The 56,984-nt window shown below is 41.6% G+C and overlaps 3 protein-coding genes across 4 annotated transcripts in view; 2 read left to right on the top strand and 1 right to left on the bottom strand.

Annotated features, from left to right (window-relative positions):
• LOC138351347 (protein lin-9 homolog) overlaps window positions 1–2,555 on the top strand; it is a 40,272-nt gene extending 37,717 nt beyond the window's left edge. Inside the window, exon 14 of the mRNA XM_069303102.1 lies at window positions 2,233–2,555. Within this exon, the coding sequence (XP_069159203.1) occupies window positions 2,233–2,240 (8 nt within the window). The 3' untranslated portion in view covers window positions 2,241–2,555. The remainder of the gene's footprint in view (window positions 1–2,232) is intronic.
• A 310-nt stretch (window positions 2,556–2,865) lies between these two features.
• Window positions 2,866–10,001, bottom strand: LOC138351348 (peptidyl-prolyl cis-trans isomerase E-like). 2 transcript variants are annotated; one of them, XM_069303108.1, is made up of 7 exons: window positions 9,453–10,001; window positions 8,898–9,067; window positions 8,304–8,519; window positions 7,785–7,913; window positions 6,001–6,178; window positions 3,629–3,777; window positions 2,866–3,045 (listed from the first exon to the last, which is right to left on the bottom strand). In XM_069303108.1, exons 1-7 carry the CDS (start codon window positions 9,484–9,486, stop codon window positions 2,977–2,979), a joined length of 945 nt encoding a protein of 314 aa, XP_069159209.1. In that variant the 5' UTR covers window positions 9,487–10,001; the 3' UTR covers window positions 2,866–2,976. The 2 variants fall into 2 exon arrangements, with proteins under 2 accessions (XP_069159209.1, XP_069159210.1); XM_069303109.1 differs by having other exon boundaries at window positions 7,785–7,910; window positions 9,453–9,988.
• A 7,666-nt stretch (window positions 10,002–17,667) lies between these two features.
• Window positions 17,668–56,151, top strand: LOC123763179 (sodium-independent sulfate anion transporter). The gene is made up of 12 exons (XM_045750185.2): window positions 17,668–17,810; window positions 30,624–30,709; window positions 40,089–40,268; window positions 41,551–41,746; window positions 45,258–45,478; window positions 45,755–45,929; window positions 46,797–47,037; window positions 47,212–47,343; window positions 49,562–49,808; window positions 52,644–52,814; window positions 53,391–53,541; window positions 53,921–56,151. Exons 1-12 carry the CDS (start codon window positions 17,789–17,791, stop codon window positions 54,076–54,078), a joined length of 1,980 nt encoding a protein of 659 aa, XP_045606141.1. The 5' UTR covers window positions 17,668–17,788; the 3' UTR covers window positions 54,079–56,151.
• Window positions 56,152–56,984: the final 833 nt, after the last annotated feature.

The following is a 56,984-nucleotide window of genomic DNA, read 5'->3' as shown; positions in this document are numbered from 1 at the left end:
AAATTTAGGATTATTTGACCAGCCTATATGTGTCCTGTATCCTCAGACCATTACCCCTGCAAAGTTGGGTGAGGCTGGCCCTAAGTATCTGGCCTTTATGGTTGGACAGACAGATACTCTTGTCTAGTATAGATTTGGTGGTAAAGTTGTTTAAATACATTTACAGTAGCTGGAGCGTTAGTTCATATATTTTGTTACATCTCTTCAATCTAGACATCTGCTTGATTGTCATCTTTGATTTTCTATGGCTTTGTCAATGGTTGCAAATTCTGACATTTTTGTTTTTTCTGACTTTTAAGGTTGGTATGGCCATCTTACCATATCTTCATATTATGTGCAGGCTGTGAGCTGGTAATTTTCCGAGCATGCAGTTGCTCCTCAACCGAAATGTATATATTTACGGTACTTTTCATACACATGAATGCAGTTGGATGCCATTTATCAGAATGTTCAGAAATGAATGATCTTAAGCTTGGTGAAAAACAAATGTATATAAGCAATATTATTTATGCTAGGCGCTGCTGAGTATACAAATGCTTATAGTTATTTAAAAATTGTACTCCTATTTATGATCATAGGTAATTTTTTCTTACAAATGTATGCTTACGATTGATCTATGTCCTCTTTAGATAACAAAAAGTAACTTGAATAATGCTTATTCAATATTTGTTCAAAATGAAGGGTAATTTGTGTGTGGAACCATTGACTAATTGTATATATGTGACAATGGCCCATGTGTTAGTGCAGGTCTTGTGAACTCGGCTCACTCCTCAGGTGTAGGATTTGAAGGTGTCGGTAGGATGCCTAAATAAGTCAAATTATTGGGATGTATATTCAACTGCATAATTACATCTCTGGACTTGTTTCGGTCCGTCCTGGACCATTCTCGTCGTCGTCCCTTCACTTTCTAGTGTGTGGTTTGGTCAACAATTACATCTCTGATTTAACATCAACTAAATCATAGTGTGATGCCTCAGATCATGAGCAGTTTTAGTAAATGGCATCCAACTGTGTAGACAGATTAAATGGTTTAACTTGGGTTTTACAAAGTGATGTGGATTTAAGCAAGCCAGTCTTTGTAGTAGACGATTCAAGGAGTTAATTCAAATCAAATAAGTAATGAAGCATCTTATTTTACAGCATTATCATCTATCATTCAGCCTAACATATAATTACCAAAAAAATGGATTCAGTGCCTTTGTTAATTGGTTTATTTAATATTGGTGTAAGTAGTTTATGTAAAGCGGTTTACATACAAAAAATACAATATTGTTAAGCGTGGATAATGTGGAAAATACAAATGCTGGACATAAGTCATTGTTTTATGATTGCTGGCAGAATTTTAGAATAATCTGGCATATTTTATAAACTTGTGAATCTAAAATAGGTTTATTCATGAGTCTATTAAACTTGTGCATAGTAATACATGAATCTGCACTAGTATTATTCATGATTGTATTGAGGAACTTGTGCATATCAGATACTCTCGTGTGGAACATTATTGAGTGAATTACCGAGCCACTTAACAAATAAGGTTGACAAGGATTACCAATATCAATACTTTATAGTAGTGTGGTTTTCTGTACGTGTTTTGGCATCCTGTGTCAAGTAGATAATACTTTATTGATATGATATTGATGTATATTTTTTTATTTTAAACCTAGTTAAAAGATTATTATATGGATAGATAAAAGATTAATGCTGTATGTGGATTGAAATATTTCTTAGCAAAAAATGTAATTTTTCATTTGTATATTTTGAAGCATACTGTAGAGAAAGTTACTAGAAAATTGTCAAATTAATCAAAATTAAAATTGCATTTCTATACAGTATATATATTTTGGTTTTAAAATTATTTGAAGGTTTTGTGTTCCTGATATTGTTCTTTTTACCTATCCATTTATTTTCACTTGAAAATTCTAGTCATAATTAACATTGCTAGGTTCGTGCTGGTAAAGGTAGTTAATTTTGGTGTCTGATACATTTTTTGGGTTGAACATTACATTTATACATAATTGTGGAAAAATGTTCTCATTGTTAAAACATTGTATTGTGTGATGTACAGTATATGGAGTATGTTATCACAGGAAGGATTTTTGGTCTGGACGTGGTTGATGCCATCAATATTGGGATTATGATTGTCTTAAAAATATTAAACTCAAATGTCAGTAGGTTTGGTTGCAATAATTTTATCTAAATTACACAAGCTGACTTCCCTTACAATTGTTTCAGAATTGTGACCTCCACATTGGGATGTATCGTGGGCTTCAAGAATTCTTATCAGAGTAGAAATTGAGTGTGGCCTTCTATATTATCAAAATTAGTAAAAAAAAATGACATTATTTCACATTGGGATAAGTAGAGAGAGAGAGAGAGCAATCTTGCAGTACAACTGGGCACTGGTTATGTTTGAGTTGCTCTGCGTGATTCATCCTTTGGTCAGATTTGTTTTGTCCACAAAGGTTTGGTGTAAATAGTTGAATTAGCTTCATGGTCATAATCATGTTACATATTTGTACATATGTAAAGAGAGTATTACTATTTTAAAAGTTAAAGATGGTTTGATTAACCTGTGTGAAAAGTGTTTATTATTTAATCGTACTTTGTTACATATGCTAGTTTTTATTATTATTCAGGTATATTACTTCTGAAAGCTCTGGATCCTGCCTTCTGAAGTATATTTTTAAATGTTACTCCATGCCACGTATGTTATATGTCGTATGGAGCTAACCAAACTAAAACATGTAGCAAAACAAGCGTTTACAAATTTTTATCCTTGTTTGGAGTTTTTTGATAATTACAAATTTTTATGCAATTTTGACTTTGATATTCAGCTATTACTAGAGGATAAGGAAAGCAAATTAGTTTCATACTATCATTTTATTCAGTACCCTTCATATGAGGATAATAATGCTACAAAATTTTTATGTATTTTTGTACATAAATTGAATAAACGATCTTTACTGCGAATTAATCCTAAACAAGTTCACCGCAGTTGGAAATGATGACCTTTTCTGTTGGCTTTCCAGACTTGGTTCCACATTTCTGGAAATTAAAGATGTTAATATTTTATTGAGCAGAAATTCAATGGGGAGGGAGGGGGTGGGTGGATGGGACCATTCTATTTTTTTCAGTTAATGTGACAAAATAATAGACATGCAATATTTCAAAGAATTATAACAAATTGAAAATCAAACTGTATATACAGGGCAATTGTTAAAAATTACATATTGCATAACTAACTTCTAATGATCATATCATTTATAGAGTACTGTACATGTAGCCATCTGTATCACAGGAAGAAGGGCATGACTGAGATTTAAGAGGGGACTCCCAACCCTTATCAACCTGGAAGCTTTGGGGAGAGTCTATTCCATTTGTTTCACATTCAAGAGCGTGTGGTGTTATGACATCCCTACAAGAAGGTAGCAATGCAATTGATAAACCCCCTCACAGAAGTCTCTTCCAAAGGTTTAACTTGCATTTTCCAATAACTAACTAGGTGTAGCCTTAGTCTTATTGATTATAGTGTTTTCACTTCAATACGTGTATTTCTAAATAATGCGTGCAATACAAGGCCTTACAGTACTGCTATTCAATGTTACAACAACATGTCATGCAGTCTCACCTCCATTTTTCTTATTACGTCCAAGCCAGTGACAACCTGTCCAAAGACAACATGCTTGTTGTCCAGCCATTCCGTCCGCTCCGTGGTCAGGAAAAACTGAGACCCATTACTGTTGGGACCTGAGTTTGCCATAGAAAGTATTCCTGGACCTGAAGACGAACAGTAACTGTCAGACCAAATATTGACTACAACACCCACCTTTATCTTGCCAATCTTTATATAAACAATTCAATAACATACAAACAAAAATAGGAGATTTATAATGCCAAAATGAGCAGAATGCACATTTCCTAATATATTCTTGATATTTCAGTTGAATTAAAAACATAAGTCACTCCTATTTATACCCAACAAAACTCTTAAGACACTCGAGTGATCCCACATTTATTAATTATATTGTCCAATACCTTGTTTCATAAATCAAACATCTCTTATTTTCAAACACATACTTATCCTGGTCTTTTCTTAACCCAAGCTTATCCAATTTGTATCCATTATTATACATTCTATTTTATGCCATTATAATTAATATACCCCTTTATCAATTTATATCAGTCAATCATATCACCCTTTACTCCATCTATTTAGATAATGTAAATTAAGCTTTCTTCACTAAATGTGCAATTATTAGCATGTACTGATCGTTCAGTGCACTGCCATCATCATCAAAGACCTATGCCTTGTGTCAATGGCTCCAATAGCTCAATTTAGAGTCTCACAAACATCAGCCCCTGATTCCCCTCACCAAAACAGAAGGTGGAGAAATGTTGTCGTTTCTCCACCTGATGTGTGGTTTGGTCATCATACCTTCAGCCACATTATTGTGCCTCATTGTCTACATATGATGATGACTACACCGATACCTGCACCTACATAAAGATATTCACTGCATGATATTCATATTTATTTTTGTAGTCTTTCTACTTTTGCATACAGAGTCCTTACTTTTGAGCATATTTCTTATGAAAATTAAATAAAAAATATGCCTGGTCCTGGCTCCTATCAGAATATAGTGTTGACGAGCGCCACAATGAACACTGACCAGTATGAAATATGTGTAAATGTAGGATTGTTGGTACTGTATTATGTCCATCCTTTTGAAAACAGGTCTACAATTTCATAAGCAAAATAAGAGCTAAAATTTATTTGAGCAAAGCCGAACTTTTCTTTAAGCCACTCAAATACGCATTAAGACTAATTAAACAATGTTCTGCAAAAGGTGTAGATTCCATGGTAAAATCTACCTTTAATGCCTCATTTTCCCTCAGGTTTTGACCATTAAAAATGTGTATAGTCATCTTCAAACATTTAAGCCTTTGATATCCCCCATGTGTTTAGACTGAAGGTAAGAGACCAACTTACAGGTGTTTATATTATGTAATGAATCAATTGCCAGTAATCAATATATGTATTATATGCAAGAAGTGGGGGGGGGGGGGGGTTAGAGGACACATTACTTGGCTGTCTCCACTTTTGTGATTTAAGGCAGGTTTGTTATAATGTAAATCATTTGGTTACAATTAGAACTTTACAAAATACATTTCAGTACAGTAACTACTTGAATTATGAAATAAGCCATTTATAACAAAAATAAAAAGAATGGCCAGAAGGTAAAAAATAGGAAGCTTTATTTTAACAAAATAAGAGCAATATAAATACTGTTGCTCTATTAAAAAAAATCAAGATACAATATACAGCATACTGTAAAGTTATACTGTATGTGGTTTATCTAAACACTTTCTCTTCTGTATTAAGCACATCATAATATACTTTTATATGCGATATTTGTCCATTGATATTTTGACTACATCAAATCTTCTGGCATAGTTTGGGGAACTTCTACCTGTAAGATAGGTTGCATTCTGCACAGTTTAGGTAGCTTCTCCTGTTGGGTGGCAGTTTCCGCAAATTTAATTTTTCATAATTATTCCAATGACCGGGGAGCCGGTCGGCCGAGCGGACAGCACGCTGGACTTGTGATCCTGTGGTCCCGGGGTCGATCCCGGGCGCCGGCGAGAAACATTGGGCAGAGTTTCTTTCACCCTATGCCCCTGTTACCTAGCAGTAAAATAGGTACCTGGGTGTTAGTCAGCTGTCACAGGCTGCTTCCTGGGGGTGGATGCCTGGTCGAGGACCGGGCCGCGGGGACACTAAAGCCCCGAAATCATCTCAAGATAACTTCAAGAAGATGTCTCATTAGTTTATTCTCTAGTTTTTTGCTGTAATATTATTCAAAAGTATAATTTGTGGAACATCGCTATGCTCAATTCTAGGTAATAGTGGATTTGAGAAAGGATTAGTAGATGGACTAATGTCTACACATGGACAACTTTACCCTATGCCACACTTGCAATATTTACACCAGATCTTACCTGTGTGCCTCAACTTGAAGTTTTCATCTTCAAATTTTGCACCATATATAGCACGTCCTCCTGTTCCATTGTGGTTGGTAAAGTCTCCTCCCTGGCACATGAAGCCAGGAATAATGCGGTGGAAAGTGGATCCTTGGTAGCCATAACCCTTTTCGTGAGTACACAGACATCGGAAATTCTGTAAAAAAATCGTGCATCTATTTTAATGAAATTGGCCTTTTCTGGTGGTATCCTCAGTAGCATGCCAAGCTAAATGCTAGCTCAGTCAAGCCATAGAAAGTTGCATCAGACCTCCAAGCTCAATCTTTGCCCATTGGGTCCCAGGACCAGAATCTGAGCAGTCCATAAGGCTAGGGAAGCTTGGTGACCATAGGTCAAACTGTGCTATGAGGCCCTAAATGTAAGCAACCTTGATGCAGCTAACTCAATGCTGCATATTCAGACTTAACAACACAGAAATAATGTGGCAGAGTATGCATATCTGGAGAAAGAAGCCCTCCTAAACCAAGTAGAAGAGAGAAATGTAAACCCATGACCAGCCAAGCACCCATAGGTATGAGAACCAGAGAACCTGACCATACTAAACACCCCAAGCCCAAGTGCTGAATGGCAAGGAAATGCACACCCTGAGAATCACATGAAGAACACTGCTAGGAAGCTATACTATGCTTTCTAACCTCAGAATCGCTCTTAAATATACGGATGGCGAAATATTAAAAAATTATTCATGGCCTTCGTGAGACCAAAAATGGAATATGCAGCATTTATATGGTGCCCATATCTTAAGTACATCTCAATAAACTAGAAATGCAAAGGAATGCAAATAAATGGCTTCTGGAACTGAAAAACAAGAACTATGAGGAAAGGCTAAAGGTGTTAAGTATACCAAAGCTTGAAGATAAAAGAAGAATAGTGATATGATCACTACACACAAAACGGTAAGAATAATCAACAAAATTGACAATGATGAATTCTTTAAACTTGCATCTTCAAGAACAAGAGGTCATAGAATCAAGGTAAGGAAACAAAGCTTCCAAATAACATAAGAAAGTTCTCTTTTGCACAGTGGTAGATGTTTGGAACATGTAAAGTGAAGGTGGTTACACCAAAACTGTCAGTAGTTTCAAAGCATCATTTGACAAAGAGTACTGGGAAGACGGGACACCACGAGTGTAGCTTTCATCCTGTAACCACACTTAGGTAATTACATGCACACAATTTACATGGGCATACATACACATACAAATTCAACAAACATATCACATGACACGGAATAAAATGTTTTAGTAGTGGGGGATAATGGAGGCAAGATTTATGTAATAAGAGATTTAACCCCTGAATGGTGCAGCTATTTAAACAAACTACATCAAGGTGCTCATTACTAAAAATATTTAACAAATTAAATGGGAAATCTGATTGTTTGCACAATATCTTCATGCCAAATCACAATTTCTTCAGATCTGGTATATTGGTAGAGTATAAATTGAAACACACACATAAATTGAAAATGATTTAGACAAATACAGGTACACATCTGTGTATCACTGCATTTAACTAAGATAAAACTATATTATATTATATTATATATATATATCACTCAACTATTAAAAAATAAAAGTCTTTAACTTTTAATATTTTATTGTTATTATGTTTGAGCACTGTCAGAATTACAGTACTATTATTAATACATACACGGTACTGAATAGTACTTATATATTATGATGAAGCAAATAATTCTACAGAATAAACACTACAGCTTAATAAATGAAAACATTTTGACTCACCTCAACAGTCTTAGGAACGACATCGGCTCTCAACTGCATGACTATTCTTCCAATTAGACTCTTGCCAATTTTAATATCAAAGTACACCTGCGGGTTTGTCTTTTTCTTCGTCTTTGGTTCTTCTTCCTGCTGTAGAACTTAATTACTGTTTTAAGTTTTAAAACTATTTTATTTTAAGATTTCAATTTAAATAACAATCAGATGTTCATTGCTTGAATATGAGGCTGCTTTCAAGAATTATTTCCCATTAAATATCAAGGTGAACAGAAACATTCTAAGTGTCAACAGATTATGTTCTTATATTTCAACAGAATCAAGCTGTCTAAGCTCAGATCTCTTAATTACATAGCATATTTCTTCAATATCTCATTTGCTTCCACTATTTCAAGTTACTAACCATTTATTTATACAGGTGAATAAACTGACATGAATTAATAATACACTATTGTAACTTCAAGTAACAAAGACTGATGATTAACCCATCTTCGGAAAAAAATAAGTAGATTTTTATCGACTCACTGTTTCTTCTGCTGGCCGCTTGATACCTTCAGTAGGTGTTTTAGTACTATCTGGAGCTCCATTTTCTCCCTCTCCACCTTCACCATCTAATGTTGCACCTGCATACTTATTCAGCCACTCATCATCGGCCCATACAGCACGTGATGAACCTTCCTTAGCTTTCTGTGGTTTGGCTAGATTTACACGTATTGTACGACCAAACAGCTCACTCTCATTCTGAAATACACATTAGTGTCTTTAATTATCTGCCCTCACATACACAATATATATCAGCAGCATTACAACAATGAACAAAATAAGGTTATCTTGAAATGATTTCAGGGCTTAGCGACCCCGCGGTCCAGTCCTCTACCAGGACTGGAGGGAACCCCCCCCCCCACATGCCACGGGGTCCTGTTTGTTACACATTCCCAGGAAGCAGCCCATAGCAGCTGTCTAAATCCCAGGTAACTATTTGCTGCTAGGTGAACAGGGGCATCGTGAAAGAAACTGCCCATTTGTTTCCACCTCCACCAGGGAGATTGCCAATCCTTATAATCCTTATTGAGACATTTAAGCTACTAAAGTTATTAAATAATATAATTATTAACTTACCATATTATCAATTGCAGCAAGGGCATCTTCGGGCAATTCAAACTCAATAAATGCAAAGCCTCTGTGTTTCTCTGTTTCGTAGTCAAGAGGAATCTGTATATCTACAACATCTCCAAATGGAATGAAGGCAGACCTCAGGACGTCATCTGTCACCTCATCTGCCAGACCACCTACAACATGTAACAAAGATCTATTAAGCATCCACACCCTAATAATTGAGTCAGCTGCCTCCACTCAACTAATCCATACATAACCTTTCCTAATCTACTATTAGAGTAGATTAGGAAAGATTAGATTAGATTCTTGTCTTGAAAAATAACTAACATTTACACAAAGAAATTACAATAGCATGCTGCATCAACTGGTCCAGCTTAGTTACGAACCTCATACTGTGTATAATGAGGGCCGATACTATACACATGGATGTGTTAAAACACTATATTTTCTCATGAATTGCTGCAAACTTGCTAATTTAACATGAGCTAACCTAATAGCTATGTAGGTTATAGACTATAAAAACTCTTGGATATTAACAATGAAATGTATAGGCCTTACCGACGTAGAGTATCCTCTTGTTGCTGCTTGCCATGTCTGGCTCTTGTGCGGGTCGAGAGGTGACTGTCTGGCTCTTGTGGGGGGTCGAGAGGTGTATGTCTGGCTCTTGTAAGATTCTAGAGGTGTATGTCTGGCTCTTGTAAGATTCTAGAGGTGTATGTCTGGCTCTTGTAAGATTCTAGAGGTGTATGTCTGGCTCTTGTAAGATTCTAGAGGTGTATGTCTGGCTCTTGTAAGATTCTAGAGGTGTATGTCAGGTTCTAGAGGTACAACTCTAGCTCTGGTAGGAGTCGAGAGGTTTAGTTCACGTTTCAATACACCAACACCTAACAGATAATGTGTAACAGTATCAACCCCGTACTGCAGTTTCTAGAGTAACAAGTCCGCCTTCTGGGTGAAAATAGTCATTGGGAGGAGCTTTGACAAGCTCCTGTCTTCCTGGAGGCCACTAGAAATGGCGATCCTCAGGTAAATTCAGGTAAAACAGCATTTTACAGTGAGGCGGCGAGGCAGAGGTAAACAAATATATTCCAGACACTTCGTACACACGAGGGATCGTGCGTTTAAAAATAATTTTTATCGTGTGTTTAAAATAATGTTTATATTTATAATAATTGTTATATTTATAATAATTTGTATTTTAATAATTTTTATATTTATAATAATTTGTATTTTAATAATTTTTATATTTATAATAATTTTTTATTTATAATAAATTTTATATTTATAATAATTTTTTATTTATAATAATTTTTATATTTACAATAATTGTTTATGTTGATCAGACCACACACTAGAAAGTGAAGGGACGACGACGCTTCGGTCCGTCCTGGACCATTCTCAAGTCGATTGTGATAGAGGCAGGAGGGAATGGCAATAAATAGGCTAGAGAGAGAGGTGAGAAGGAAATCTTAGAGGAAGAAAAAGCAAGAGGAACGGAAGGTAAGGTGTAATAAAGGGGGTAATAATAGGAATAAGATAGGAATCGTAAGATTACGGAACTAGCTCGTTTCTTGTAACTCTATCCTCATTACCTAGCCTCAAAACTTTACATTTATCAGCATCAAACTCCATCTGCCAATCTTTTGACCATTTGAAAACTCTATTTAGATCAACTTGAAGTGATAGTGAATCTTCTTCCGTGTTAATTTCCCTTCCGATTTTCGTATCATCGGCAAATTTGCAAATGTTGCTACTCAAACCTGAATCTAAATCATTTATATATATTATAAACAACAGAGGTCCCAGGACAGAGCCTTGAGGCATTCCATTCCCCACTCTGACTTAACCCCATTTATACTAACTCTCTGTTTCCTTTGGTATAGCCATGCCCTAATCCAAATTAATATGTAATGGGTTCTTATGTAATGATGATAGAGTTACAAGATACGAGCTGGATGGTGTTAAGAACATAAGAACAAAGGTAACTGCAGAAGGCCTATTGGCCCATACGAGGCAGCTCCTATCTATAACCACCCAATCCCACTTATATACTTGTCCAACCCGCGCTTGAAACAATCGAGGGACCCCACCTCCACCATGTTACGCGGCAATTGGTTCCACAAATCAACAACCCTGTTACTGAACCAGTATTTACCCAAGTCTTTCCTAAATCTAAACTTATCCAATTTATACCCATTGTTTCGTGTTCTGTCTTGTGTTGATATTTTTAATACCCCATTAATATCCCCCCTGTTATGTCCATTCTTCCACTTGTAAACCTCTATCAAGTCACCCCTAACTCTTCGCCTTTCCAGTGAATGCAACTTAAGCTTTGTTAATCTTTCTTCATATGAAAGATTTCTAATTTGGGGAATTAACTTAGTCATCCTACGTTGGACACGTTCAAGTGAATTTATATCCATTCTATAATACGGCGACCAAAACTGAACTGCATAATCTAAATGGGGCCTAACCAGAGCAAGATATAGCTTAAGAACCACACCAGGTGTCTTGTTACTAACGCTTCGATTAATAAATCCCAGTGTCCTATTCGCCTTATTACGAACATTCATGCATTGTTCCTTTTGTTTTAAATTCTTACTAATCATAACTCCCAGATCCCTTTCGCAATCCGACTTCGCAATCTCAACACCATCTAGCTCGTATCTTGTAACTCTATCATCATTACCTAGCCTCAGAACTTTACATTTATCAGCATTAAACTGCATTTGCCAATCCTTTGACATTTCAAAACCCTATGTAGATCAACTTGAAGTGATAGTGAGTCCTCCTCCGAATTAATTTCCCTACCGATTTTCGTATCATCGGCAAATTTGCAAATGTTGCTACTCAAACCTGAATCTAAATCATTTATATATATTATAAACAACAGAGGTCCCAGGACAGAGCCCTGAGGTACTCCACTAACAACATTATCCCACTCTGACTTAACCCCATTTATACTAACTCTCTGTTTCCTTTGGAATAGCCATGCCCTAATCCAAGTTAATATAGCACCCCCAATACCATGAGCTTCTATTTTTTTAATTAGTCTTTCATGTGGCACTGTATCAAAAGCTTTGCTAAAGTCAAGGTACACAACATCACAATCCTTACCACTATCAACTGCCTCAACTATGCTGGAATAAAAAGTTAGCAAATTTGTTAAACATGAACGGCCATTTGTAAAACCATGTTGCGACTCATTTATTAATTTATGTTTTTCAAGATGGAGACGAATTGTATTTGCAATTATTGATTCAAGGAACTTTCCCACAATAGACGTTAGGCTAATTGGCCGATAGTTTGACGCAAGTGATCTATCTCCTTTCTTAAAAATTGGTACCACATTAGCTACCTTCCATGACTCTGGCACTCTGCCTGACTCTATTGATTTATTAAATATGGTAGACAGTGGCTCGGAAAGCTCCTCTTTGCATTCTTTAAGCACCCTGGCAAACACTTCATCCGGCCCTGGGGATTTGTTTGGTTTTAGTTTTTCTAATTGTTTAATTACATCTTCCCTGGTAACTCGCTAAACTAGTCAACCTGTCCTCATCCCCACCCACATAGACTTGTTCATAAGAACATAAGAACAAAGGTAACTGCAGAAGGCCTATTGGCCCATACGAGGCAGCTCCTATATATAACCACCCAATCCCACTCATATACTTGTCCAACCCGCACTTGAAACAATCGAGGGACCCCACCTCCACCACGTTACGCGGTAATTGGTTCCACAAATCAACAACCCTGTTACCGAACCAGTATTTACCCAAGTCTTTCCTAAATCTAAACTTATCCAATTTATACCCATTGTTTCGTGTTCTGTCTTGTGTTGATACTTTTAATACCCTATTAATATCCCCTTTGTTGTGTCCATTCATCCACTTATAAACCTCTATCATGTCACCCCTAACTCTTCACCTTTCCAGTGAATGCAATTTAAGCTTTGTTAATCTTTCTTCATATGAAAGGTTTCTAACTTGGGGAATTAACTTAGTCATCCTACGCTGGACACGTTCAAGTGAATTTATATCCATTCTATAGTAAGGCGACCAAAACTGAACTGCATAATCTAAATGGGGCCTAACCAGAGCAAGATATAGCTGAAGAACCACACCAGCTGAAGGTGTGGTTCGGCTGAAGGCATATTGTTAAGTTCTTCTTTAGTAAATACAGATATAAAATATTTGTTAAAAATACTACTCATCTCCTTGTCATTTTAGGATGACTAAGTTAATTCCCCAAATTAGAAATCTTTCATATGAAGAAAGATTAACAAAGCTTAAGTTGCATTCACTGGAAAGGCGAAGAGTTAGGGGTGACATGATAGAGGTTTACAAGTGGATGAATGGACATAACCGGGCGGATATTAATAGGGTATTAAAAGTATCAACACAGGACAGAACACGAAACAATGGATATAAATTGGATAAGTTTAGATTTAGGAAAGACTTGGGTAAATACTGGTTCAGTAACAGGGTTGTTGATTTGTGGAACCAATTGCCGCGTAACATTGTGGAGGTGGGGTCCCTCGATTGTTTCAAGCACGGGTTGGACAAGTATATGAGTGGGATTGGGTGGTTATAGAATAGGAGCTGCCTCGTATAGGCCAATAGGCCTTCTGCAGTTACCTTTGTTTTTATGTTCTTATGTTCTTATTATCCGTTATTTGACCTGTCTCAGATTTTAATGGACCTATCCTTTCCCTAGTCTTAGTTCGATATAACTGAAAAAACCCTTTAGGATTTGACTTTGCTTGCCCTGCTATGCGAACTTCATAGTTTCTTTTTGCTTTCCTAATCTCTTTTTTAACATTTCTAACCAGTTGTATGAATTCCTGTTCTAAACTGACTTCCCCATTCTTAATCCTTTTGTACCAAGCTCTCTTTTTACCTATAAGGTTCTTTAAATTATTTGTTATCCACTTTGGGTCATTAGTATTCGATCTATTCAATTTGTATGGTATACTACGTTCCTGTGCTTTGTTTAGAATATTCTTAAATAAGTTGTACTGTATATTAAATCCACATCGAAATCCCCTTTTACGTCACCTTTCGCTGGGTTCATGTCTCGCTCTAAGACCGGCCCACACCCCATACCCAAGACTTTCCAATCTATTTGACCCAAAAAATTTCTTAGGCTATTAAAATCAGTTTTTCGAAAATCTGGCACTTTAACAGAATTTTCTCCTACAGGTCTATTCCATTCTATGCTAAATCTGATTTCTTTGTGATCACTGTTTCCTAGCTCACTCCCTATTTCGATGTCATTAATTTGTGTTTCCCTGTTAGTTAACACTAAATCTAAAATATTATTTTCCCGCGTTGGTTCCTTAATGTGTTGCGTAAGAAAGCAATCGTCAATTAATTCTAGAAAATCTTCTGCTTCACTATTCCCTGTTTTGTTCACCCAGTTTATTCCACTAAAATTAAAGTCACCCATGACATAAATACTGTTAGATCTAGATGCTCTAGATATTTCATCCCATAGATGCTTTGCTTCCATTCTGTCTAAATTTGGTGGCCTATATATAACTCCTATTATAATATTATTTGTTTTTTCGTTTAATTCTATCCAAATAGTTTCTGTGTGTGGCTCAGTTTTGATTCCTTCTTTGAGACTACATTTCAAATTGTCCCTAACGTATATGGCTACTCCCCCTCCTCGTCTAATATATCTGTCTGTGTGAAATAGTTTAAATCCATTTATCTGATATTCAGCTAATAGTTCTCTATTTTCTTCATTCATCCACATTTCGGTAAGTGCAATAATATCTATTTTTTCTGTGCAGACAAATGCATTTAATTCATTAATTTTATTTCTTAGACTTCTACTGTTAGTGTAATATGTTAGTGAATTGTTATTTTGAGGCCCTTTTCTTTCCCTGATCATTTTACCAATTCTTTTCTCCCACGAACACATACTTTTATTACCTCCTTCCTCCCTATCAATTCCCATACCACTATCTACTAACAGTTTAAACCCAAACAAACACCTCTAACCACTGGTTTCAACGAGTTCGCAACAGCAACAACCCCAGCCCTCGATAGATGCACCCCATCACGAGCATACAGTTCATTTCTTCCATAGAAGTGTTCCCAGTTGTCTATGAAAGATATTGCATTTGATTTGCAATATCTTTCCAGCCGGCAATTGACACCAAGTGCCCTCGACATCCATTCATTTCCTACTCCCTTTCTTGGAAGAATGCCACATATGATCGGGATTCCTCCCTTGCTCCTAACTAATTCAATGGCTGTCCTGAATCTCTGTATTAGTTCCTCACTCCTAACTCGCCCAACATCATTACCCCCTGCACTAATACAAATAATGGGTTTGTTCCCATTTCCCGTCATAATATCATTCATGTTTCCAACAATATCACCAATTCCAGCTCCCGGATAGCAAACCCTTAATCTGTTCCCCCCTATCTCTGGCAATCTGGTGTTGAGATTGCGAAGTCGGATTGCGAAAGGGATCTGGGAGTTATGATTAGTAAGAATTTAAAACCAAAGGATCAATGCATGAATGTTCGTAATAAGGTAAATAGGACACTGGGATTTATTAATCAAAGCGTAAGTAACAAGACACCTGGTGTTGTTCTTCAGCTATATCTTGCTCTGGTTAGGCCCCATTTAGATTATGCAGTTCAGTTTTGGCCGCCGTACTATAGAATGGATATAAATTCACTTAAACGTGTCCAGCGTTGGATGACAAAGTTAATTCCCCAAATTAGAAATCTTTCATATGAAGAGAGATTAACAAAGCTTAAATTGCATTCACTGGAAAGGCGAAGAGTTAGGGGTGACTTGATAGAGGTTTACAAGTGGATGAAGGACATTACCTGTCGTGATGCATCAATTTGTTCATTGATGCATCACGCTATTGTCATTTCTATGTCTACACAGTTAATATATTCATCAACTAAATACATTCATCTGCTAAAAAGATAAAATGTAGATACAGCATACTTCTTGTTCAGGAACTTCTTGGGATAAAACGCCAACACTCCTTGAGGAACTGTGAGACACTAATTTGCTCATCCTCGTAGTGGTCCCTATAAGCTTTCGTGAATGTTCCTCTCTCCTTAGTGCCCCTCGGCGACTCCACTTAAGTAATTATGAAAAGCAGCCATTATGCCGGGGAGGCTATGAAGCACGACTCCACTTAAGCTTTTGTTCTGCAACCAGTTGGTATTGTTTGGTTACCAGGGACGCCTCACGGTATAGCAGTGGTTGACCAGACCACACACTAGAAGGTGAAGGGACGACGACGTCCCGATTGGACCATTCCTGAACGTCTCGTCCTGGACCATTCTCAAGTCGATTGAGAATGGTCCAGGACGGACCGAAACGTCGTCGTCCCTTCACCTTCTAGTGTGTGGTCTGGTCAACATACTTCAGCCACGTTATTGTGACTGTCTGCATATCGCGTCACGTGTTTCGGCGGCCTCCTGGCGGATCAGGTGTCCAATCGTCCTATCGTCGTCAAGGTTGAACCAGGAGTCACAAACGTTCGGCAGTAATGCAGGAACTACCACCACTCACACCGCCTCAACTAGAGGTCATGTATCATAGAACTGGAGACTATAAGTATAGGAACGATGCTATCCAGAGGTTACCAGTGTTTGGTTGGAGGCGCGCCTGGGTGGGTATTGTGCTTAGATGTTTATTGTCCCTGTGTGGGTATTGTGCCCAGGTGAGGTGTACTTGGGCGAGGATTGTGGCAACGTAAGTTGGACACGAGATGGAGGTGAGGGAGGGAAGGAGAGAGTGAGAAAGTGGGAGGGAAGAGGTGGGAGAGGGAGAGAGAGAGAGAGAGAGAGAGAGAGAGGGAGGGGGTGAAGGGGTAATGTGAGTAGTGTGAGGTAGGGGGAACAAGTTGGTCAGGTAAAAAGCCTAATTTACTAATTGACAAACAGATAACAGTTCCTAACCCTATACACATTACGATGCTCCAATATAAAACTAACAATATAGGCTTCGATTGAAAATGTCCACTGATATATGTCGTTACATATAACGACATATATGTCGTTACATATATAATAGGCCTGTATATAACGTTATATATAACATCTCACTATGGTATAACTCTAGAATTTCCAGGAAAACTAGGTCCCATATATACGCACTCTCTCGCCTCACCAAATATAGAGTACTTTTTCATTGTTATATTTGCTATATATACCTGTAAGCGGCTTCTTGATCGGGAGGATATTGTTATTAATAATCTAGATAATATATTTATAGATATGTGTTATTTTCCCAGCTATGAGACGGGGAGAAAAACCCGGGAGTGCTCAGTGTGTGTATTGACCGGGACGGTGGTGCCCCCGAGGTCTTATGGTGCAGGGTGGTAAGGTCGAGTATTGAGGGAACTGGTGCGGGCGAGGGGCGGCGGCCTTGACCCTTACGCCAGGGTACTGTAAGACTCATCTTGCCCGACCGTCCTCTCCTGCCACACACCGCCACCTCGACCAACTATTCTCACCGAGTTTTGCTCAGTAATAATATTACGAAATTATTATTTGGCCAAAATTTTGATTAATTTATAATTATAGATAGTGCTAGAGATCCTTACAAATGAATGATTTAAAGAATATCTGGTAAAATGGATATGATACGAGTGGTAATGAAAGGTGTGAATGTATTATAGGAGATGTGTTAGGAAGAAAGATATCTATATCTAGTGGAATTGTTGGGACTGCAGTGAGAAGTTGCCAGCGTGCGTCGGCCGGGTGCCAGTGTGTGTGTGTGTCGGCCGGGTGCCAGTGTGTGTGTGTCGGCCAGTGCCACAGAGGAGGGAGTGAGGGCCACCCCGATCTATCTTGTCTCCCCCCCCTCATCTTGAGGACGCTCGGGCACCCCTATAAACCACCTCTCACTATGGACACCGACAATATCAACAGTGAGTACAGGATGGGTGAGTCTGCCCTCAAAACCGTCGCCACGGAGGGGCGCTAGCCCCCCCTAGCTGCTCCTGACTCCCCCTTTACCTGAATTTACCTGAATTTACTTTCCCTAGGGAGGAAAATAGACCTGCTAAATTACCACTCAAGTTCCGGCAAATGATATGAATTTTTGCATATATTGATGTATTCAAATGGAGTTTAGTCTTTCCATTAATATGAAAAAAACAATTGTATTGATCCTGGAAGAAATACTTGTTTGTGGAGTTGGAACAGAACAAGGTGTAATGACTGGTGGTGGTGGTAATTGTGGTGTGGGGGGGGGAGCTGTGGTGAGTGGGGTCATCTCCCTTTAACACTGTCTGTGTGGTGGTCTCACAGGCGCCCCATCACGCCCGCCCCAGTACGCCCACCCCAGCACGCCCACCCCAGCACGCCCACCCCAGCACGCCCGCCCCAGCACGCCCGCTCTCACTAGCACGCCCACCCCAGCACGCCCACTCTCACCAGCACGCCCACCTCAGTACGGCCTAACGCCTCAACAAGCCCGCTAATGGTAGTGCGTTCAGTGATGGTAGTGCGTGCAATGATGGTAGCGCGTTCAGTGATGGTAGTGCGTGCATTGCGTGGAGACAAGCAGCTATGCCGCGTGATCTCACTGCTAGCTCTCCACCCTATTACCATAAGATAACACGCCAGAATGGCCTGCAAAATCTCTTAGCAACGGAGGAATGATTTAATCTGCAGTTCTCACCCCACACTCGGTACCACAGCTGCAGCATGGCCAAGCCAGTTTTTTACGAATTAATAAATCCAGACAGCATTTTTTGTTGTTGTTGTTGAGAGAGAGCGAGAGAGAAGTGGTTAATGAGGGAGTTGGCATGTGTGTGTGGGGATGGGGGGGGGGGGGGGGGGTAAGGAGTAGTGGTCAAGCAAGCTTTAAAATCTCAAGTTTTTGTCAAGTTTTAAAACTTACATGTGTGTCAAGTGGATAGAAACCGGTCCAGCCCGCTGGCCTGCGCAGTTACATACACATTTAGTACTTCCTTCCGCGTTGGATTAGTAATTGGGAATCATTAAGCGATGTTGTATGATAGGATTGTATGCTATGATTCTGTATGTGAGAGGCTTTGTATGCATTGTTTTACTGGGTCGTGGAATGTGTCTATTGATTGAGTTATAATTTAACTATTCTGACATTCGAATTCTTTGCCGAATCTGGGGCCAGATTCACGAAGCAGTTACGCAAGCACTTACGAACGTGTACATCTTTCCTCAATCTATGACGGCTTTGGTTACATTTATTAAACAGTTTACAAGCATGAAAACTTGCCAATCAACTGTTGTTATTGTTATAAACAGCCTCCTGGTGCTTCGGAGCTCATTAACTGTTTAATAATTGTAAACAAAGCCGCCAAAGATTGAGAAAAGATGTACAGGTTCGTAAGTGCTTCGTGAATCTGGCCTCAGGTTCGTAAGTGCTTGCGTAACCGCTTCGTGAATCTGGCCCCTGGCCGTAGAGTTAAGGATGAAGGTAGTTTCTACGATTTTTCTTTCAGTGCATTCTACTTGTTCACCGGCCTGGTCGAGGACCGGGCCGCGGGGACACTAAAGCCCCGAAATCATCTCAAGATAACCTCAAGATAATCTCAAGATAACCTCAGGATAGATACCATTCGTTCTGGCAACGATTATCTCTTTACATTTGTCCTTTTATCTCTCATTTGTGTCCATTGTAATGCTTTCTTTCAATTTAAGAGGCTATCCTTGTTCCCTCTTGTGTACTCCTTTTAGTATCTTGTATGTTGTAATCATGTCTCCCTGTTCTGTCTATGGTTGTGACGTATTTTTTTCCATTATCATATCGTCACAGCTTAGACCTCTTTGTTCTGGCACTAAGATTGTTTGTGTGTGTTGTGTATGTTGTGTGTGTGTGTGTGTGTGTGTGTACTCAAATATTTGTACTCACCTATTTGTGCTTGCAGGATCGAGCATTGACTCTTGGATCCCGCCTTTCCAGCTATCGGTTGTTTACAGCAATGACTCCTGTCCCATTTCCCTATCATACCTAGTTTTAAAAGTATGAATAGAGTTTGCTTCCACAACCTGTTCCCCAAGTGCATTCCATTTTTTCCACTACTCTCACGCTAAAAGAAAACTTCCTAACATCTCTTTGACTCATCTGAGTTTCCAGTTTCCACCCATGTCCCCTCGTTCTGTTATTATTACATGTGAACATTTCATCTATTTCCACTTTGTCAATTCCCCTGAGTATTTTATATGTCCCTATCATATCTCCTCTCTCCCTTCTTTTCTCTAGTGTCGTAAGGTTCAGTTCCTTCAGACGCTCTTCATATCCCATCCCTCGTAACTCTGGGACAAGCCTGTGTGTGTTTGTGTGTGTGTGTGTGTGTGTGTGTGTGTGTGTGTGTGTGTGTGTGTGTGTGTGTGTGTGTGTGTGTGTGTACTCACCTAATTGTACTCACCTAATTGTGCTTGCGGGGGTTGAGCTTTGGCTCTTTGGTCCCGCCTCTCAACTGTCAATCAACTGGTGTACAGATTCCTGAGCCTACTGGGCTCTATCATACCTACATTTGAAACTGTATGGAGTCAGCCTCCACCACATCACTTCCTAGTGCATTCCATTTATTAACTACTCTGACACTGAAAAAATTCTTTCTAACGTCTGTGTGTGTGTGTGTGTGTGTGTGTGTGTGTGTGTGTGTGTGTGTGTGTGTGTGCGTGCGCGCGCGTGTGTGTGTGTGTGTGTGTGTGTGTGTGTGTGTGTGTGTGTGTGTGTGTGTGTGTGTGTGTGTGTGTGTACTCACCTATTTGTGCTTGCAGGGGTTGAGCTTTGGCTCTTTGGTCCCGCCTCTCGACTGTCAATCAACTGGTGTACAGATGCCTGAGCCTACTTGGCTCTATCATATCTACATTTGAAACTGTGTATGGAGTCAGCCTCCACCACATTACTGCCTAATGCATTCCATTTACTAACTACTCTGACACTGAAAAAGTTCTTTCTAACGTCTCTGTGGCTCATTTGGGTACTCAGCTTCCACCTGTGTCCCCTTGTTCGCGTCCCACCAGTGTTGAATAGTTCATCCTTGTTTACCCGGTCGATTCCCCTGAGGATTTTGTAGGTTGTGATCATGTCCCCCCTTACTCTTCTGTCTTCCAGTGTCGTAAGGTGCATTTCCCGCAGCCTTTCCTCGTAACTCATTTCTCTTAGTTCTGGGACTAGTCTAGTGGCATACCTTTGGACTTTTTCCAGCTTCGTCTTGTGCTTGACAAGGTACGGGCTCCATGCTGGGGCCGCATACTCCAGGATTGGTCTTACATATGTGGTGTACAAGATTCTGAATGATTCCTTACACAGGTTCCTGAACGCTGTTCTGATGTTAGCCAGCCTCGCATATGCCGCAGACGTTATTCTTTTTATGTGGGCTTCAGGAGACAGGTTTGGTGTGATATCAACTCCTAGATCTTTCTCTCTGTCCGTTTCATTAAGTGTGTGTGTGTGTGTGTGTGTGTGTGTGTGTGTGTGTGTGTGTGTGTGTGTGTGTGTGTGTGTGTGTGTGTGTGTGTGTATCTCAAGAACAGTAATGGAACCTGTGACAAACCCTCGGCTTCCTGTTCCCCTCGAGGGCACTAGAAAGATGGTGACCCTCGGGTAAATTCAGGTACGCCTGACTCTATGAGTGTCTTCCCTGCCCATCGCCAGCTTTCTGTCTGTCTGTCTGTCTGTCTGTCTGTCTGTCTGTCTGTCTGTCTGTCTGTCTGTCTGTCTCTCTCTCTCTCTCTCTCTCTCTCTCTCTCTCTCTCTCTCTCTCTCTCTCTCTCTCTCTCTCTCTCTCTCTCTCTCTCTCTCTCTCTCTCTCTCTCTCTCACGGCGAAGAAATTGCTGAAATATTGTAGCAAGTACCTTATTCCCATAAATCATTTCATAATTGTTAATTGCCTTACCATTGTATGTGATTAAAGTGAATTAGGGCCAGATTATCCCTTAGTGAGATACTACGCGATAGTAGAGATAGTGAGAGAGTTTCTCTCACACATTGAGACGTGTCTGAGTGAACCATGTCTCAATAGTGAGAAACACGAGCGTGTGAAAAGTCAACACGTAACCCCCTAGCTCCAAAGAACAGCAACTATCAACAGACGGGGCCTGACAGCTGAGTGAACAGCGCTTCGGATTCGTAGTCCTGAGGTTCCGGGTTCGATCTCCCGTGGAGGTGGAAACAAATGGGCAGAGTTTCTTTTACCCTGATGTACCTGTTCATCTAGCAGTAAATAGGTGCCTGGGAGTTAGACAGCTGCTACGGGCTGCTTTCTGGGGGATGTGTAACGAAAAGGACACCTGGTCGAGGACCGGGCCACGGGGACGCTAAGCCCCGAAATCATCTCAAGATAACCACAAGATAACCACGTCCAGCCCTCACCGCTATATCATCAACCCAGTGGACAAGATATCCAAGATCACCGCCGCCAATTCAACGTCTTCAGCGTTTGTTTAACGTTCATTATATCGTGCCTGCTGAGTTAACAACGACAACTTTCATGTCTTGCACGATCAACAATGCCGCATCAATATGTCGCGTCTCCCGACAACACTTCTTGTCCAGTCATCGAGAGAAACCTTTACGCAAACTTCTCGTACCATGAAGCACATAGTAAACATTGCCTCGCAAGTCAGAAACATGACAGTCTGAGAGCGTAAACATTGCCACAATAGTGAGTAAATAGAGTAAACATTGCCCAGACGGCCATGTGTCTCACTCTTGCGGCAATGTTTACGTTCTCAGATGGCCGTGTGTCTCATTATTGCGGCAATGTTTCAATGGCAATGGCTGTTAACTCTTTTTTTTTACGTTCTGGCGTGACTATGGCAACCCTGGTGATGGTAGTGTCGTAACACAATAACAACCCTCACATACATAATGTCCAACTAGCCAATTATGGATATAATTATTGTACTGAATTGCATTAGTGTTATAAAGCTCATGAAAAATACAATCACTCATTGCAACCTTGCAAGAGTTGAACACATCCTTGGCTGCGGTTGGCGTCTTGGGGAGCCAGCACAGACAAGATCTGCATCTTAACTACCGCGTATAATAGACTGCGGGGAGCGATATAATTTTTTTTTTTGCGTGGAGTGCCTGCTGGAACTCAATGTTTTTGTTAGTTTAGTACTGGTGAATGGCTGCGTTAGCGGCTGCCAGGGACGTTGGTGCTATCTGGGGTGTGTAGGGTGAGGCCAGATGTGTGTGGTGGGGCCAGATGTGTGTGGTGAGGCCAGATGTGTGGGGGTGAGGCTAGATGTGTGGGGTGAGGCCAGATGTGTGTGGGGGTGAGGCCAGATGTGTGGGGTGAGGCCAGATGTGTGTGGGGGTGAGGCCAGATGTGTGGGGTGAGGCCAGATGTGTGTGGGGGTGAGGCCAGATGTGTGTGGGGGTGAGGCCAGATGTGTGGGGTGAGGCCAGATGTGTGTGGGGGTGAGGCCAGATGTGTGGGGGTGAGGCCAAAGATGTTGACTGATAATAAGAGTTCACTCAACATCTTTGAGTTAATAATGTTCACTCAACATTAGGGTCGTAACAGTGAAGCCAGATTTGAGATTGAATTTTAACTCAGGCGGAACTGACGAATAATCGATCTATTTAGACAGGGTGAGGAAGACCAACAACGGCCCCAGGCAAGAAGCGTAGCGTTACTCCAGCCGAAAACTAACGAAAAACTCTAGGCAACCAGAACAGCCAACGACACAAAATAGCGACGTTGTCGTTTCGCTTTACGAGGAGAATAACGAAAGCGATTTCATACACAGGAAATACCATAGTAAGGTAAATAGATTCCCTACATCAAACACAAACTCTTCCAGACAAACCCTGTGGCCCGAGCTCTTCCAAAACTGAGGTAAACCAAATTCTGTTCTGAAAACGTTATTTCCTTTGAAGTCAGTTTGGATAGGAGTGTTTTTGACGAAAGGAAAGCATAAAGCATCATATACAATGCAATTTCCAAGTTATTTAATATCAAAACACCTGCCCTAGCCTAGCGTAACATAATCTAACTCGCCTTATCCTAACCTACCTGATTTGTGGCTAACTCCCAATCATAATTCCACTTAGGAAAATCAAGCTCATAAAACCAGTTTCCACAGAAGAGCAAGAGTCAGCTGACGCCGTCAACACAGCAGCCTCTGCCGCCTTGCGTCAAGGATAACTCAAATGTTTATTATCATATTCTTGCATAAACTGTTGAAGACAATAACTGCCAAGCTTTCAAATTCAAAATTCAAATTTAGAATTTTGAATCTTTGACAGATTATGTACACTGATGCGCCATTGGAGTGACGCCTCTCCCAACATCACTCGGAGGAGAAAACCTTCGTACAAACTCGTACCATAAAGGAGGAGAGGGTTAGGTATGAGGTTTCAAGTTTAGTTTTGGTTCAACAAAATTTGGTTATACTGAAAATAAAAAAATTGGAACCATTATCGGCGTGACAAAATTGCTGTAAAATGAAATGGAAACAAGACATAAGAATCGTTAGTTAACACTTATGAGGTGGTTATGTGTGTGTACTCGCCTATTTGTGTATACAGGATCGAGTTCTAGATCTTGGACCCCGCCTGTCCAGCCACATTGTCTAATGCAATGACTCCTGTCCTTCCCTATCATGCCTAGTTTTAAGGATATGAATAGTCTTCGCTTTCACAAAGTGTTCCTTTAGTTAATTCCATTTCCTCACTACTCTCACGCTAAAGGAAAACTTTCTAACATCTCTGTGACTCATCTGAGTTTCCAGCTTCCACCCATGTCCCCTTGTTCTATGGGTATTCCGTGTGAACATTTCGTTTATTTCCACTGGCAATCCCCATAAGTATTTTATATGTTGCTATCATATCTCCCTGCTCTCTCCTTTTTTCTGATGTCGTCAGGTTCAGTGTGTGAGTGTGGCTTGTCCGTGAGCATGTCCATGTGTGTGTGTGTGTGCGTTAGTGAGCACGTCCGTGTGTGTGCGTGTCCGTGAGCACGTCCGTGTGTGTCTGCGTGCGATACTGACCAGGTCCGTGTGTGTGCGTGTCCGTGAGCACGTCCGTGTGTGCGTGTCCGTGAGCACGTCCGTGTGTGCGTGTCCGTGACCACGTCCGTGTGTGCGTGTCCGTGACCACGTCCGTGTGTGTGCGTGTCCGTGACCACGTCCGTGTGTGCGTGTCCGTGACCACGTCCGTGTGTGCGTGTCCGTGACCACGTCCGTGTGTGCGTGTCCGTGACCACGTCCGTGTGTGCGTGTCCGTGACCACGTCCGTGTGTGTGCGTGTCCGTGACCACGTCCGTGTGTGTGCGTGTCCGTGACCACGTCCGTGTTTGCGAGTCCGTGAACACATCGGTATGTACGTGTCCGTGTCCGTGAGCACGTCCTGCACGACCTTGCCTATCCAGCTGAACATATTTTAACGAATACGAGGCTATGAAGAGCGGGCGGAGCGGTTCTCCGCGGACTGTATGTTCTCTTACTGCTCCAGCACCACCATTTTATGGACGGGGTTCGTGTCCCCGAAGCCGATGTTTCAAGACTTGTGGAGCCGGTCGGCCGAGCGGACAGCACGCTGGACTTGTGATCCTGTGGTCCCGGGTTCGATCCCAGGCGCCGGCGAGAAACAATGGGCAGAATTTCTTTCACCCTATGCCCCTGTAACCTAGCAGTAAAATAGGTACCTGGGTGTTAGTCAGCTGTCACGGGCTGCTTCCTGGGGGTGGAGGCCTGGTCGAGGACCGGGCCGCGGGGACACTAAAAGCCCCGAAATCATCTCAAGATAACCTCATGCTTGACCAAGTTACCTTCCGAATGTGAATATACGTCAATAATGAACAAATCCACAAGGGCCGTGATGTGGGTTCGAAATTACGTCCGGGATGATCCCAGACGCGCCTTAGTCGATTGCGCCACGACATGGTCATAAGAATTGCAACCGGGAGTGCTTCGGGTTGAAAACAACGTTCTACGTTGAAAAAAAAGTAGGTTCGAACCCCCATCACGGCCCTTATGGATTTGTTCATTTGATTTATCACGCTGTTGTGATTTCTGTGTGTAAAGATGTATTCAATTTTGTTGTTGAATATTGAATGGGAAATAGTACTAGCAACAGGAAAAAATTACTATGCCAATATGTTGCTGTAGATTCGCTACCTGGAACAGAAAGTTCCAAGTAGCACGGGCTATGGTGAGCCCGTAGCTATGCCAATAATTTCTGTTATTGTAGAGAGGAAACCAGAATATAGGTTTGTATGGGGTTCCTCCCTTCCCTTAGGTCAAACTACTGACTCTTTCCACAGGATGCAGCCCACAACAGGTGCCTGACTCCTGGATGCTTATTTACAGATAGGTGAATAGGGACATCAGGTGACAGGAAACACGATTAATAATGTCTTTTTGCCTTCGAATTGAACCGGGATCCTCGATTGTGAGTCGAGAACGTAGACCACTGTGGCTAATTTAGTGCATGTTAATTAGGGCAAGTCACTCACTCACTCACTCACTCACTCACTCACTCACTCACTCACTCACTCACTCACTCACTCACTCACTCACTCACTCACTCACTCACTCACTCACGCACTCACTCACTCACTCACTCACTCACTCACTCACTCACTCACGCACTCACTCACTCACTCACTCACTCACTTATTCACTCACTCACTCACTCACTCACGCACTCACTCACTCACTCACTCACTCACTCACTCACTCACTTATTCACTCACTCACTCACTCACTCACTCACTCACTCACTCACTCACTCACTCACTCACTCACTCACTCACTCACTCACTCACTCACTCACTCACTCACTTATTCACTCACTCACTCACTCACGCACTCACTCACTCACTCACTCACTCACTCACTCACTTATTCACTCACTCACTCACTCACTCACTCACTCACTCACTCACTCACTCACTCACTCACTCACTCACTCACTCACTCACTCACTCACTCACTCACACACACACACACACACACACACACACACACACACACACACACACACACACACACACACACACAATTCTACGACCAGGCAACAAAAATAAGGCAAGAAAGAGAAGGGTGGGCAGACTGCATATTTTTGGATTGTCAGAAAGCCTTTGATACAGTGCCACACAAGAGGCTAGTGCGAAAGTTGGAGATGCAGGCTGGAGTGAGAGGGAAGGTACTCCGGTGGATAGAGGAATACCTAAGCAACAGGAGACAACGAGTCTGTGTGAGGGGTGAGGTCTCAGATTGGCGAGACGTCACAAGTGGAGTCCCGCAGGGGTCAGTCCTTGGACCTATACTGTTTCTGGTATATGTAAATGATCTCCCAGAGGGTATAGATTCGTTCCTCTCAATGTTTGCCGACGATGCAAAAATTATGAGGAGGATTGAAACAGAGGATGATAGTAGGAGGCTACAAGATGACCTGGATAGACTGAGTGAATGGTCCAACAAATGGCTGTTGAAGTTCAACCCGAGTAAATGCAAAGTAATGAAACTAGGCAGTGGAAACAGGAGGCCAGGCACAGGATACAGAATAGGAGATGAAGTACTTAATGAAACAGACAGAGAGAAAGATCTAGGAGTTGATATCACACCAAACCTGTCTCCTGAAGCCCACATAAAGAGAATAACGTCTGCGGCATATGCGAGGCTGGCTAACATCAGAACGGCGTTCAGGAACCTGTGTAAGGAATCATTCAGAATCTTGTACACCACATATGTAAGACCAATCCTGGAGTATGCGGCCCCAGCATGGAGCCCGTACCTTGTCAAGCACAAGACGAAGCTGGAAAAAGTCCAAAGGTATGCTACTAGACTAGTCCCAGAACTAAGAGGCATGAGTTATGAGGAAAGGCTGCGGGAAATGCACCTCACGACACTGGAAGACAGAAGAGTAAGGGGGGACATGATCACAACCTACAAAATCCTCAGGGGAATCGACCGGGTAAACAAGGACGAACTTTTCAACACTGGTGGGACGCGAACAAGGGGACACAGGTGGAAGCTGAGTACCCAAATGAGCCACAGAGACGTTAGAAAGAACTTTTTCAGTGTCAGAGTAGTTAGCAAATGGAATGCATTAGGAAGTGATGTGGTGGAGGCTGACTCCATTCACAGTTTCAAATGTAGATATGATAGAGCCCAATAGGCTCAGGAATCTGTACACCAGTTGATTGACGGTTGAGAGGCGGGACCAAAGAGCCAGAGCTCAACCCCCGCAAGCACAATTAGGTGAGCACAATTAGGTGAGCACACACACACACACACACACACACACACACACAAACTTGGGGTTAATCTCTTAAGAGCAGCAAGAAGTGGAAACTTGTAAATCTGGCACAGCTGGGAATTGGGCCCAGGCAAACGTAATTACCAAACCAACTCCTCCCTCCGGTCCGCGCCCTGCTGACGACCTCCCTCTGGGTGTATATATACCCCCCCCCCTGGCACTGAGTATACCTGTGGGTGTGTATACCCCTGTCACTGAGTATACCTGTGGGTGTGTATATCCCTGGCACTGAGTATACCTGTGGGTGTGTATACCCCTGGCACTGAGTATACCTGTGGGTGTGTATACCCCTGGCACTGTATTGCAAGCTTGGGTATATTCCCTCAGGTGTAGTGCGGAGCAAAGAGGATCAGATAATACTGTCCTTGAACTGGGATTTACCTTGACTTGTGTAGAGGCGTGTTCTAGTGTCTCTGTCTCTGTCTCTGTCTTTTTCTGTCTTCCTTTTTCCCATTTCTCTACCTCCCTTTCCATTCCCGGTGCCCTGTGGCTCGGTCATGGCATGTCGTGTGGGGTAAAAATGAGATTTTTCACTTTGTTGTATTGGGAGATTTTCGAAGTCCAGCACTGAATAGAAATGGTGACTAAGAGGACAGCTGGTGGCGTCAGCTGGGGGCTGCTTTGTTGAGTTCCCATGCTAGGGGTACACAGGTTCCTTCACGTCTTGTGTGGGTGCTCATCTAGTGGAGTTCTACTAGAGAAGGGTAGAGAGATAAGGAGGGAGCAGAAGAGGTTGAAGTTGAAGGAGAAAGAGAGAGAGAAGGAAGGAGCGTGTGTGCCGGGAATAGTGTACGGGAGAGAGGAGGGAAGAAGAGACAGTGAGGGAGAGAGAGACGGAGAGAGGCTGGACAGAGGAAGATAAGGAAGTGGTTCTCCTCAGGGAGGTTGAGCCCCAGAACTCGCCCCCAGCTTACACACACACACACACACACACACACACACACACACACACACACACACACACATACACACACACACACACACACACACACACACACACACACACACACACACACACACACACACACACACACACACACACATACACACACACACACACACACACACACACACACACACACACACACACACACACATACACACACACACACACACACACACACACACACAGACACACACACACACACACACACACACACACACACACACACACACACACACACACACACACACACACACACACACACACACACACACTGCCCCAGCCCCCTGGCGGCGGGGCGGTGAAGCAAGCGTAACACTACCCCCCTTTCTCTTAACCTTCGTGTTTGCTCACCTCTAATAACAGAGGAAACTAAACACAAGAATTTTCGGTAATTACCACCTCTTGATATTTCTGATGCTCTCAATGGGGTAGTTGAAGCTGTTTCAGAATCTTGCTGTTACTGCTGGTTCCAGTTAAATACTCTACCTGCTCTAGGAGCTCTTGAAATTGTCTTTGCCGGTAAGTGTAGGTGAGTTTGGTGATTAAGTGCTGCCGTAATGGTCATTAAGTATAGTCGTTATGACAATTAAGTGCTGGCGTAACTTTAAGAACTGCCGTGATCAGACTCGGCAAAGAACTCAGTGCACATATAATATTCCTTCCATTTATGTTATTTAATCTAAACAAAATAGTACGCGAATTGCGTGACATAATTTTATGCGTTGACCTATTCTCTTTTTTTGTAGTTTATGGAGAAAAAAAATTTTCGTTACACGTCTGGACATCAATAGACTGGAAGCTATCATTGCCATGCCTACACAGCCACAGCTGCGGCTGGCAGCTTCTATGCTGCTGCACCATTGCAAACACTTTGAAGCTGAGCGACTGTAATACTTGACGTTCTCGGACACCCGATAACTCTACGGGAATCGCCCGCCGCGTTTAACTATCACAAATACCTGTGAATGTTTACCGTCGATTTCTATCACTTACAAAGTCACGTCTGTGGCTGACCCCACAGAGCACAATCTCCTGGATTACTCCTCACTGTGACATAGTATAATTTAGTTAAATTAAAGCTACACAAGATCTCAGTCAAAATCCTCACTGTTATGACATTCGCATGTCCCAGAGTCGTCCCAGGATCGTCCCAGGGTCGTCTTAGGGTCGTCCCTGAGTCGTTCCAGGGGTCGTTTCAAGGTCCCCTTGCACCCCCTGGGGCTTACTAATGACCTGTGATCTCTAGGGCTCTCTGAGAACCTGTGGTCTAACGTGGTTGACCATTATAAAAGCTTCGAGTGTCGCTTTTCTTGTGAATAGACAGTCCCAACTAAAATCTGGGCCCAGGAGCTGGAGTCCATAAAGTCTATGACCGTTCTATAGACATATGAGAGGTGGACTACAGATTTTAAGTACTCTACAGTGAACTAAAACTACACGTTTTGCTTTAGCATTAAACATTCTGTATTGAAGATATTTCTTACGATATTTGACATTAGTTGTGTTGTGATGTGTTGCAGGAGATGACGCCGTGTACCGCAGCACTGTGGTGGCGCTGGAGGGCGACTCCCCGCGGCCTCCTGGAGGAGTGGCCTTCGTTATCAAGGTGAGTACCCTTGTAGGTCTCACTTACACCAGCCCACTGCTGGTGGCAGGGTCTCGGGGTGAGGGAACCCCTTAGTCCCTTACCCCCTTGTACCTCACCCCCTTGTACCTCACCCCCCTTGTCCCGCACCCCCTTGTCCCTCACCCCCTTGTCCCTCACCCCTCTCTCTCTATCTCTCCCTCTCTCTGATATTCGTAATAAGACCTCAAGTGAAGCCTCAGTCTAGTTGAAGCTCATTTATTTGACGAGTTTAATATTAGTTTCCACTGGGAATAACCTTTAGTGAGTGTTAAGCTACAATGTTATATACTGGTTGAGGTCGGAACCAACTGCATGCCAGAGCCTTCAATTAGTTGTGGGGACTCTGGAAAACATTTGCCTTACACATAAGAGTAAGTGGACCACTATCCTCTGATGTAGTGTCCTGTCAGACCAGAACAGGCTGCAGGTGAATCTTATCGCATGGTTCTGATGGCAGCGTACTTGTCTTGCATGTAAGGTTTTGTAACAGAGGACGTGGAGACCGTGGGAGGTGCGCCTTGGGTGTGTGGGAGAATGGTACCTGCTTGATGGGGTTCAGGGAGTTCTTCTACTCCCTAAGCCCGGCCCGAGGCCAGGCTTGACTGGAGAGAGCTTGGTCCACCAGGCTGTTGCTTGAAGCGGCCCGGAGGCCCACATATACCTGCTTGATGGGGTTCTGGGAGTTCTTCTACTCCCCAAGCCCGGCCCGTGGCCAGGCTTGACTTGGAGATGCGATGTAAGTTTCTTGGTTGCCTGGCTTGCTAGCTTTAGCACAAGGCTCTTCATATAGTTTATGATCATTGGCTGTATTTTCTCTGCATCATATATGGTGCTACATAACCTTCCCGGCTTGGTGCCTTCTTCCATAATTACTTGCTTACGCTGCATCATATGTAATGGTAACTAGGTGTAGTATGAGGCCCCCAACCTGGACAGTGCTGGACTGTACCTCAGTGAAACGTCACAAAATGTCCTGTTATCAAGAGATGTTGGCAGCGTAGCTCACGGGATAAGTAAGATCATTCTTGTGTTAAAAATATAGGAATAAAGGTAACTGCGGAAGGCCTATTGGCCCATACGAGGCAGCTCCTATTTATAACCACCCTATTCTTGTTTTCTATTCTTGTTTATCATAGTTTACAAAATAAATGAGACGATTTAGAACTGAGAAGGGACTGTAATGTATTGCAAGATTAACCAGACAATCTTCAGAGATGAGCTGAAAAATGGCTATTAGAGTTCAACCCTGAAAAAAAATGCAAAGTTACGAGGATAAGAGTTAGCGCAAGAAGATCTCATATACAGTAGAGGATGGAGGATAGACAACTTTCCACTTCCGAAGAAAAGAAAAACTTAGAAGTGGACATAACTGGAAATTTAACACCAGAGACACACAACAGGAGAATAACAAGAGCAACATATGCCAGACTGACAAACGTAATTATGGTTATACTGCAGACGAGGAGTCACAATAACGTGGCTGAAATATGTTGACCAGACCACACACTAGAAGGTGAAGGGACGACGACGTTTCGGTCCGTCCTGGACCATTCTCACAATCGACTTGAGAATATTCCAGGACGGACCGAAACGCCGTCGTCCCTTCACCTTCTAGTGTGTGGTCTGGTCAACATGGTTATACTGTGAAACAACATGAGCATGTTGCCCCGGCATGGAACCACACCTAAAGAAACACAAACCAAAATCAGACAAGGTCGAATGATATGCAATAAGGTTCGTTCCGGACCTAAAGGAACCGAGTTGTTAAGACAGTGAATTGGATCTCACTACACTGGATGAAAGAAGGAATGGAGTAGACATGATAACGACGTGCAAGATTCCAAGGGGAATTGACCAAGACAATAGAGATGAAATATTTAAAGTGAAGAACAGTAGAACGAAAAGACATAATTGACAGTTGAAGACACAGATAAGTCACAGAGATGTCAGAAGCAACACAGAATAAAACACAAGATAATGGGTATAAATTGGATAAGTTTAGGTCTGGGAATGACCTGGGTAAATACTGGTTCGGTAACAGAGTTGTTGATTAGTGGAACCAGTTACCACGTAACATAATAGAAGTAAAATCCCTTGATTGTTTCAAGCGTAGGTTAGACATATATCTTCTTGAGGTTATCTTGAGATGATTTCGGGGCCTTAGTGTCCCCGCGGTCTGGTCCTCGACCAGGCCTCCACCCCCAGGAAGCACAGCCCGTGACAGCTGACTAACTCCCAGGTACCTATTTTACTGCTAGGTAACAGGGGCATAGGGTGAAAGAAACTCTGCCCATTGTTTCTCGCCGGCGCCCGGGATCGAACCCGGGACCACAGGATCACAAGTTCAGCGTGCTGTCCGCTCGGCCGACCGGCTCCCTACCCTACCCTATATATGAATGAGTTTAGGTGGCTATAAATATTAGCTGCCTCGTATGGGCCAATAGGTCTTCTGCAGTTACTTTTATTTTTATGTTCTTATGTCGGAATGAACTTTCTCAGTTCAAGAATTGTAAATAACTAGAACGGACTAAAGAAGAAAGTTCTCACAGCCAAACTCGAGACACAGTTTCTAATGTATAAGAAAAATGAATGACTAAAACGACCATTTGCAATGAATTACTAATAACCGAAAGGCGGGGCTTAAGAGCTGACACTCGAGCCTGTAAGCACGTCTAGGTGAGACCACACACTCACAAGTGGTCCGTGTACTAATGGTCTACATATGTAAAACACAGCTTTAGATTCGAGACATTTAGTAAGTTTTCTACCCTATAAACAACCATTTAACAAAGACAACCGGTTACACAAACATCATTTATATAAAAAATCGGCACTCGATAAATTTTTTATCGTATTTACAAATACATTTCAAAAGACAACTAAAATGGTATTCATCTCAGATACACATAGCGCGTAGAGCCATGTATATCTTCAAGTGTGTAGTTCCATTACTATGCAGGCGATGAGTCACAATAACATGGCTGAAGTATGTTGACCAGACCACATACTAGAAGGTGAAGGGACGACGACGTTTCGGTCCGTCCTGGAACATTCTCAAGTCGATTGTGAGAATGGTCCAGGACGGACCGAAACGTCGTCGTCCCTTCACCTTCTAGTGTGTGGTCTGGTCAACTTCCATTACTATGTTTGTTTTGATTTACAGGGGTCAAGCGCCCTCCCAAGTTGTGGGGAAATGTTTCAGACGCCATAAACCTCTCTCTTGGAGGATATATGGCCAGGGAGGATATATAGCCACGGACGGATATATGGCCACGATCAGGGGAAAGCGCCATCACGACTATATAGCACTGGGAAGGAGTCAGGATAAGGATTTAGAATAGGACGAGGCAGGGAAGGAATGGTATCCAATCACTTGTAGACGGTCGGGGATTGAACGCCGTCCAGCATTATCGCTCTACCGTCCATCTACCGTCCAGAGACTACAGTTAAGGACTGGCGCCCAGTCAATCCTCCCCGGCCAGGATACGAACCCAGGACAAAGTGCATGCGAAGCGCAGCGCGAGTATTTTACCACTGCGCCACGAGGACTGTTAATCGGTCACATTTGAAGTACATGATAGTGGTAGGCCTATATGTAAAGGTTAAGATAGTGTATCAGTGATGATACTGGTTCTCAGGCCGTGCCCCTAGGCCTAAATGGTGATTCACTCTGTTTAGAACTACTTGTTAGATAGGGATGAACCCTACATGGTGACGTCACACTCTAGCACGTGTGTGATTCTAGCAGGTGTGTATAACATCACCACTCTAGCAGGTGTGTATAGCATCACCACCATAGTCTGAAGGCGTACATGGCGTCCTCTATAACTGACAGATATATATATATATATATATATATATATATATATATATATATATATATATATATATATATATATATATACATATATATATATATATATATATATATATATATATATATATATATATATATATATATATATATCGTACCTAGTAGCCAGAACGCACTTCTCAGCCTACTATGCAAGGCCCAATTTGCCTAATAAGTCAAGTTTTCATGAATTAATTGTTTTTCGACTACCTAACCTACCTAACCTAACCTAACCTAACGTTTTTGGCTACCTAACCTAACCTATAAAGATAGGTTAGGTTAGGTTAGGTAGGGTCGGTTAGGTTCGGTCATATAATTACGTTAATTTTAACTCCAATAAAAAAAAATTGACCTCATACATAATGAAATGGGTAGCTTTATCATTTTATAAGAAAAAATTAGAGAAATATATTAATTCATGAAAACTTGGCTTATTAGGCAAATTGGGCCTTGCATAGTAGGCCGAGAAGTGTGTTCTGGCTACTAGGTACGACATATATATATATATATATATATATATATATATATATATATATATATATATATATATATATATATATATATATATCTGTAGACAGGTGTAGCACACATGCATAATCCAGCACATCCTCCCACCATAGAGTACTTAAAGTAACTATTAGGTAAAAAGTACCAATATGATCTCTCCTAGTAATTCTGAGCCTAATACACTGTGCTTTAGGCCTAAAACAGGGTATTTTAGGCCTAATATAGTACATATGCCCTACACTATGCTTAGGAATATTTAAGTTTGGGTTTTAGCTTTAATTTTTTCCGGAATAAAAATTCGAAATACAAACTATTATTTGTGGTTCATCACTACACATATTGGTACTTTCTACCAAATAGTTACCATAAGTACTTTCATTTCAGGAGGATGGGTTGAATAATCAGCCATGGTTTGGTCTGTAATCTGACAGTTGCTGTACTCTAGGATACATCAAGGCATATAGGGGGGGACCTTCGACAAGCCGCCGGCTTCCTGTCCTCGTCGAGGTCATTAGGGTTAATGGTTCCCACAGGTGAATCGGATAAATCAGAACTCCATACAAGTAGGCGATGAGTCACAGTAACGGGGCTGAAGTATGTTGACCAGACCACACACTAGAAGGTGAAGGGACGACGACGTTTCGGTCCGTCCTGGACCATTCTCAAGTCGACTGTGAATGATTGTGAGTCGACAATCGACTTGAGAATGGTCCAGGACGGACCGAAACGTCGTCGTCCTTTCACCTTCTAGTGTGTGGTCTGGTCAACATACAAGTAAAATATATGGCATAATAGATTCTCTGAATGTATGGATACCTCTGTATAGCATAATAGATTCTCTGTATGTATGGATACCTCTGTATAGCATAATAGATTCTCTGTATGTATGGATACCTCTGTATAGCATAATAGATTCTCTGTATGTATGGATACCTCTGTATAGCATAATAGATTCTCTGTATGTATGGATACCTCTGTATAGCATAATAGATTCTCTGTATGTATGGATACCTCTGTATAGCATAATAGATTCTCTGTATGTATGGATACCTCTGTATAGCATAATAGATTCTCTGTATGTATGTCTATCTCTGCATGACATAATAGATTTTAATAGAACTTCACAAACGTGTTCTATTGTAAGGGTAGAAATAGTCCACATGTAAACAATTTTGTAAACTGCAGAACAGTGTATAATATTATGAGCGCGTGCGTGCGCGTGTGTACATATAAAAAATACATTATACATATACACTGGGACAATATAAAAAGTAGAATTTAACATTCGGATTTGAGACTGGGAAGTAATGTATAAAAGTTAACAAACATACAGGAAAAGCAGCACCGAAAATAACAAATAATTCTAATGCCCTAAAATAATAACAACATTCCAATAAAAATGATAAAAATGGGTAAAGAAATGTACAAAATAAGTATAAAAGCAGGAGTGGGATTATTGATAAAGGAACGGGGAGAGAGAGAGAGAGAGAGAGGGGGAGGAGGAAGAGGGAAGAGGAAGGGGAAAGAGGGAGGAAGAGAGGCAGGGCCTCAAGGGAGAGATAAAAAGCAGTATATAGTGGAATGGAAGTCTAACTCTGCCAGCCGTTGCCCAACCCACTCCACTCTCTGGTCTCCTTCCTCACACTGACCTATTTTCTGCCTCCTGGCGTCAAAAAGGAAATTGTTTTCCTGTCTTATTGCGTAATAATCAGATCGGCTTCTTTTGTTTTGATGGATTAAAAGTGTATAAGTCAGTTGTTCTTTCCCCTCCACACCGGATTAATTCTATATAGGATCATTTTTCTTTTCCTTTAGAACAGGATAAATATTGTATAGGATCATTATTCTTTTCCTTAAAACGGGATTTTAATACTGGATGAGTTCGTTGTACAGTACTTATCAACAGGATGAGATTAATCCTGTATTAGGCAGTTAGTCACTTGGGGATGTCCTCCTCGAAGCTACCTTGACACAGAGGGGCCACGAGTCGTTCTGAGGACCCGAAGGCACCGCTGGTGAGTGTGACTTCTGCAGTCTCTCTTGTGGTCGAAGGCCCGCAACGACACGACATTTTATCTCTGTTTATGTGCGCCACATTTGGGTTTACCGTGCATGGTCACTGGTATATTCCCAGTTTCCTTTTATCTGGAAGTATACCTCCGGTACCTTTCAGACTCTGCCATGGTTTCCTGGATGTAATTTTGATGTTGACCAAACCACACACTAGAAGGTGAAGGGACGACGACGTTTCGGTCCGTCCTGGACCATTCTCAAGTCGATTCGAGAATTAGTTTTGATGTTATTTCAAGGTTCGTCTAAGGCCTCTCTAGGTGGGTCTTGTCATCGGAAGGGGTCCAGGTTAGTGAAATGGTTTACGCGACCTGGCCCATGAGTCTTCCTGGAAGACCTCCTTAGGGTGGACTCGGAGGTCAAGAGTCTTCATTTCCTGGAAGACTTCTTCGGGGCAATGGACTCCCACAGTCCGGTAAGGCTATCGTACTCTGTCTCTGGATGTTTCATCTCGTCTCATTCATCACAAGTGCTGTGATTCGACAGAGATAGGCTTAGAAAGATGAATGAGTCCCGGAAGCGTCTTGGGAATCTCAAATTCATGATACAAGTTCTTTTCTAAAACGTTATGAGACTCCTAGCAGGTAACCCAGTGTGTCTTGGGACTCCTAGAAGGTATTCCAGTGTGTCTTGAGAGTCCTAGCAGGTATCCCAGCTTCGCAGGAAAGTCCCAGCAGGTGCATATAGGTGTATAATTCTTGTTGTCAGGGGCGAGAAGCCTATACTTAATATATCTTTCCCGGTATGTATACACATACCTGCTTCTCAGGGTATATACATACCTGTTTATACACGCTAGGTCTTGATGACCCAGGAAGTTGCTAGGTCTTAATGACCCAGGTAGTTGCTTGGTCTTAATGACCCAGGAAGTTGCTAGGTCTTAATGACCCAGGTAGTTGCTTGGTCTTAATGACCCAGGTAGTTGCTTGGTCTTGATGACCCAGGTAGTTGCTTGGTCTTAATGACCCAGGTAGTTGCTTGGTCTTAATGACCCAGGTAGTTGCTAGGTCTTAATGACCCAGGTAGTTGCTTGGTCTTAATGACCCAGGTAGTTGCTAGGTCTTAATGACCCAGGTAGTTGCTTGGTCTTAATGACCCAGGTAGTTGCTTGGTCTTAATGACCCAGGTAGTTGCTAGGTCTTAATGACCCAGGTAGTTGCTTGGTCTTAATGACCCAGGTAGTTGCTTGGTCTTAATGACCCAGGTAGTTGCTTGGTCTTAATGACCCAGGTAGTTGCTTGGTCTTAATGACCCAGGTAGTTGCTTGGTCTTAATGACCCAGGTAGTTGCTTGGTCTTAATGACCCAGGTAGTTGCTTGGTCTTAATGACCCAGGTAGTTGCTTGGTCTTAATGACCCAGGTAGTTGCTTGGTCTTAATGACCCAGGTAGTTGCTTGGTCTTAATGGCCCAGGTAGTTGCTTGGTCTTAATGACCCAGGTAGTTGCTTGGTCTTAATGACCCAGGTAGTGGCTAGGTCTTAATGACCCAGGTACTAGCTAGGTGGTAGACCTTAAACGGATTCCGGACAGGAGAAGCTAGCACACATGTGATCATTGATTCACCCCCTGAGACCTTGGAATTTCTAGACGTACCCTCTCTCTCTCTCTCTCTCTCTCTCTCACTCTCTCTCTCTCTCTCTCTCTCTCTCTCTCTCTCTCTCTCTCTCTCTCTCTCTCTCTCTCTCTCTCTCTCTCTCTCTCTCTCTCTCTCTCTCTCTCTCTCTCTCTCTCTCTTTCTCTTTCTCTTTCTCTTTCTCTTTCTCTCTCTCTTTCTCTCTCTCTCTCCTCCCCTCCCCTCCCCTCCCCTCCCCTCTCTCTCTCTCTCTCTCCTCCCCCTCTCTCTCTCTCTCTCTCTCTCTCTCTCTCATCAGTAAGACATCATCATTAGGATGGCCACACATCCTACTGATGGATTATAATCCATCCATAAGAATGGATTGTTTAACACGGGTGGTACACGAACAAGGGGACTCAGGTGGAAGCTGAGTCCCTAAATGAGCCACAGAGACATTAGAAAGAACTTTTTCAGTGTTAGAGTAGTTAGTAAATGGAATGCATTAGGCAGTGATGTGGTGGAGGCTGACTCCATACACAGTTTCAAGTGTAGATATGATGGAGCCCAGTAGGCTCAGGAACCTCTACACCAGTTGATTGACGGTTGAGAGGCGGGACCAAAGAGCTAGACCTCAACCCCCGCAAGCACAACTAGGTGAGTACAACTGGCAGTGTCTCTCAGTCCCACAATCTTTCCTGCATCGTGCAAGCAATTTATTACTCAAAGGTAAAGCCCAGCCCCCAGCCAACACTTCGGGCGCGCGTGTGTGGGTACTCTGGCTCCCACCAGAGAGGTATTCCCCGCAGATATGTGTTACAACCCTTATGTCGTCTTCCTGAGAGGTCGGTGGCCCGTAACGATTGGGCAAGACATCGCAGACCCGGAAGCGTAACTGTTCTGCCTCGGTGTACTCCATATTAATGTGTATCTCTCCTTTTGTACCCCACAGTAATGTTTCTCGTCTAGTGTGTCCCACAGTAATGTCCCCCTGGTGTGTCCCACAGTAATGTCCCCCTGGTGTGTCCCACAGTAATGTCCCCCTGGTGTGTCCCACAGTAATGTCCCCCCTGGTGTGTCCCACAGTAATGTCCCCCTGGTGTGTCCCACAGTAATGTCCCCCTGGTGTGTCCCACAGTAATGTCCCCCTGGTTTACCCCACAGTAATGTCCCCCTGGTGTGTCCCACAGTAATGTCCCCCTGGTGTGTCCCACAGTAATGTCCCTCTGGTGTGTCCCACAGTAATGTCCCCCTGGTGTGTCCCACAGTAATGTCCCCCTGGTGTGTCCCACAGTAATGTCCCCCTGGTGTGTCCCACAGTAATGTCCCCCTGGTGTGTCCCACAGTAATGTGCTTGTGACATGTGTTGTTGTCAGAACAAAGTGGGACGGTGCCTGAGCAGGAAGACCCTCCACCGGCGCCTGCCGTGCCTGGGCTGGCTCCGGGGCTACTCCAGCGAGTGCCTTCTGGGGGACCTGGTCGCTGGCTTCACCGTCGGGCTCATGATCATACCCCAGGCGCTCGCTTACGGCATCGTCGCTGGCCTGCCCCCTAATGTAAGTGTTGTGTCCTCTGTGTGTCTCTCTGTCTTGGTGTGTGTGTGTGTGTGTGTGTGTGTGTGTGTGTGTGTGTGTGTGTGTGTGTGTCTGTCTGTCTGTCTGTCTGTCTGTCTGTCTGTCTTAGTCTGTCTTAGTCTGTCTTAGTCTCTCTCTCTCTCTCTCTCTCTCTCTCTCTCTCTCTCTCTCTCTCTCTCTCTCTCTCTCTCTCTCTCTCTCTCTCTCTCTCTCTCTCTCTCTCTCTCTCTCTCTCTCTCTCTCTCTCTCTCTCTCTCTCTCTCACCCTTAATATACTTGCTACACATATAATGTTATTTATGTGTACAGATTTGGAACCAATCCCTCTTAATATTTTCCAGGTGTAAATTATTATGTATTTCTCCCGCTTACTCTCTAGAGAATACAGATTTAAACATTTGAATCGGTCCCAATAATTTAGATGTTTTATTGAGTATATTCTAGCAGTGAATTATCTTTAGACAGTAGTAAAGTACAGTAAATTAGGAAGGATTAGCAGGAGTTTGTGAAATCCAAGTTGAGGGTTATAGGTCAATCTAGTAAAGGTGGTATATATAAGAGGGCGATGGGAAGGGGTATAGGCAAATCAACACGATCCGGTGAGGGAGAAGGCACCAGGGAGGCAGCATGCTCTAGATTAAGACAGCACCCGGTGTTCCATTGCGATGTCCGGTGACTCTTGTCTCAGAGATGAGAGGAGGTGCGGGAACAGTTGTAAGTGGTTTGGGCTGAAACTTTCTTATCCGCTGTGGTAGTTCCATTCCCTTCCTCCCCTTCTTCCTATCAAGAGAAAGCGCCAAGCCATTACAACAATGTAACACTTGGAAGGGATTAGGATTTGTGATGGGACGAGAGGGAAGGAATGGTGCCCAACCACTTGGACGGTCGGGGATTGAACGCCAACCTGCATGAAGGGAGACCGTCGCTCTGAGGAGCAAGGTTTGCGTTTCTGACTGCGAGAGACAAGCGTGCCGGTAGGAATGTCCTGTCTCTTCAGTCTCGGGTGATGAGGGAGAATGATTGCTGACATTAGGACGTCTGGGAGAAGGATGGGTATTGCCTGGACACACAGTTGCCGAGGAAAGTCCAGGCTCGAACACATCAGCTACTCCAGCTCCACTCCATTTTTGACACACCATCACCCTCTTTATCCATCAACATGACCATTTTCCCCTGCCAGCATCCCCCATTTCCAGCTAGCCGCTTGCGGCACTTTGCCTTTCCACCCGCCAACCTTCCACTGTACCCGTCTCCATCCCTACAGTATGGGCTGTACTCAGCGTTCATCCCCTGCTTCGTGTACTTCCTCCTGGGGTCGACGATGGAGCTGAACATCGGGCCGACGGCCATCATGGCACTGATGACCTACCAGTACACCAGCCACGGCGGGCCGGACTACGCCGTGCTCCTCGCCTTCATCGCCGGCGTCATCGAACTCGTCGCCGGCGTCATCAACCTGGGTAAGCTCATCCTCCGAGTAGGATCTAAGACCTGGGAATGAGGACCCTACCTCATTCCTCAACCCGTCCTCCTAATAGAACGTCGCATTTTGACGTATACTTTACCTAAAGCCAAAAACTGTCGTACAAGAAAATGGTTGAGGGCCTCGAAGTTGTCAGAATGTTCCCTTTTTCTGTTCGTGGGTCCTCTGGTAGGTTAGGTTCTCTTAGTACGGCAGTTTCTTGACGTTGGGGACGCTGGCGAGAACGGGCTGCCTTGTTTGTGGCTGTCAGTGGCAGTGCTCTCAGCGGCTGTCAGTGGCAGTGCTCTCAGCGGCTGTCAGTGGCAGTGCTCTCAGCGGCTGTCAGTGGCAGTGCTCTCAGCGGCTGTCAGTGGCAGTGCTCTCAGCGGCTGTCAGTGGCAGTGCTCTCAGCGGCTGTCAGTGACAGTGCTCTCAGCGGCTGTCAGTGGCAGTGCTCTCAGCGGCTGTCAGTGGCAGTGCTCTCAGCGGCTGTCAGTGGCAGTGCTCCCAGTGGCTGTCAGTGGCAGTGCTCTCAGCAGTTGTCAGTGGCAGTTCTCTCAGTGGTTGTCAGTGGCAGTGCTCTTGGTGGCTGTCAGTGGCAGTTCTCTCAGTGGCTGTCAGTGGCAGTGGTTGTCATTGGCTGTCAGTGGCAGTGGTTGTCAGTGACAGTGCTCTCAGTGGCTGTCAGTGGTAGTGCTCTCAGTGGCTGTCAGTGGCAGTGCTCTCAGTGGCTGTCAGTGGCAGTGCTCTCAGTGGCTGTCAGTGGCAATGCTCTCAGTGGCTGACAGTGGAAGTGGTTGTCAGTGACAGTGCTCTCAGTGGCTGTCAGTGGCAGTGCTCCCAGTGGCTGTCAGTGGCAATGCTCTCAGTGGCTGTCAGTGGAAGTGGTTGTCAGTGACAGTGCTCTCAGTGGCTGTCAGTGGCAGTGCTCTCAGTGGCTGTCAGTGGCAGTGCTCTCAGTGGCTGTCAGTGGCAATGCTCTCAGTGGCTGTCAGTGGAAGTGGTTGTCAGTGACAGTGCTCTCAGTGGCTGTCAGTGGCAGTGCTCCCAGTGGCTGTCAGTGGCAATGCTCTCAGTGGCTGTCAGTGGAAGTGGTTGTCAGTGACAGTGCTCTCAGTGGCTGTCAGTGGCAGTGCTCTCAGTGGCTGTCAGTGGCAATGCTCTCAGTGACTGACACCTGTTGTTAATGGTGGGTGTCATTGATGATAAGATTGTTGATGGCATTAGTGCAGTTTACAGGCACACTTGGGATACCTTATGATACAGTGTGCACGTTTGCTGTCACACTTAAAAACTAACATTAGGTACAGGTGTGCTCTGTGCTTGGTTGTCCAGCTGCAGGTGTGCACTGTGCTTGGTTGTCCAGCTGCAGGTGTGCACTGTGCTTGGTTGTCCAGCTGCAGGTGTGCTCTGTGATTGGTTGTCCAGCTGCAGGTGTGTGCTCTGTGCTTGGTTGTCCAGCTACAGGTGTGCTCTGTGATTAGTTGTCCAGCTGCAGGTGTGTGCTCTGTGCTTCGTTGTTCAGTACCGTTAAGTGTTGAACATGTAATCTCCCACAAGTATACATATACTGTATTTTATACAATGCTTATGGCTAGATGACAAGCAGTGTATGCAGACACTTCACATAATTATGTATTTCATTCATCTTGTTCAATATGATGCATTTGTGAGGAATGATGCAGTAGTCTAGGCTAATTTTGGAGGTTATTAATAAAATAGGATCATTTTTAATGCTGTATTATGTATGAAATATATTTTTACGTTAATATTTTTGGGAATGTGGAACGGATTAATTCAATTTAAGTTATTTCTTATGAGAAAATTCGTTTCGGTTTACAAATTTTTGGTTTACGAACCGTCAATGGGAACGGATTAAATTCATAAACAGAGAGGCCACTGTACTGTGCATTAAATATTGTATAAATATTTTTTTAATTTGGTTGTTGAGTAGGTTCCTTATTTTATACCCCCATTTTTGCTAGGAATTTTTAGTAAGTTGAGCAAGAAGTGGGAAATGTAATAAGAATTTGACTATTATGTTATGGTTTGAATCTTATTTATAATAATAATAATAATAATAATAATAATAATAATAATAATAATAATAATAATAATTTATTTAGGAAAAGTACATACATAATGTTGGATTTAGTGTAATAGTGCTGTATACAGTATTTTATCTTCATTAAATTATTAAATTAAAATTAAATTAAATTAAATTAATTAAATTAAATTGTTATTTAAATTAAATTTAATTAATTAAATTTAATTTAATTAGTTAAATTAAATTAAATTAATTAAATTATTAAATTAAATTAAATTAAATTAAATTAAATTAAATTAAATTAATTTTTTATTCACGAAAAGTACATACATACATAGTTGATTTACAAACATAATGTTGGATTTATATATAGAGCTAGTACATACAATACCTAAAGCCACTAATATGCACAGCGTTTCGGGCAAGGTGTGGGAAAAAAAAAACTAAGACTAAAAGTGTTAACCACTTTTTATCCACTTAAGACTAAAACTTAATAGTAATTGGGATTAGGTATAAATTGTGTTGAAAAAAGGAATAAAAAATAAAAAAGGGGGGGGAACATGGCAAAAATCAGCAATTGTACAAGTTGGTGAACAAACAGCATTGTATAAAAATAGCAAGACATGGATTGACATTTAGGGGGTAAGGTAGGTTGCATGGAGTTAATTAGGTAGTACTAAGTTTTACTCTTAAACTGGTTGAGAGAGGTACAGCTGGATGAGAAGCTACCAAAAGATAATGTATGTAGCTTGTGCATTTAGGATATTTATAATAAGTATAACTTGCAATTTACACTAATTCAGTAATTAGTTTGTGCTAGCAGTAATAGAATCCCTAGTCCAGATACCAGGAATGTTGCTTCTTTTCTCCCCTTTTGTTCTACTCATATTCCCCCTCATGGACCCCTTTTATCCCCTTATGGCCTCTTTTATCCCCTTGATTAGCCTCCATGACTTTGTCACCCTTCTCTTACCCCCCTATGACCTTAGTCAGCCCTCTCATCTAATATTGATCCTTGTCGCCCCCTCATAGCCCCTCTTGTATCTCCTAAGACCTCTATCACCCCTCATGACCCCTCTGTTAAGTCCCTCTATGACCCCTATCACCCCATAACCCCTATAGTAAGCCCTCTTCATCCTTACAACCTCTCTATTGAGTCTCTGTTACCTCCATCACCTCTCTCTTGTATTGGGAGGTAGAAATAGCCTAAGCTACTCTATCCCTTTGAGATGTATTTCTTTCTTATCTCAATAAACATACTTGAACTTGAACTCTCTCTTGACTCCCCTGTCACCCCCCTCCTCTCTTGACCCTTGTCACCCCCATCTCTTTACCCCTGTTATCCCCCTCTTTTGACCCCTATAACCCCCCTCTCTCTTATTCCAGTAACCCCTACCTCTTATACCCATGACCTATCTCTTACCCTCTCCTGACCCCTCTCACCTGACTGTTACTCCTACAGGGTTCCTGATCAACTTCATCTCTCAGCCAGTCATCAGTGGGTTTACCTCAGCTGCTGCCATCACCATAGCCTCGTCCCAGCTCAAGCCGCTGTTTGGTCTTCGTGTTGACACCAAGGGGCTGATCAACACCTGGGTGGCGGTCTTTTCCAACATCCAAGATTTCCGCTGGCAAGACCTCACCCTTGGCCTTGCCTGTACAGTCATTCTCTTCCTTCTGAAGGTACTAGGTTCTTCTGATTACATTCTAAGTTTGTACTCTCTGAAATTAACAAAGGACTCTATCTGAGTGCCTTCTGGGATAGTTTATAGTCAATTTGATCTACCTACCTTTTTCTTCATATTTTTTCTTTTCTCGTTCAATACTTCATATATATGATATCACAAATTTATTCTTCCATTTTGTTACTATGGATAGACTTTTACTATTACATGCAGCCAATTTTTGTTGCAATCTTGTAGCTTTTATGTTTATTATTACTAATTAAACCTGGTTCAGGAGGTACGCACAGTGCGATGGCCATGTGTGGACCATAACAGCCGAGGTCTGGGCCAGCGTGTCTTAAGACAGATGGTCTTCTACCTGTCTGTTGGCCGTAATGCTATAGTTGTTATCATTTCTTCTGTCATCGCCTATATCCTTGATGGGGATGACCAGCCCTTCACAATTACAGGTATGCTAGTGATATGCATAAGACCTCACTGTGTGATGTAATTTATCCTGGTTTTCTGTGTGACTGGAGGACAGTAATCAGTCTGGTCAGTGAAAGTATTCCTGGTGTATTGTCCCATTTCCTGTGTCTATTAGATTATTAATACCCTGTAAATGTAATGCATGTACTGTGATCATTTGCTTAAGTTGTGCCAACTAAATATATGGTGCTGACCCAGAGTGTTTACTCTCATGTTTGAGGCATTTCTTTATAATAAACATTTGTTCTGTATTTGTGATTTGAAGTAATTTACATGTAATGCAAGTAAGGAAGTAAAGGGCGGGTTTTGATTGTTTGTACTCTAGGGAATAGCTTAGAAGCTCGTGACTCTTACATAGTATATTCCATGCTCTCCTTAGACAGTATATTCCGTGCCCCCCTTAAACAGTATATTTCGTGTCCCCCTTACACGGTATATTCCGTGCTTCCCTTACACAGTACTGTATATTCCATGCCCTCCCTTACACAGTATATTCCATGCCCTCCCTTACACAGTATATTCCGTGCCCTCCCTTACACAGTATATTCCATGCCCTCCCTTACACAGTATATTCCATGCCCTCCCTTACACTGTATATTCCATGCCCTCCCTTACACAGTATATTCCGTGCCCTCCCTTACACTGTATATTCCGTGCCCCTCTTACACATCATTTCATATCCCCCTTACAACACATAATTTAGGGTAAAAAGTGGCTTTGCAAGAATGTACCATTCAATCATCAAATATCTGTACCTTCACAGCCCAAAGTACCTTGTATATAAATAAATAAATATTCTAAATATAATTGATCAAACCCTATGTAACATTTTCGTAATACTCTGTCAGGTTATGTGGAACCTGGAATCCCATATGCATCTCTTCCGCCTTTCTCAACGGAGATCAACAATCAAACTATAACATTTCCAGAGATCATGAGTGACATTGGCATTGGTGTGGCAATGGTCCCATTCATTGCTATTCTTGATCTTATTGCCATTGTCAGTGTATTTGCTAAAGGCAGAACCTTTGATGCCACACAGGAGATAATTACTTTAGGCATTGCCAATGTAATTGGGTCCTTCTTTGGGTAAGTACTGTACAGTACACTACTTTACAGAGAATTATTTTATTTTTATTTCTAAATGTAATTTAATGCAAATCCCCTCAAAACAATTTATTAAAATGTAATGTTTTATAATTATTTCATATAATCATCTGATAAATTGTTTTAATAGACCTAATGAGATAATTACACCAACAGCTCGATGCCTACAACAGGGGGTTTGTCACGCTCAGCTGTTAATCTGACCAGTGGCGTGCGGACTCCTGCTGGTGGACTCATCACTGGCATCATGGTACTCCTCTCTCTTGCATTCCTCACACCATGTTTCACGTGAGTTATTAATAACACTGTACAGATAAATGTTGAATCAAGAGTTAATATCAATTTTATGGGCCTTGAAAGTGAAATATATTCCAAAGTTAAAAGTTTAGTTTTACAAGTTGTGATCTTAAAAATCTAGTGAAAAGTGGGATGAATACTCAAAAGGAGGAACGTTTGGTTAAAAATGCCAGGCAGGCGATAGTTCGCAGCTGTGGCAGTGTTTTTGGGGATGAGGAAGGTGGAAGGACTATTAATCAAAAAAACAGTATAGTAGTTCTGTTTATGCAAAGCAAGCAAGGAAGTAAGTGAAGTAAAACAGAGATGATGATCAAAGTATTTGGTAAGTTAATACAACAGTTGTTCAACAGAAAAAAAATTGTTGATTGAATAATATGTTGGGAAAGAAAATTTGTACCTTTTAAGAAAATAGTGTCACTGTCTACCTGACAGCCACGATGGTGAGTACCTGGAAAAAAGGATTTGTATAAGAAGTTTTCTGAACATAATGATATACAGTACTTTATAGCCAGGATCTTAAGTGGCCGTGTCAGGGTCAGGACTGTGGTGGCTTGTGAAAGCTTTCCCTAATTTGCCTGGTCTTGAACAAATTACATGGATGGTTGTTGAAAAGCACCTGGTGAGGCTGCTCAAACCACACACTAGAAATTAAAGAGACGACGGCATTTCGGTCCGTCCTGGTGAGGTTTTCCAAGTGCATTTTAAAGACAGTGCATTCTAAATACTTTGACTTGTTAATTTGATAAGATAATTACATTCAGGTAATTACTACCAACAAACAATGATGGGGAATCCAGGGATGTGGGTTCAATCCCATCACACAGCTTCAATATTTTTCTAATAGATACATAGTGTTCTTATGATTTCATTGTGTGTATCACGTGTTTCAAACATGTTACAGGAGCACCAAAGCTTAGCTTGCCTGGCGTACCTGAAACTCTAGAGATGGATCTGCCCGGAGGGAGTAGAACCGTCATTTGGTTGGTGTTCATGATGCCAATGGAGAGTTTGGCTGGGGTTTTTAAATTTTATTTATTTACCTCTTATCAGTCATTCTTGGCTGGAACGAATAATCTCCAGTGACTCCCTAGCACCTATTGTGCCTCTAAAGGGAGCACTTGAAATGTTCCTTGTGGCACATTTGTCAGAATATGTTCTTGCCCAACTGTGGATGATCTTGTCAAATCATCCTGTCCTTGCAAATAGTGCAGTACATCGCATTTTGATGTCAAAATCGTACATTGCATTTTGATGTCAAAATCTCCAACTAATGGAACATGGTGTATTATAAATTATAGTGGCTTGCAAACATTCACATTTTCTGTTTGTGGGTCCATTTTTTTAGGTTTGGTTAGGTTAGGGCAATTTAGCACGTCATTTTCTGTTCATTGCGACAACTGGAGAGGATTAGCTGGTCCAGTCGACATAGTAAATCTTAAGGAGCTGTCAAATCATTTGTCTTAGTAAAGTGGTTTTAATTCATATTATTCAAAGAAATTTTTTTTTAATTAAAAGTTAAACAAATTTGAGAGGGACATTACAAATAATCTACCTACTCTTACTAAGAGTTGATTGGGAAAAGATTATATACATGCATGTTTAGAATAGATGAAAAAATTAAACTGATAAATTATTAGTTTTTTGTATAATGTGAGAGGAATAATTTTGAACTACTGTATATGTAGTAGAAGTATATATGTGCTTGCACAAGAGTGAATAAATATGTTAATTCCATGTGAACATAGTACTGTACTGTAGTCAGTGTGTTGTGCATTCTAAATGAATGTAACCCATTTTACCAACTGTAATTTTGCTTATAGTAAACATAAATAAAATGTAGACCTTAAAGCTCCCAACTATCCCATTTAAGCAGGAATCAAAAGAATAGTAGTTGAATGTTTATAGATTTATTTATACTTTAGTTACACTAGTAAAAGTGAGCAACTTTTTATATAGCTTTGATGCTGAGCTACTATTCTTTTGTTAGAAACTTTATAATCCTTTATAATGTCAAACAAACATTGTCCTTAAAAATATCAAATAATAAATCTTAATGTTATAACCTTGCTTCATACAAATTTTGCAAGTTTTTACTCCATATTTTGGTACGTTTTGGGAACAACTCTTGTGTATACATTAGTCAAAACAATATTTTTCCCATACAACAAATGGCATGAAATATCTTATAAATGCAATTCTGTCTCCTCAGTTACATTCCAAAATCAACCTTGGCGGCAGTGATCATATGCGCCGTGATACATCTGATTGATTACGGGATCTTGGCCCCTCTCTGGAGAAGCAAGAAGGTCGATCTAGTACCTCTTTTTGTCACCTTCATTGCCTGTCTCGTATGGGGACTGGAGTGGGGGATTCTTTTGGGCATTGGCGTCAATCTGTCCATGCTGCTTTATTCCATTGCCACACCTACCATCAAAGTTGCCCTTGTGCCCCCTGGTGTAAGTTTTTTGTTTTGGCAAATATACACGTTCTTTAGACACTAAGCTACTAGTATTAGGTAACCCAAGTAGAAATACCTTACGGTTTCATGTCTATTGCTCATCTTCAAGGTTTTCGTCTGCTGTGTTAAGTGTTCCTAATCATATTGATAAAAAAGTGTGGCTCATTGAATTTATGCAATGTAGCTTAATAGCAATTATTTTTATTAGTCTAGATATCCCAATAAAATATCTTATGGTTCTGTCATTTTTCTGATCTATTCTACTGAGTTGCTCATTGAGGCAAGATCCTGGTTAGGATAACTCTCAAGCATGGCAGATAATGTTCTGCCCAGCACATCAAGGAACTTTTCAAATTTTACCTGCCAGACCGTACTGGTGCTAGAGACTACAATGAATAATGCTCATCCAGCCCAGAACGCAGCCAGAAAAAATGCAGTCATATAAAACTAAAAGCTTTTCTAAGTGCTGCATCACAAGGGTTATCTCGCAGCATCCATCCTAGCAACTGAATGGTTCACCGTCACAATAATAATAATAGTAATAATTTTATTTACTAAATGTATATAGAAGCATGCTACAGTAATTACCGAAGTGTAGTTACAGGGAGAGCTACGCTCATGGTGTCCCATCTCCACAGTACTTTTTGTTATATAGTGCTTTGAAACTACTGATGGTTTTGGCCTCCAACACCTTCTCACTTAACTTGTTCCAACCATCTACCACTCTGTTTGTAAAAGTGAACTTTCAAATGTGTTCTCAGCAGCTTTGTTTCTTTTGTTTGAGCCTATCTCTTTTTCTTCAAGTTGCAGCTTTATAAAATTCTTCTTTGTCAATTTTGTCGATCCCTTTAATATTTTGTACGTAGCGATCATATCGCCTCTTCTTCTGTCTTCTAGCTTTCGTATATTTAACACCTCTAAGCTCTCCCTGTAGCTCTTGTTTTTCAGTTCTGGGAGCCATTTAGTTGCATGTCTGCATTTGTTCCCATTTATTGATGTGCTTGAGATATGAGCACCATACAATCACTTCATATTTCAACTATGGTCTCACATAGGTTGTGAACAAATTCTGTAATATTTTGCCATCCATGTACTTAAAAGTGATTCTAAAGTTGGAAATATGTAGCATACACTTCTTGCACAATGTTCTTTATGGTGACACTGACAATTTTTTATCCAGAACCACCCTTAGATCTTTATCAGGATTCTTTAAAGCTTTTCCACATAATTTGTAGGCTGTGCAGGGTCTATTTTCTCCTATTCCACATTCCATAACATGGCATTTATTCACATTACATTGCATTTGCCAAGTGATGCTTCATACACTTATTTTGTCCAGGTTTTCTTGAAGGGCCTGACAGTCATCTAAATTTCTTATCATTCCTAGTAGCTTGGCACAATCAGAAAATATGTCTATGTAATTTTGTACTCCTTCTGGTAGATCATTTATATAGGCAATGAACATTACTGGTGCTAAAAATGAACCCTGTGGTACTCCACTTGTAACGTTTCTCCAGTCTGATACATCTCTTGTGGTTACTGCCCTCGTTTTGCCATCGGTTAGAAAATTTTTCATTCAATTCAGAAGCCTCCCTGTCACTCCTCCAGTATGTTACATTTTACAGAAAAACTATTCATGTGAGACTCTGTGAAAGTCTTTTTTAGGAAGAGATAAATGTAGTCATAAGATAAGATGTTTATTCAGTCTACTCAGGAGATAGTCAACAGAACTATCCCTTTCCTGTAAAATCTGTGGCTCTATCACAGGAACTAAGTGGATTTGTTACACAGGACCTTCCTGTTCAAAACCATACTGTTTTATGATATTATTTTACGGGCTCACCATAGCCCGTGCTGCTTGGAACTTTTATGTTCCAGGTATCGAATCTTTAACAACAACAACAAGATATTATTTCTCTCAAGGTGTTCTACCCATTTGGTTTTAATTATCTTTTTTCTAATGTTTTGACAACACGTATCAACAATACAGGTCTATAATTAAAAGGGTCTTCCCTGCTACCATTTTAGTAGACTGGAACTGTTAGCCTTTTTCTATTTATCTGCCAAAACTCCTCTACACAAAGATGACTGAAAAAAAGCAAATAAAGTGGAGTACTGAGCTCAGATATGCATTCACTCGGAACCCAAGGTGAAAATCCATCTGGTCCAACTGCTTTGTTCCTACTTACCTCCTTGAGTATTTTTTCCACTTCATCTCAAGACACTTATTATTTACTCAGAAACCAAACCAAATCTAATCATGGATGAAGACAGCTTGCCAGATAGCCAACAAGTCAAAGAGAACCAAAGCACAGCTGCTGGAGCCTCTGTGTACCTCTGTGAGGGGGGGACCAGGTTTTGACTTCTGGTCTCCAGTAGGCTCTTAATGATGTATAGTATGAGGTTCTGGTGCAATTAGACAGCTACAAAGCTATCCAGAGAAGCTAGCAACAGGGAGCCACCTTCGAAGCCCTCCTGGGAAGTAGACAAAGCTGTTGACCGAACCACACACTAGAAGGTGAAGGGACGATGACGTTTCGGTTCGGACCGAAACGTCGTCGTCCCTTCACTTTCTAGTGTGCGGTTTGGTCAACATATTTCAGCCACGTTATTGTGACTCCTCATCTGCATACTATATAGACAAAGCTGTTATTCTTTCTGTGTTTCAGGAGTCATTTTTGTTGTTTATTCAAATTAGGCTTAACGTTCACTCCACTTCCTCTCATGTATATTCCTCATGTTCTGTATAGTGCTCATTCCTCATGTGTATGTATCTTTTTTCTTGTGTATATTTCTCATTCCTCTCATGTTTATTTCTCATGTCTCTCTTTAGAAACATCATGGAGGATATGTTTTAGTTACTCCATCCCACGGCATTAGCTACCCCAGTACATGCCACATCCGCGCTGCCATCAGAAAGGCTGGGCTCAGGCAGGCTGGTGGTTCTCTTCCCATTGTCATCGACTGTTCCTTCATTGATACTGCAGACTATACGTCAGCGAAGGTGTGTCCAAACTCTTGGTTATTTGTCATTTAAAGAATATTAATTATCAGGCTTGAAAGACTGTTTTATGTTTTTCCAAATTTTTATCCATCACTTTAATATTTAGAGATAATGCATTTTTATATTAGATCATATATGTCATATTCACTAGGTAACTTTACTGAATTCCTATCTCCATTAAAAAATACAATATACAATATACAGTACTGGTAGGAACTACAAATAGATGTCTTGAGTTATACAGTAGTTTCTTCCTCTTGCAATGCTTTTTATATCTAGATCATGTCATTTATTAAATATTTATGAAGAAACACAGTAAAAAAAACAGCATTGAATGTAATGAAAAGCCATTTTCTGGGTAAGACCCGGAGGCTCCCCGGAGCTAATCAGGCTGATATGAATGTATTAGACACCTGGCATCAGTCAATGCACATGGAGTCCTTTTTTAGGGGGTGAGAGAATTTGTATCATAATCAATAATGATTCATTGTTTCAGTTCTATTACTTAATCTTTACCTAATGGAAACAACTCGAACATTTTTCCCTAATTATGTTTAACTTCTCTCTCACCATCAGGGGATCAAAGGGATGATAGATGACTTCCAGTTACGAGGGCAGATCCTGGTGTTTGTTGGCATGAAGCCACGTGTCCTCCAGATCATCGGAGCTCTTCATGAGGGCATTGTTGTTTGTTCCTCCTTTGATGCTTTGCCCGAGGCTTTGGCAGGTGTGACACTCCTCTTCATTTACTTTAAGCAACAATGCAACCCCTGGACATTAAATTTGCATTATATATTTTCTTTATAATGAATGCTTTAATGGTAATGCTTAAAAGCTTATACCATTATAATTTAAATTTCCAGCATCAATACAGATGTTTCTAATATATACATATTGTACCAAATTCAACTTTATACTGAAAGCAAACTTTGAGTTCAAATCCTTTATAAACACATTTTCTGGTCACTTTCATTAGCCACAATGTTTTACAACCATAAGAAGTTTTCAAATAATATAATCTCTATAATTTTTTACATAATAACATTCAGAAACTATATTTATTATTATTAATTATTTATAATATTATTAATGTAATTTTCTATCAGATGGGGAGACGGAAGTGGGACTCGACAGTGTCAATGGTGACGGACGACACCACGGAGGAGATATAATCATCTCTACTATGATATCCACCCCTACATCCGATACCAGTGATGCAGCTAACCCTCTGCTCACCACCACAGCTTTCCATGACCAGAAGTAGCATAACTTTACAGCTGTTTTGACTACAAGTGAGAAATCTTACTCTGTCAAAGGGATAGCAAACTGTCAAACAAATAAAGTAGCCTGCCTTTAACATTCCAATACTAGCAACCCGTGTGCATATTTTACCCATTCCTGTCGTCTCCGGAAACAAGCTTAATATCGCCAGTGTCTCAGACTCGACGGGTTGTGTAAAGTGAGTGACTGCAATAATAATTCCTAAGACAGTACTATGCAGGCCACTTTAGATTTCATTGACAGTTATGTTTTTACATTATTGTAATCAAGGACAGGATGAAAGTATTTACATTTTCATATTTACATTCTACAATTTAAAATGTGCAGTGCAGAGCACATTTCATATTACATTCCAACAAACCATACTTCAGCACTTAATCATGGCCTTCCCACATATTAATCAAAGAAAGCTATACTTTGTAGAATCCAGGTTTATACAAAACAGTGGTGATGACTCAGTATTCTGGAATCCAGAAACCTGAAGGAAATAAAGAATGGACTCCCTTGACAATGACACATATCAGTATAATTGGTCTTTCTCATTTACGCACTATAGCCCATGTCTAGGAGTGTTGATGATTCTTGATAATGGCCTACAGTGTCTCATAATCTGCTTATGCCTCACAAGCAACTATGCAAAGTTGTATTGTTCTCTTAGTGGAAAGCAGCTATTTACTGTGACTTGTTGACCGCAATAACTAACTGAACACAATTTTATGAGATTTAGTATGCTTAAGTTCTGTTACAACATAAATATCATGACACTTGACAAACTCACCAACTACTTTGTAAATACATTTTTCATGGGTGTCAGACTTAATTTACATTAGAAATTAGTTATAAGTGTTAGAATAGATACATTGTTTATTTCTCTTAGACCCAAGTTTTCTTTGTAGGGTTTCAATGTAAGGATCAAACACATAAGGGCAAACTTGATCTTGTTTCAATGTGGTCTACAAAATTCATCTTCCATTTCATTATTTTCTCACACATGCAGTTCATATAAATATCTATTTTTAAGTTAGGAAATTTTACATACATGTCCTTGAGCTGGAAGATTGTTATCAGAGTTGAAGACTGTTATTGGACCTTTTCTGACTACAGTCCTGAGACCTTGCTTAACAATGTAGGTATAGGTATTTGGGAGTGTGCTAGTGTAGTGTCTAGTGAGTCAGAATCCATCATTCACTAAAAGTTGCACAACAAGTGGGAGCGCCAATAAAAAAAAAGCCAACCAAACCCTGGAAATAATCAAGTGTACTTTTACCTTCAAGGAAAAGAAAGCAGTCGTTCAATTGTATAAGTCTCTGGTGCGCCCCCACCTGGATTATTGCATCCAGGTGTGGAGACCTCATCTTCAGAAAGACATAGCTGCTATGGAGAAGGTGCAACATCGGGCAACAAAAATCATCCCAGAGCTTAGTCATCTCTCGTATCAGGAACGGTTGAAGGCCACAGGGCTAACAAGACTGCAAACCAGGCATGACAGGGCGGATCTTATCGAAACCTTTAAAATACAATACTGAACAATATGGAGGATGTCGATCCAAACAATTTCTTCAAAAGGTCAGATGTAACATGAATGAGGAGCAATGGGTTCAAGCTCAACAAGCAACAATGTAGGAGAGAAAAAAGGAGAGGCTTTTTCACCAATAGGATTGTAAACCTGTGGAACCACCTACCCACCGAAGCCATAAATGCCAAAACTCTGCTGGGTTTTAAAATACATCTGGAAAAGATCATCAGAGCAAAGGGAGGGGGGGACTTTTGACAAGCCGCCAACTTCCTGTCCTCATTGAGGCAATTAGTATTAGTTGCCCTTGGGTAAATTCACTACTTTCAATGTGTGGATATCTGAGAGGGGTCCATAGATGGTTCCCAAGCTAACTCCTCCAGACAACAAACTAAAGAATGGCCACCTTGTGGGAGGAGGAGAGGAGATGTTAGGCACTCCAAAGGGAGCAATGCTGTGTTGCTGACCCACTGTCACACATGCCAAGTGCTGCTGAGGGACATAAACCAGGCACCGAGCCACCAAATCCCAAAAAGACAAAAAGACATGAGCCTGAATAACTGCCCAGGACAAATGAGGCCAAGAAAGCAGACAAGCCTGGAAAATATGGACAACACAATCCACAAAAAGACAGTAGGCTAGCAAAATAAAAGCCACCCAGTGTACCAAAAGAGAAAATCCAGGCACAGAAGCAAGGATCAGGGACACTGGCCCAACAAAGGACGCCTTTACAAACAATTCAAGCAGGAAATGGCATACTGCAGCCATAAAGCAGAAGCAGGGCAAGCGGCCAGCTTGAGCCATGCAGTCCTCGTGGCGCAGTGGTAAAACACTCGCCCAGTGCTTTAGATATATGCCTCTGTTCACACAGCAGTGAATGGGTACCTGGTTGTTAAACGATTTGGTGGGTCATATTCCAGGAAAAATTAAGATTAAGGACCCGTCAAAATGCTATGCATGTAGTGGATTTACAAGAATGTATGCATGTAAGAAACAGAAGGCTCAGTAGGAGAAGACCCTGCTAGAGGGCAAAAGCCCATTAGGCAACCCCATAAAAGCAGCAAACAAATGGCCCACACTGAAAGCCAATGAGGGAGTTACTGCCAAGTTGAATGAAGAGAGGTAACAGGATCAGTCAACAGGTAATGGCTCACTAAAATGACAAAAAGATAGGCTTGCAATAGCTGACTCTGACTCTGAAACAACAGTGGGACACAAGTCAAACAGCACACCAAGCCAACACAGACCAGTATCAAGAAGGCTGCCACAGACACGTCAATATAGACTTGTCGGCTGCTCAAACAGCAGAAACCGGACCATGTTGGGTCACTCAAATGGCAAAAGAACCATGTAAATACACATGTGCTCAGATACCG

The sequence above is a fragment of the Procambarus clarkii genome, chromosome 49, assembly GCF_040958095.1.
Source record: "Procambarus clarkii isolate CNS0578487 chromosome 49, FALCON_Pclarkii_2.0, whole genome shotgun sequence".
Lineage (NCBI taxonomy): Eukaryota > Metazoa > Arthropoda > Malacostraca > Decapoda > Cambaridae > Procambarus > Procambarus clarkii.
The sequence above is the reverse complement of the archived record's forward strand: the minus strand, read 5'-3'. Positions and strand labels throughout refer to the sequence as shown.

Bases quoted from the DNA above. Each gene is read 5' to 3' on its own strand.
- LOC138351348 (XM_069303108.1), bottom strand. From the start codon at position 9,486: ATGGCAAGCAGCAACAAGAGGATACTCTACGTCG. The intron at 8,520-8,897 runs GTAAGTTAATAA...TGTGTATTTCAG, and splicing joins TTGCTGCAATTGATAATATG to AATGAGAGTGAGCTGTTTGG. The intron at 3,046-3,628 runs GTGAGACTGCAT...TTTAATTTCCAG, and splicing joins ACGTAATAAGAAAAATGGAG to AAATGTGGAACCAAGTCTGG.
- LOC123763179 (XM_045750185.2), top strand. From the start codon at position 17,789: ATGGACACCGACAATATCAACA. The intron at 40,269-41,550 runs GTAAGTGTTGTG...CCATCCCTACAG, and splicing joins TCGCTGGCCTGCCCCCTAAT to TATGGGCTGTACTCAGCGTT. The intron at 45,930-46,796 runs GTATGCTAGTGA...ATACTCTGTCAG, and splicing joins CCAGCCCTTCACAATTACAG to GTTATGTGGAACCTGGAATC.